Source organism: Hyperolius riggenbachi, chromosome 10 (genome assembly GCF_040937935.1).
Source record: "Hyperolius riggenbachi isolate aHypRig1 chromosome 10, aHypRig1.pri, whole genome shotgun sequence".
Taxonomy (NCBI): Eukaryota; Metazoa; Chordata; class Amphibia; order Anura; family Hyperoliidae; genus Hyperolius; species Hyperolius riggenbachi.
The window spans coordinates 108,727,245-108,799,333 of NC_090655.1; positions in this window are offsets into that span (position 1 = coordinate 108,727,245).

Here is a 72,089-nt window from a genome sequence, read left to right on the forward strand (position 1 = left end):
CAAGGAGGTTAAGGGAAAATATTGAAAAAATGCAAACACACAACCCCCCCACCACCACCACAAATCTGCACTGTGACTGCAATATCTGTATTGCTGGCAGATTATTGTGTTCAATTCACCCCCTCCCCCAACGCAAATGCGGGTCCTGCAGCATCTCTGCTGATTTTTGAGGTGATTCAGCCTCAGTGTTAAGTATAGGAAAGTGGAAAATCGCTCTGAAAAGCATTAGATCAGAGCGTTTTTCCAAGCATTTGTGACAAAACCAGTACACTAGCAGCTGTACTGTACATTAAAAAAATGCTACACAAAAAAATGCTCCAAAAAACACTAGACAAATAGAAAATCGCTAGGCACATGCCTAGAATCACCTTTAAAAATCACTTCAAAAAGTGCTGAGCGTTTGCAATTACGCTGGTGCTTTCGTGTGCACTGGCCCTCTATGGCTATCAGTCATAAAAGGGTGTTCGGTAAAAAAAAAAATAGAAATCCGGGCGGGAAAATACCGCATTTGGTATTTTAGACTTCTGTGTGCTAATTCATAAAAATGTTTACAGTTGCGGTAGAAGTTCAGTGATTTTCCGAACTACGCTGGCGGTAACACGAGAAGCTGCCTGAGTTGATACATTTTCTCCTGCAGAGACGTTACAATAAGAGGCATCCCCAGCTTCCCTTTATATTTGCATTTTTTTTTTAAATTGCCTCTGTTTGCCCTGAATCTGCCTATTAGTTTTTCTAAACAATTTATTGAATTGCCATGGCTAAGGCCCGGTTCACATTAGCGGTTGTTTGCCAAACGGACCGGATGACCTGACCGGATCCGGACCGGATCCGGATCGGAACCGTACGGTTCTGATCCGGATCCGATCCGGATCCGGTCAGGTTGCATCAGGTGGTAATCAGGATGCGATCCGGATCCGTTTGGCAAAGTTAACGTAAAAAAAAAAAAAATGTTGGGGTCTGGGAGGTCAGCAGAAGGGGGACCTGTGGAATCAGGCCCTCTGCTGTTTAGCACTCACCTCCACCTCCGACATGCTGCCAACATCCTGCCAACACCTCCAGCTCGTGCTGCTCCACTCCAAAATGCTTGCCCATGTGTCCCCAGCCAATATCGCCGCAAAAATCCGCATAGGAAGTGGGGTAGAACATCCGGATTTCTCAGCCAGTGTGTTGTGCGGCCTCCGGTTCCCATTTGTTTGTATTGGCCGGATGGTGCAGTCCGGCTCCGCCCCGGATACGGCTGCCGGAGGGGCCGGATGAAAAAATAGCGCATGTTGGAACGGAGGCCGGAGTCTGGATCCGGCCCGGATCCGGTCCGGCTCCGGTTCTGCAGAACGGACCCATGTGAACGGACGCATAGGCTTTAATTGCTATGCCGTGCGTCCGTTCCGTCCGTTCTGCAGGCGGTGCGGCTCCGGCACGGCGATTCCGGAGGGCCACCGCAAGTGTGAACCGGGCCTTAGGCCCCGTTCACACTTGCGGTTTTGTAAAAACCGCACCGGATGTCCGGACCGGACCTGATCCGTACGGTTCCGGTCCGGATCCGGTCCGGATCCGGTCCGTTTGCATCCGTTTTCCGTGCGGTGTGAACACGGTTGCGGTCCGGATCCGGTTTCTTAAAGAGATAACAACCTGTATAAATACCTGGGGTTCTGGGAGGTCAGCAGAAGCTCTGTGGTCATTGTTGGAGACAGGTGGACATGTGGAGACCATCCTTGGATACACAGACTGCAGTTGGGACCATGGATCCAGTCATTTTTTACTCTTATTACCTGGGAATTCTCTCCTTCCTGTTGTTCACCTACTACTATGTGGAGAGAAGGCGTGCTCCTCGCAGGAGATGGTGGGTGCACCCTCTACTAGCCAGGAGGCAGAGGAAGGGAGAGTTCCAGGCCCTCTACCGTGACCTCAGACGACACCCACAGAAGTTCTACAGCTACACTCGGATGTCTATTCCCCTGTAAGTATTTAGGCCTAAATACACCAACCCCCACCATCCCTAAAACACGCCACCCTCACCCCCACAGCACCTCATCCCTGTATACCTAGCTAAACACACCACCCTGACCCCCACACCCCTGTATACCTAGCTATACACTACACCCCCACCCTCCACAACACTCCCAAACCTCTGTAAACACACCTCCCCCATCCTCTACCCAACACCTTGTCCCACAACAGACTTTACAGCTTCTTCCTTTCCATCTCCTGACAGGTTTGATACCCTCTTGGAGATGGTGAAGGATGACCTAAGGAAGAAGGATACCACGTTCAGGAGAGCAGTCACACCACAAGAACAACTACTCATCACACTGAGGTATGTAAAAACATTTTTTTTTTTATTTTAAAAAACAATTATTAACCTTTTCAACATGAAAATATTCTTCCAACATGGAAGACAAAACATTTCTATGGTATAGCCCGGTCAGTGTTGAGGAACACCAACCACCAACTTTGTGTGGAAAGAGTTGCAGGGCATAGCTGCCCAAGTGTCTTTCGGGGACACCAGTCCCTAAAATTAAAGTGCTTTAAAAACCTAACCACCGGCACATGACCCTCGGAGCCATGGATCAAGGACACAGGTCAGTGAAAAGGCTAGGCCTCTCACCGACCAGTCAAGGTGTCCTTCATCCATGGTTCCAAGGGTCTTGTGCAAGTGGTTAGGAACAACAACAAAGTGAGGAGCAAGAGGAACCAAAGGCACAGGTGCAGGACTACAGGTGCAGTGTAACAGGCACAAGGTTGTGACCCAGGTAGTGTCTTTCGGGGACACCAGGCCCTAAATTAGTGCTTCCAAAACCTAACCACCGGCACATGACCCTCTGAGCCATGGATCAAGGACACAGGTCAGTGAAAAGGCTAGGCCTCTCACCGACCAGTCAAGGTGTCCTTCATCCATGGTTCAAAGTGTCTTGTGCAAGTGGTTAGGAACAACAACAAAGTGAGGAGCAAGAGGAACCGACGGCAGAGGTGCAGGACTACAGGTCTAGTGCAACAGGCACAAGGTTGTGACCCAGGTAGTGTCTTTAGGGGACACCGGGCCCTAAATTAGTGCTTCCAAAACCTAACCACCGGCACATGACCCTCTGAGCCATGGATCAAGGACACAGGTCAGTGAAAAGGCTAGGCCTCTCACCGACCAGTCAAGGTGTCCTTCATCCATGGTTCAAAGTGTCTTGTGCAAGTGGTTAGGAACAACAACAAAGTGAGGAGCAAGAGGAACCGACGGCAGAGGTGCAGGACTACAGGTCTAGTGCAACAGGCACAAGGTTGTGACCCAGGTAGTGTCTTTCGGGGACACCAGGCCCTAAATTAGTGCTTCCAAAACCTAACCACCGGCACATGACCCTCTGAGCCATGGATCAAGGACACAGGTCAGTGAAAAGGCTAGGCCTCTCACCGACCAGTCAAGGTGTCCTTCATCCATGGTTCAAAGTGTCTTGTGCAAGTGGTTAGGAACAACAACAAAGTGAGGAGCAAGAGGAACCAAAGGCACAGGTGCAGGACTACAGGTCTAGTGCAACAGGCACAAGGTTGTGACCCAGGTAGTGTCTTTAGGGGACACCAGGCCCTAAATTAGTGCTTCCAAAACCTAACCACCGGCACATGACCCTCTGAGCCATGGATCAAGGACACAGGTCAGTGAAAAGGCTAGGCCTCTCACCGACCAGTCAAGGTGTCCTTCATCCATGGTTCCAAGGGTCTTGTGCAAGTGGTTAGGGACAACAACAAAGTAAGGAGCAAGAGGAACCAAAGGCACAGGTGCAGGACTACAGGTGCAGTGCAACAGGCACAAGGTTGTGACCCAGGTAGTGTCTTTCGGGGACACCAGGCCCTAACGTTCAAGTCCAGCAAAAACAAAAGTACCCTGACATGGTCATCTGAACACCTCTGAACCTTGGTTGAAGGATTTGGGGCAGGGAAAAGGTTGGGCTAAAAAGCCCTGGGATGGTATCCTTCCTCCGAGGTTCGGAGATATTCAGAGGAGCATGTCCAGGAACAATATGACTGTTTTTTTCAAATTGTATCGATACCACTACTAGAGAAGGTGGGAGTTGCTGCCTGGAAATCCGGACTTTCTTGGGGGCTGGTCGTGGATGAGCTGGACCCTGACAGCGGCGGTCCATATTGACTGCCTCTGTAGCCAGTGTACATCTGTGATGAAGATTGCCAGGGGGTCACCACTGTAGGTTGTGGGGGTCTAAAAATTGGTGGTTGGAGCAATGGCGTTTCCATGTGTTGTTTGATCGCCTCCAGCAAAGTGGAATGGCACGCCATCATGTTTTGGGAAGGCACCTTTTCCAAATACGGTAGTAGAGACATCACAGTGTGAAAACACGGGTGTGCCTGCAATTTCAGCAGTTCCTTACTTTGTTGATGCATTTGCTGCATCATGTTCTGCAGCTGGCCCACCGACTGATGATGCTGCGCACGCAGTTGGTCGATTTCTCCTCTGTGCATCTCATGCATCATTTTAAGCTCGTCCCTGTAGTGCCCATGTACAGCTTCGAGCTCACATTGCAGTGAACTGATGTGGGCCTTGTACTGCTCCATGATATGGCCCCTGTCCCCATCTTGCAACTGCCGGGTTATGAGAGTTTGGTGGCTCTACATAATCCCGAGAAGTCCGGAGACAGCTCCGGACATCTCGGACTCTGTCTCCCTTCTTGTTGGGGGGAGGGCACCTCGACGCCTCACTGGTGGGGTGGTAGCATCTTCCCGTCCTCTGGCCTGCGTCGGGGTTGCCCTGCGCGCTGGTTGTGCTGCAGTCTCTCTGTGCTCCTCTCTTTGCTCTTGGTCCTCTGGAGCTTCCATACTGGTCGATTGTGGAGGTGCAGCTTCTGCCACACTCGGTCCTGCAACCTGCAAATCACAGCTCTCTTCGCCCAAGTCATCATCAAAGTCGAGAGCTTCGATAGGGAAGGACTCCCTCCTCCTACTCCTCTCCTCGGGGCAATAAGTCACATCAGCGACCTCATCATCCACCAAGCTCTCCTCACTGCTGAAGCGTGCCTCCTGGGTCGGTTCCTCTTGCTCAAAATTGTCTTCAGTCCTGTAGATAAAAACAATATTTATTGGTTTGCCAAACAGCATGTGGCGTCAATTCACAGAGCTAGCAAACACTAATCAAACACTTTATCAACCGTTTGTACCAAACGTTTGATAAAGCTTTTGAGAAAAGTTTGCTAAAGCCATGGGAATTGAGGGCAGTTTATAGCAATACATGTACGAAGTCATGGTAGTTGTCTGCTACAATGAGTTCTCAGTTCCTGGCCACAGTAGTGGTACTTACAGTCTAGGTTCCAAGCTTGCATTTATGAAAGATAATTGCTTGGCGAATTGGTATTCCTTTAGGCGCTTTCCCCCGCCACTGCCACTTCTTTCGGCAAGTTTTTTCCTGCGTAGAAATTTCACGTAGGCATCATGCATATTGCGCCACCTTGTCTTGAACCTTTCTCCTGTAACGACATGAAAAATTGATTTTGATTATTTCTCTCGTAGGTACATGGCAACTGGACAAACATATACATCGCTACATGTGACATTTCGTATTGGGAAGAGCACGGTGGCAGGCATCGTTGTGAGGACTTCGAGGATCATTTGGACGCGACTGAGGGCCAGATACATGCCAGTGCCAGACACCAAGAAATGGGAGGAGATCGCCCAGGGCTTCTGGACCGAGTGCAAGTTTCCTAATTGTGTTGGCGCACTGGATGGGAAACACATCCGTATTCAGAAACCCGTGGGGAGTGGCAGCCATTATTTCAACTACAAAAAATACTTTAGCATTGTTCTAATGGCAGTGGCAGATGCGGACTACAAGTGTGATGATTTGCTCAGCTGCCTGTGCAGGCAGGCAGCTTTTTGACCATTGTTTTGATTTGCATGCTGCAGGACTCTGGAAAGAAAAGCTTCTGTCAGTTTTGCAGCTTGTGTTGCTGAGGAATTTGCATACATTAGTCATGCAAATCCCTTACCTGCCTTCTTTTGATGACTGGCACTATAAAAGCATTCTGCTCCCAGAATGCTTTGCTGGACATTTCCTTTCCATGGTCTGTTCCTGATGGACACTGCTGGAGTGTCAGCCATTGCTATCTAGTATAGTTAATTCCTGGGGGTTGCTTTAGGCTCCCCTTCTATCCCAGTCAGGTTGTATTATCTGTATTGCCTGTTCTGTCTTGTCTTGCCTGTTGCCATTGTCCTGCCCCTATGGTGGTCGACAGGAAATGGTTCTGATCTCTGTTCTTGGAGTATAGCTGGTGCAGCGGGGATCCTTCTGTTCTGCTACTCTGTACCTGGATCACGCTAGCCACTTTTCGCTAGTGCTGTGGATCCTATCTCTCGTTTGTCCCTGTTTTCGTGTGTCTGTCTTGTCCGCTGCGCTTGCTGCAGGCTCGGTGAGGTAACCGTTAAGCAAGCGCTCGCGTCCTCTGTTTCATGTTTGTCTGTTAATGGTTAGTTAGGCGTGCTTGTCTCTATTGTGCTTATCACGTGGAGATCGCGCATAACCGCGTGCACTGTTGCGAATGAGTGCGGTGTTCGTGGTTAGCTAGCGTTTGTTATTTTCCGTATCTCCTTATTGTATTTGCTGTGCCTTTGCTACCCTCGTATTCTATTCTGATCTGCCTTGTGTCACGTCTGGCGATCGCACCTCTCGCGATCGCGTTCCTATTTCGTATCTGCTGTTGTGTGTGCGCGGTCGCGGGGTGGCGACTGGATTGGCGCACACACATACAACCTATCCCTTTGCTCAATCTCATTCGCAATCGCCTCTCTTGCGATTGCGTTCTGCGCTTCGTACAATTCCTGTCTGGCACTTGTGGAGGTACAGAGGATTGGTTCCTCTGCACTCCCCAGCGCCATCTGCCGACAGGAATTTCCCTCTACAGGTGCGTAGCACCTTTTGCTGGGTTCCTGCAAATTATACGCAAATTATACGCTTGTGGAGGATTTCCGCCGTGTCAGCGCACGCGTTGTGCGCTGATCACGGGGAAAGTTCCACATTCGTTACAACAAGTTTGTGTACGTGGACGTGGGGTCGTACGGTAGTTCCAATGACTCTGGAATTTTCCAGCGTACGACCCTTTGCTGGCTGATGGAGGAAGGCAGACTGCGTCTCCCCTGTGACAGACCCTGGCCTGGGACAAGGGCACCGGCCTACCCCTATGTGTTTATGGGGGACGAGGCCTTCGCCCTGTCCGACCATGTAATGCGTCCGTACCCAAACAGGGGACTTGATGCCAGCCAGCTACACTTCAATGCTCGGTTGAGCCGTGCAAGGAGAATGGTGGAGTGCACATTTGGGATCCTGGTGTCAAAGTGGAGGGTGTTCCACACGCCCATGCTGCTGAAACCGGCCAACGCAGTTGTCGTGGTGAAGGCAGCATGCATCCTCCACAACTTTGTGCGGCAGGAGGAAAGAGAGACTCCGGAACCCCCGAATGTGCTTCCACTAATGCCCCTGAGGAGGTATGCAACCAGGCCAAGAGAAGTGTCACTGCGGAACAGGGACCGACTGAGACTTTATTTTAACACACCACCTGGACGAGGGTGAATGTTTGGTTTTTAATATGTTTTGTTAAAATGTGTATATTTTGTAGTTTCAAGTTTTTAAGTGATTTAAAATGTGTTAATTTTTTAAAATAAATTGTTGTTTAATAATTGGTCATTGTGTATGTTTTATGTGCACAGGTGGGGTACAGCACAGGTGGGTGTGATACATCACAGGTGGGGTACAGGTGGGTGTGATACATCACAGGTGGGTGTGATACATCACAGGTGGGGTACAGGTGGGTGGGATACATCACAGGTGGGGTACAGGTGGGTGGGATACATCACAGGTGTGATACATCACAGGTGGGGTACAGGTGGGTGTGATACATCACAGGTGGGGTACAGGTGGGTGGGATACATCACAGGTGGGGTACAGGTGGGTGGGATACATCACAGGTGGGGTACAGGTGGGTGGGATACATCACAGGTGGGGTACAGGTGGGTGGGATACATCACAGGTGTGATACATCCCAGGTGGGGTACAGGTGGGTGGGATACATCACAGGTGGGGTACAGGTGGGTGGGATACATCACAGGTGTGATACATCACAGGTGGGGTACAGGTGGGTGGGATACATTACAGGTGGGGTACAGGTGGGTGGGATACATCACAGGTGGGATACAGGTGGGTGGGATACATCACAGGTGGGGTACAGGTGGGTGGGATACATCACAGGTGGGATACATCACAGGTGGGGTACAGGTGGGTGGGATACATTACAGGTGGGGTACAGGTGGGTGGGATACATCACAGGTGGGATACATCACAGGTGGGGTATAGGTGGGTGGGATACATCACAGGTGGGGTACATCACAGGTGGGTTGGATACATCACAGGTGGGGTACAGGTGGGTGGGATACATCACAGGTGGGGTACATCACAGGTGGGTTGGATACATCACAGGTGGGGTACAGGTGGGTGGGGAACAGGTGGGTGGGCCACAGGTGGATGAGCAACACGTCGGTGACACAAATCAATAGCAAAAGTTGAATACATCACAAGCAAACAAAACCACAAGCCCCCCCAAACACTTCTAGTCAACATACCCTCTGTGCCTTGCTGTCTCTTGCTCAAGTTATCAAAGCCCTCCACATACAGCTTGGCAATTTTTTTCCACAGGCCTCTGCATTTCTTGACGTTGCTGTGGTCCGCATCCCCCTTGTCCCACAGGGCTGGTATCTGCTGCACCTGTAGGATGAGGTCTTCTGCTGTGTAGGGCCTCATCCCCTCATTATCAGACAGATCGTCGTACATGTTGCTGCCAAACAGCTCCAGCATAAAATCACTGCTGCTCCACTCTGTGAACGCTGGGCCCATGTGGTCCCCATCCAAAATGGCCACTATACCATAGAAAAAGCATAGGAAGTGGGGTAGAACGTCCGGTTTTTATAGCCAGTGTGTTGTGCGCTCTCCGGTTCTCATTGGTTTGTATTGGCCGGATGCAACAGTCCGGCTCCGCTCCGGATACGGCTGCCGGAGGAGCCGGACCAAAAAATAGCGCATGTTGGGTCTTACGCCGGAGTCCGGATCCGGTCCGGATCCGGTCCGGACGAAACGGACGAATGTGAACGGATGCATAGACTTTCATTGCTATGCCGTGCGTCCGTTCCGTCCGTTCTACATGCGGTCCGGCTCCGGCACGGCGATTCCGGATGGAAACCGCTAATGTGAACCGGGCCTTAGAAGCACTTCAAGAAATGTTACACATGCAGGCTTTCTCATGCAAAGCGACTTTGTGAGCGTTTTTCCTATTCCTTCCATTATAGCAAAAATGCCCCACAAATGCTACAGGCGCTGCTTTGCGGACCGCAAAGCGGGCTCAATGCGCTGATATGAACCTTCGGTGCTATTCCGTTAGCCGGGCGCAACCACCAGGTGGCGTTAATTACTATTCCCCCTCCAGGTCGCCATGGATAGTAGGGAAAAATGCAACTCTGGTGGAGTTTTATCCCCACCTGGTGGATGCGCCCGGCTTACGGAAAAGAACTGAACCTTCTCATAGAGATTCATTGCACAAGCATTTTATGGGCGATTTTGAAAATCTCCTGCGCTTGAAAAAGGGCAAAAACGCCCTTAGTGTGAACAAGCACTAAGCAAAATCAGCCTGAATTAACGCAAGACTGAACTTGAAATTCTCGTCCACTCATCCCTTCCTAAAACTTGCTTTTATCTGCATTGCGATTAGATTCATCCTTTGTCATTACTTCTTTTCTGAAAACATTCATTTCATTTAAGTGTTGACTTTGCAAGTACTCCAAGGGCCATATGCAATTCACTTTTTCTCTTGAGTTTTCTCCTAGGAGATAATTTTTCATGTTCGATTTAAAATAACTAAAAAGTTATTTTAAATCGAACATGAAAAATTATCTCCTAGGAGAAAACTCAAGAGAAAAAGTGAATTGCATATGGCCCTTGGAGTACTTGCAAAGTCAACACTTAAATGAAATGAATGTTTTCAGAAAAGAAGTAATGACAAAGGATGAATCTAATCGCAATGCAGATAAAAGGAAAAAGTACCAAAAAGTAGGTGAAAAAGTACTGTAAAAATTATTTTAAGTATTTGTTTGTTTGCTGGTGGTTTAAAAGGCGTTTTATTTACAAGTTGTTAAAATATTACCTGTGAGAAATCTCAGGTGAAAAAGTGAATTGCATATGGCCCCAAGTCTGTTGCTCACATTTGTTATCAGCAGAGCAGGATCATCCACAAGGCAACCAAGGCAGGTGCCTGGGGCTTAGTGGGTGTCGGGGGCCCAACTGCCAATTTTCTGACCCTTCTCAGATTACCAAGAAGACCATAATGGGAAGCAAAAACTACTGCCTTGCCTAGGGACCATTTTCATCTGAATCCATCTCTGATTATCATAATGGTCAATGACACTCAGATATATTTCGTACTACTGGGATTTCCAGGCAATATCCAGTTCCATGTGGTGCTTTGTTTCTTGATTTTGTGTATGTATTTGGCTTGTATGATGGGAAACCTGGCCATAGTGGCAATGATTGGTAGAGACCGTAGTCACCCTGCACACGCCAATGTATTTTTTCCTGTGCAACCTGTCCATCCTGGATGGTGTGTACCCCTCTGTGACACTGCTGCTCTTCATAAAAATTACTTTGGTCAAACAGGGAAGGATCTCATTCACAGTGTGTCCGATACAAGCAAATTATATGATTACGTTTCAGAGGACTGAAGTCCTGCTGCTGACTGTGATGTCATACGATCGCTATGTGGCCATATGCCTCTCTTTGCATTACCAGCTTGTCATGAATAAAAGGCTTTGTGTGGTGCTGGCTGTTATGTCATGGACGCTCAGTTATGTTATTTCCCTGCCTGTTGTGCTTCTCATTGCCTCTGAGTTTCTGCAGGTCTTGTGAAATTAACCACTTCTTCTGCGACATCATGCCCTTGCTGCAGCTTTCCTGCTCTGATATCTCTAGGGTGCAGGTGGCTATATTTACATCTGCAACATTTCTGGGGTTTCCCTGTTTTCTGCTCACGCTTATCTCCTATATCTATCTGTATTGTGACCGCCATTCTGCGCATCCGTTCTACTACAGGAAGGCAGAAGGCTTTCTCAACTTGTTCTCCGCACCTCACTGTGGTTATACTCTATTTAGTCCTTTTCGGAGTGTATTTGGAAAGCCCCTCCAATGCGTTTTTGACCAGCAATAAAGTCCTGGCGATTCTGAATGTTACTCATTCCTACATGAATACATTTATTTGCAGTTTTAGAAACCGCATAATGACTAGTGCCTTTCTTAAAATGCTTAAGAAACAAAAAATCATGAAAAGCCACCAGACTCTCTAAACCTTTGTGGGCCTATACAGTATTATGGGCACTTCAGAGCCCCTGATGCAATGAATGAGTCAGATTGAATCAAACCACCTCATGTGCATACTTCTTTGCTGTGACCTCTGTGATTATCTGTGTTTTGTTTAGTTTTTTTTGTTTTTTTATCAAAGCAAACCGGTATTTACTGCATGTATTATTTTTGCCCTTCAACTATACTGAACTTACATCTATGGACTTTTTGTCTGAGTAACTTTCAGCAAGCAGCTTGCCATATGGGTGGATTTATGTGTAGTACTAGTTGACATCTGTAATAACTTGATTGCAATTATATATTTGACAGCACGGTGGCGTATTGCTTAGCTCTCTCGCCTTGCAGCACTGTGTCCCTGGTTCAAATCCCAGCCAGGGCACAATCTGTTTGTATGTTCTCCCCATGTCTGGGTGGGTTTCCTCTGGACATTCCAGTTTCCTCCTACATCCCAAAAACAAACAGAAAAGTTAATTCGCTTTCATATTAACTACTTGCCAACCGCATCACTTCGATGGGCGTAGATGTGGCGGCAGCCCCAGGACCTCCTAATGCCGATTTAACGTAAGGTCCTGCGGGCCTGTTTTGCATTAGAATCTCTGCTTGGTAGGCAGAGATCCGCCCCACTTTCAATCTCCCAGTGGCGATCACCGCTAGGAGACTATTAGACGGCGAAACCGCCGTCTTTTCACTCCATACAGCGCTGCGATCTAAGGCAGCGCTGTACTAAGGCAGCGCTGTACAGTGGCTGGATAGTGTAATGGTTAAAGGCTCTGCTTCTGACATGGGAGACCAGGGTTCGAATCTCGGCTCTAGCTGTTTAGTAAGCCAGCACCTATTCAGTAGGAGACCTTGGGCAAGTCTCCCTAACACTGCTACTGTCTATAGAGTGCGTCCTAGTGGCTGCAGCTCTGGCGCTTTGAGTCCCCAGGAAAAAAGCACGATATAAATGTTCTGTGTGTGTTTGTTTGGTTACTGGGGACAGTCGTGTGACACGGCTGTCTCCCTGGTAGTCATATGACAGCCAATCACAGTGATTGACTGGCAGAGGGAGGGCGGGTTTGTAAAATAATATAAACAGAAAGGACATATTTATTTAAAAAAATGATATAAATATTTACAAAATTTTTTTTTTTGGGGGGGGGGGGGGGGGTGGGTATGGGGGGCGATCAGACCCTACCAACAAAAAGCTCTGTTGGTGGGGAGAAAAACGGGGGAAGGGGGAGGAATCACTTATATGCTAACATGAGCAGCCCTGCAGCGAGGCCTTAAAGCTGCAGTGACCTATTTATTGAAAAATGGCCTGGTCTTTAGTGGGGTTTAACTCCGCAGTCCTCAAGTGGTTAATTGGCTGCTACTTACACTACATGATACATACATAGACATATTACTATGATAGGGATTCGATTGTGAGCTCCTCTGAGGGACAGTTAAAGGACAACTGTAATAAGAGGGCTATGGAGGCTGCCATATTTATTCTGTTTAAACAATACCAGTTGCTTGTGGCAGTCCTGCTGATTCTCTGCGCGCACCTTCCGTCTTGTACAGTTTACTGGCATGATACAGCAGACTCCAAACACAAACACATGCTGGATATTTCAGTTAGTGTTCAAAAATACAAAGGAGTAAACCAGACATTCCTTACGTGACCGGATAAAGCTGGGTGGACGGTGCAGTAGGTGGGTGGTGAGTTCAAAGCGGTGCAGCGACGACCGTTTCACATCTAACTGACTCTTGGTACGAATGACCAAGCGTCAGATGCAAAACGGCCGTTGCCTCACCACTTTGAACTCACCACCCACCTCCTGCACTGTGCACCCTGCTTGGTCCGGTCACCAAAGGAATGTCCGGTTTACTCTTTTGTATTTTAGACCACTAGCTGAAATGTCCAGCATGTGTTTGGAGTCTGCTGTATAACGCCAGTAAACTGTAAGGCCCAGTGCACACCAACACCGCTAGCAGATCTGCAAAACGCTAGCGGTTTTGGGAGCAGATTTCAGAGCGATTCTAGGCTTGTTTAGAGCGTATTTCTAAACATGCCTAGCAGTTTTGGCTGCTTTTTTGTGTAGCAGATTACACAAATTGTTACAGTAAATGCTGTACTGAACAGCTTCTGTAACAAAAACGCCTGGCAAACCGCACTAAAGGAGCGTTTTTCAGAGCGGTTTGCATTTTTCCTACCCTTTACATTGAGGCAGAAACGCTTCTGCAAACCGCAAACGTGCATCAGGAGGCACGTTTGCGGTTTGCTACAATCCTCAAACCGCCGGTGTGTACCATCTCATTGAGATACATTAACCGAGCGGTTTGACAGGCGGATGCGGCCAGCGGATCGCATAAAAAACCGCTCGGTGTACACTGGGCCTATAAGACGGAAGGTGCACGCTTATTTTTCTTTTTTCTTGTGACTGAAGCTGTGTATAACATTTCCTCTCCATTTTGAGCGGAGCACACGTCTATACAGAGGCTGCAGTCATTTCACACAAATGCTAGGTGCTGCAGGGCAACGGTCAGTGTTTTGCCAAAGTAGATTTTTGACCCCACCTTTTCTAAATAATATTGGGAGGTGCCACACATCACGTTGCTTTTTTTCTTGATGAGATAAGTGATTCAGACACTACTGTAGCCAAAATGACCAGCAGGGCTGCCAGGCAACTGGTATTGTTTAAAAGGAAATAAATATTACAGCCTCCATATAACTCTCTTGTTACAATTGTCCTTTAACCCCCTTGGCGGTAATCCCGAGCTGAGCTCGGGGTATGCCGCCGGAGGTCGCCGCTCAGGCCCTGCTGGGCCGATTTTGATTCTGTAAAAAGCAGCACACGCAGCCGGCACTTTGCCAGCCGCGTGTGCTGCCCGATCGCCGCCGCTCCGCGGCGATCCGCCGCGTGCAGCGGCGAAAGAGGGTCCCCCCAGCCGCCCGAGCCCAGCGCAGCCGGAACAAACAGTTCCGGCCGGCGCTAGGGGCTGGATCGGGCGGCTCTGACGTCAGGACGTCGACTGACGTCCATGACGTCACTCCGCTCGTCGCCATGGCGACGAGGAAAGCGAAACAAGATAGGCCGCTCATTGCGGCCTATCTTGTTACTTTCGATTGCCGGAGGCGATCGAAAGTACGCTTCCGGAGCGCCCTCTAGTGGGCTTTCATGCAGCCAACTTTCAGTTGGCTGCATGAAATACTTTTTTTTTAATTTAAAAAAAACCCTCCCGCAGCCTCCCTGGCGATTTTAATAGAACGCCAGGGAGGTTAAGTGACAAGGCAATAGACTCTGTACAGCGCTGCAGAAGATGTTGTGCTATATAAACAATTAATAATTATGTCCTCTAAGCTCTATTTAACCTCCTGAGTTTGACGCTGCTCAGGAGGTTTTGTTACTTTTTGCCCGATTAATAAAATTATTGTCCCAAATGACTGTAAACCATTTAGCTAGCACTAGGCTAACTAATAAAGGTATTGGGCACCCCCAGATCCCCGCCACTCCCCCGTTTATACATTACCCAGCCTGGATCCAGCTATCGGCGCAGCCTCCCTTCACTAGTCTTCACTATGGGGAGGATCGCACATGACGTCATGATGTCGCTGACATCATGCGCAAACCCGTTCCTCCCCATAGAGAGACCGGAGCTGTGCAGGGAGGCTGTGCGATCGCTGGATCCAGGGGGGATAATGTATAAATGGGGGGATCGCATGGGAGCAGCGGGTGCCTGACACTTGTACTAGCTATCTTAGTGCTAGCTAAATGGTTTACAGTCATTTGGGACAATAATTTTATTATGGGGGACTCCTGGGGCCACAGAGCGGTATGCCCGAGACAGTACAGTGTCGGGCGGAAACAGTAAATTCGGGCGCCTGAGGCTAGTGGACAAATCGGGCGCCGCCATTCACTTCTATAATAAATATCGTTTAATGGGCGCCCGGTAGGAAAAAAGGGCGCCGGAGAAAACTAACGTTTTAAAAGCGGCGCCCGGAGACTTAATGTTTTATTACTGTTTCTCATGATTACACATTATTTAATGATTTATACATGTTTAAATATTATTTTTAAACGAAAACCAGTACAATATTTTTCCCAAACATTATTTTTAAACGAAAAACATTACTTTTTTTTTTTATTTTTATTTTTTTTACATTATTTTTAAACGAAAACAATTACAGGGGGGTCTTAGGTTTAGGCACCAACAGGGGGGTCTTAGGTTTAGGCACCAACAGGGGGGTCTTAGGTTTAGGCACCAACAGGGGGTCTTAGGTTTAGGCACCAACAGGGGGGTCTTAGGTTTAGGCACTAACAGGGGGGTCTTAGGTTTAGGCACCAACAGGGGGTCTTAGGTTTAGGCACCAACAGGGGGGTCTTAGGTTTAGGCACCAACAGGGGGGTCTTAGGTTTAGGCACTAACAGGGGGGTCTTAGGTTTAGGCACCAACAGGGGGGTCTTAGGTTTAGGCACTAACAGGGGGGTCTAGGGGTTAGGGGTAGGTACAGGGAGGGTTACTTAGGCACCAACAGGGGGGGTCTTAGGTTTAGGCATCAACAGGGGGGTCTAGGGGTTAGGGGTAGGTACAGGGAGGGTTACTTAGTAAAAAAAATTTAAACGTTATTATGCGTTTCATTATTTAAACGAAAGATTAACGTTTTTACAATTGCCAATTTAATGCACATTATTTAATGATTTATAACGTTTAAAAACATTACTTTTAAACGAAATACATTTTTAAACGTAATCCATGTTTACCGTTAAAAACCCGGCGCCCTTTTTTCCCATCGCCCCTTTTTAACGTACGCGTGTCGGGCATACCGCTAAGGATGTTAAATATCAACTGGTCCTATGGGATAGGTGGGCGGGGCACTACCCAATGTGCTGCTATGGAGGCATAAAGAAAATGTATTTCGGTTTATACTTGCTTGCTGTGTGTGTTAAAAAATGTGGGCCAGATTTATCAAAGCATTACAGACAGTTTTTTCTTCTTAAACAGTTTTAACCAGCAGGGGGAACTGTTCTGCATGATAAGATTTTTAAAAGGGTTCTTTGGAGTGTAAAATAAAACAAAAAGTGTCACTTACCTGGAGCTTCTATTGGCCCCCTGCAGCTATTGAGTCCCATGCTGTCAATGAATAGAGATAGCTCGAACCTCCGATTTTCGGTTCACGAACCTCAAACGCAATCCTTCGCCAAAAGTTCGGTTCGCGCAAACTTTCATGAACCGCAATAGACTTCAATGGGGAGGCGAACTTTGAAAACTACAAACATTAATGCTGGCCACAAAAGTGATGGAAAAGATGTTTCAAGGGGTCTAACACCTGGAGGGGGGCGTGACGGAGTGGTATACACGCCAAAAGTCCCAGGGAAAAATCTGGATTTGACGCACAGCAGCATTTTAAGGGCAGAAATCACATTATATGCTAAATTGGAGGCCTAGGCGCTAAAGGGCTTTAAAACATCTTGCATGTGTATACATCAATCAGGTAATGTAATTAGTGTACTGCTTCACACTGACACACCAAACTCGCTGTGTAACGCACCGCAAACAGCTGTTTGTGTAGTGACGGCTGTGCTGGACTGGTGCGCACCATGGCCAGAGTGCAGGCGATATCGGTTTTTAAGCCCATATGGTCGCCGGGCTGAGGTAGCTAGATGACAGAACAGTGACTGTCCAGCTGTTTAACTTTTAACACATCAATTTCACCCCCCAAGCGTTCCAACCTCCTAGTTTTCCTTTTGATCAGCAACTTGACCATACCCACACCACATGTTTCAACATACTCAAACCATTCATTGTTATTATCTACACCCTCCTCCCCATCTGTGGGCATAATGTCCCATCGATATCTCTTAGGTACTAAGCCTTTTTTCTCATATTTATGTAAAGCAGCAAGGTCCCACCAGGTTTGTAATTCTTTCAACATATTGTGCTGTAAAGACTTAAAGTCCTGATCCAAATCTGTTAGGATAGGAAGTTCCTCATTGAAAATTTTATCCAAGTCCACATTCCTGTGTTTCCGAAATTCAAACACCTCCATGTTTGCAGCAATATAAAAGTGAATAGTCTTACCAAATCTTCTTAAGAAAATACTGCGCTCCACTGGATTACCACACTCACAAAGTCAGGGGATCGCAATTACAAAAAGGTTCACTCCACCTCGATCAACAATACTCGGATTATTCACTGCGCATAATTCAATCCCGAAAGAGCGGGATTGAAGTGAATGAGGAGCCTCCTCCTTTTTTTCACAAACCCCGATATCGCCAGGACGAATGGTATCTAGACCCTCACCTCACTCCAAAAAACACCAGGAAAAGAGAGCCAGAAGAGGAATCAGAGGAGGAAGGAGGGTACAAGAAAAGAAGGGAATAAGTAAGGGGGAGGGTATTTTTAATTTAAGTGGGGTACAATTAGAGCAATCTGAAGTTAGACTGCTAGATAAGGGCTTGAAATATGCTCCCAAAAATAACTTAGATAAATTTGAAACATTTATTGATGTCCACAAGTTTGTACGTAGATTGAACCTTAAAAGGTATTTTTTGGCCAAAGAGAATCCAAATAACAAAGTGAATCAAGGTGGGGGGTATGTGCATTCTAATATGCGTAACAACTCTGTGTTTAACCCTGCTAATAATGCTAGCAAGCAAGTGATTGATGTTTTTAAAAATCTGGTGATAGGAGATTTGGAGCGGGTGCAGACTTCTCGGATCAGGACTAACGATCGGGCTGTCTGCAAGCTGCTCAAAGAAAAAGAGTTGATCATCCGACCAGCAGATAAGGGGGGAGGGGTTGTTATTTTAAATCATGATCAGTATTTTAATGAATTAGATAGATTGGTGGGGGATGAATCAGCTTATAGGAAGTTGGATGGTAACCCGGTCTCTGCCTATAAGAAAGAGCTGATTGGTCTTTTGAAAGGGGGGCTGGATGAGGGCCTAATTAATGAGAAAGAATTTGAGCATCTGGTACCGAGAAATCCTAGAACCCCTATTATTTATCAGTTACCTAAAGTACATAAGTCCATGTCCCATCCTCCAGGTCGTCCCATTATAAATCGGATAGACTCAGTAACGTACAGGGTAGGTAGATATTTGGACTTTCTTTTGCAACCCATGGTGGCTAAATTACCACGGGTGCTTAAGGACACACTGCATACCTTGCAGGTTCTGGAGGGGATGGCAGTTAGGGATTCGGCGCTGCTGGTGACAGCGGACGTCGCATCTCTTTATACGAATATAGACCATCAAGGAGGGATAAGTGCAGTTACCAATGCTCTTAAAAGAGAGGGGAATCTCCCGTTGAAGCAAATTGAGTTCCTAATGAAACTTCTTGAATTCGCCCTATCCAGGAATTATTTCTGGCATAGGGGCGAATTTTATGCACAGACAAAAAGCTGTGCAATGGGGGCGCCTTTCGCTCCGGCCCTGGCCAATATATATATGGCGGAGTGGGAGGAAAGGGCCATTCAGATATGCCCCAAGGCGGTGGTCGAATGGCGTCGATTTATCGACGACCTCTTTATTATCTGGGGGGCCTCTGTTCAGGAATGGAGTGAGTTTCTGGAGAAGGCAAATTTACTATGTCCTAATATCAAGTTGGAGGCGGTGATTGATATGACAAGTGTTGATGTTTTGGATCTTACTATATTTAAAGATAGGGGTCAGTTATCCACCCGGTGCTTCTTTAAGAAGACCGACAGGAATGGATTTATCCCGATGGGGAGCTGTCACCACCCCTCTTGGTTGAGGGCAGTTCCCAAGGGCCAACTCCAGAGAATTAGGAGGAACTGTACAAAGAAAACAGATTATGCTACACAAGCGATGGTACTTACACAGAGGTTTGTGGAAAAGGGGTACAGTCCGAGAAAAATTAATCAATTGGAAGAAGAAGTGGCTAATATGGATAGGGACGGGATGATGGGGGGGAGAAAAAATAGGGATCTTAAACCTCTTGAGCTCCCCTTCATCTCCACGTTCAACACCCAGTTCAAACAGGTGGAGAGGATATTTTATAAACATTGGCCGGTACTTAAACAGGATGCTCGACTGAATCTCCTTATTCCTGATAAACCTAAATTTATTTATAAGCGGGCACCGATTCTGAGGGACGTCCTGGTACCAAGTTGTGTTGACCCTCCGGGACGAGTGGTCATCCCATGGCAGAGGCCGGGCTTCCATGTATGTAGGGGGTGCTGTATATGTAGTGATACTAGAAGTGTGAGCACAGAGGTGGTGAGATCTAATGTTTATCAACGTGAATTTGGACTTAGACAATTTATGACCTGTGCCACAACATTTGTAGTATATGTCCTCACTTGTGAATGTGGCTTACATTATGTTGGGAGAACTACCCAGCCACTAAAGAAAATAATTTATCAACATATGTACAATATTAGGAAAGGGTTTAAATGGCATAGTGTGTCGGCCCATTTTTTAGAAGTGCATAATAAGGATCCAGGGGGTCTGAAAGTTGTCGCAGTGGAGCATGTACGGCCGCACTGGCGTGGATCGAACCGGCTGCAGCAGCTTTGCAAAAAGGAGACCGAATGGATCCATAGATTGGGCTCCTTTACCCCGAGGGGTCTGAACATAGAATTAGACATTAATTGTTTTATTGCAAATAATTAAGGTGGATCTATGCAGAGCGGGTATAATATGTAGTTTACACTGTGAAGTTTTGCACGAAATTGAAGTTTTCATGAGGCTTATATAGATGGATCTAGAATCTAGGTGGTTTGGCACATACATGAAGATTTGAAGCACTGTCACTTTAATGTTAATAGACACGGAGGGTGTAGTATAGAGCTCTGTATTAGTTTGGTTGATATTGATGGGGTATGCACCCATAAAGGCATGAATTGTATCACGATAGGAATCAGAATATAGTTAATAGAGAAGTAAGCATGGTTAATTTCAGGTATGTTTAGCCAATTTAATGGGGTACAAGATAGATGTGGGGGGATTATCTTATCCTTTAAGGTATGCACTGTCACTTTGAGGGTAATATCTGGTCACTCTTAAGGGTGGAATACAGTGTATAAGAGTACTTTTGGATATATGGAAGGGGATGTAGAATTAGAAGGTGCACTGTCACTTTCAATCACAGCTCATGAGGGGAGTGTAGATATAAATAGGGAATTATAATATAGGGAGCACTGTCACTTTAAATGGTATACATAATCATAAGACGGAGAGGTTAATTAAACATTGATTATTGTATATGATTATTAGCTATGTATGCATTATGAATTATGTTGCAATATGGAGGTATTGTCACTTTTATTTGAATGCTGAATTATTGATGTTGGTATATGTAATGTGTTAGGGGGGAGTTGAATTGTCCACAATTAGTATATGTGTAACGTATCAAGGTAATCAATATAGGGATTCTATGTATTAATGGGCTGATTATGATGTATTTGCAATTTGAATCATGGGAGTAATGTAAAGCGCTGGGTAACCCTTATTGATAAATAATTGGGTCGAGGCCTTTTTAGATATGTATTACCCTTTATGGGAATATGTCTTATGAACTGTTCATGAATAATGGTCTTATGAAGGTTTTATTGTTTTATTTTGATGTACGCTGCGCAGCGGTGATATAGAGCCAGCACGCTTTGGTGGTAACTTAGCAACAGGAGAGGACATAGTTGCGGGGGGAGCGCTGCGCAGCCATAAGAACTTCACGTCAATGCTGTCCTCCAGCCCCTGAATGAGTCACGGAGTGTGACGAAACGCGTAGGGCGGAGTCGGAGGAGCGCATTGACGTCACCCTGAAGCAGGGCAAGCAGTAGGAGCGAGTGGCTCTGTATCATCCGCGGTGGAGCCCGAACTTGTGTCCATTGAACTGTAAGCCTGCTGGATGCCTGTATTTTAATAAATGGATATGTGTTCATCATCTGCTTCAATCTCCTTGGCTGGCGAGGCAGTATGGTGTGATATGCAATAGAGCAAGACGCTCTTTCGGGATTGAAGTATGCGCAGTGAATAATCCGAAAAAAGTGAGGTACTGAACCCTTTTTTTACTTAGGCGACTTCTCTTCTCAATAACAATGCCTCCGAATGCGTTAAAGGCAGTGATGCTCATCCAGATTCCGGATATCCGAGTAACCCGGATATCCGACCATTTTTTACGCTATCCGGGTCAGAATCCGGATCCCGGATAGCTATAGAAATCCGGATAGCTATCTGCGGATAGTTTGACGCATGACCCAGATATCTGCGGATATCCGGATCCGAAATACTGTAACTAAGGTGATGACGTCCTGGAGCCAATCAGTGGGCTCCCAGCAGAAGCCCTAGCAACCAATCACAGAGGGGAACCCTGGCCAGCCCCACCTGACCTCATTGAGCCAATCAGAGGCCTCCTAGCCTAAGCCCTGGCACCCAATCACAGAAAGGAACACTGGCCAGCCCCCCTTGTATAATGAGGGCTGCCATGATGAGACAGATCGTTCTGGCTTGCTGTATGCTTCCTGAGAGACATGCTGCAGTGCTGGTGGCCTAGCAAGGGCTGCCTGTACACAATTATAAACCTAAAGCTGTTCATTGATTAACCCCTTCACTACTCTATAGTAATCGTTAATTAGCTTGACTGATGTCTCATAGTGTGACAGTTAGAGTGTGTGCTGCACAGCTGCAGTGCTGCTGCTGGGCCAAGGGCTGTACACAGTGATAAGCTCAGTGATTAACCCCTTCACTATCACTCCACTATTGTTAATTCATTAATGTGTTAGTGTGCACTAGTGTCTTCTGCTCTGCTGTCTGTCCCTCTGCACTTGTCACGTAGCACTTGCCAAGTGGCACTTGCCACTTGGCACGTGGCACTTGGCACGTGGCACTTGGCACATGTCACATGGCACTTGGCAAGTGCCACGTAACACGTGCCAAGTGCCACGTGCCAAGTGCCACGTGCCAAGTGCCACGTGACACTTGGCAAGTGCCACGTACCAGGTCCGTCATGCTCCTGGCACACATTACACCTGCTGCTGCTGCATTGCCCTGATCCTGCGGCCTGTGCAGCTCCCACTGCCAGGACAGGGTGCCACAGGCCACTGATACCACCTATATTTAACCCAAAACAAAATTGCAGCATCATTTTTTGGAGGTGTCTTGGCTGAAAACTGCCATGTCCCAGTTGTGCGGTTGGACTTTGGACACAATGTGGGCTGCACGACCGCTGTCTGGAATCTAGGCCTAATGTTAATTGACAGTCATTTTTTTGGGGGGGGGGAGGGGGGATTCTAAATCACCAGATTTTTAGTGTTTCCCTTTGCAAAATAATGATGATACATGCCTCATTTACCCTCAAAACCCCTTTTAAAGCTATTTAAAGGGCACTTCCGGTTTTTCTATCCAGATATCCGAATAGGCCAGATATCCGCGGATAATGCGACCGGATATCCGCGTTCACTTGGATACCTAAAAGGCCGGATTCGGATATCTGAACCGGATCCGGATATCTAGGTATCCGGATTGGGGTCAATTCGGATTTTAAAAAGCACTATCCGAGCAACACTAGCTAAAGGTCCTTTCTGACAGGAAGCTTGAGGCAGGGCAAGACAGAAGTTGTATGGCAAATTGTGACAGCTCTGGCCACAGGGGACGCCTGTGCACCCAGTAGTCCAAGGGTTCATCGCTGCTCACAGTGTCTACATCGACACTTAAGGCCAGGTATTCGGCTACCTGCCGGTCGAGGCGTTGGTGGAAGGTGGATCCGCATGTCCGAAATCACCATGAGATCGCTGGAGCATCCTGTTCTTGCCTGCGTGGACATGGGAGAAGGATTACTGGCAGTGGTACCTTTATTCCGTTGTGCTGTGACATCACCCTTAAACGCACTGTAAAGCATAGTTGCCAGCTTGTTCTGCAAGTGCTTCATCCTTTCTGCCTTCAGGTGAGTTGGAAACATCTCTGCCACTTTGTGTTTATACCGAGGGTCTAGTAGCGTGGCCACCCAGTACAGCTCATTCCCCTTGAGCTTTTTTTATACGGGGGTCCCTCAACAGGCTGGACAGCATGAAAGATGCCATCTGCACAAAGTTGGATGCAGACGTACTATCCATCTCCTCTTGCTCTTCTTCAGTGATGTCAGATAAGTTCTCCTCCTCCCCCCCAGCCACGAACAATACCACGGGAAAGTAAAGCAGCACAAGCCCCCTACGACGCCTGCTGCGGTTGTTCTTCCGCCTGTTCCCCCTCCTCCAAAAAAAAAAAACTTCCTCATCATCTTACTCCTCTTCCCCACACAAATCTGCCTTCTCCTCCCACCCCTATGTGCTGCCGCAGGTGTTGAGGAAACATCTGGTTCTGATGAGAATTGATCCCACAACTCTTCCTCATGTTCCTGTTCACGCTCCTCCACAGCTTAACCCACCAATCTATGCACGGCACGCTCCAGGAAGAAAGCATATGGGATCAAGCCGCTGATGGCGCCTTCACTGCGACTCACCAGGTTTGTCACCTCCTCAAACGGCCACATGAGCCTGAAAGCATTTCGCATGAGTGTTCAGTACTTTGGCGAGAACATCCCCAGCTCCCCAGAGCATGTCCTTTGACTGTAGTTGTAGAGATACTGTTTGACGGCTTTCTCCTGTTGTAGCAGGCGGTTGAACATCAGGAGGGTCGAATTCCTGCGAGTCGGGCTATCGCAAAACAAGCGTCTCACCTGTAAGTTGTTTTTTTTTGTCCGCTAAATATCGGCAAAGCGTGCCATGGCCGTGTAAGACCACCTGAAATGCCCATACACCTTCCTGGACAGCTTCAGGACGTCCTGTAAGCCTGGTTATTTAGACACAAATCTCTGAATTATGAGATTCAGCACATGTGCCATGCAGGGTACATGTGTCAACTTTCCCAAATTCAAAGCCGAAATGAGATTGCTGCCATTGTCACATACCACGTTGCCGATCTCCAGTTGGTGCGGGGTCAGCCACTGATCCACCTGTATGTTAAGAGCAGCCAGGAGAGCTGCTCCAGTGTGATGTCTAAGATGGCGTGACACCGTCATACCTGGCATGCAGCATAGGCCCTGGGGAGCTGGGGCTGTGTAGCTGGAGATGAGATCGCAGCACCAGTAGAGTTGAACTGCCACTCAGCCAAGGAAGAGGATGTAGCGGGAGGAGAGGAGGTGGCAGCAAGCCTGCCTGCAAGCCGTGAAGGTGTCACAACTAGGTCCGCTGCACAGCCACGTACTCCTGCTTGCCAGAGGTCACCAGGTTGACCCAATGGGCTGTGTAAGTAATGTACCTGCCCTGACCATGCTTGGCAGACCAGGCATCTGTGGTCAGATGGACCCTTGACCCAACGGTGTGTACCAGAGATGACACCACTTGCCTTTCAACCTTTTTGGAGAAATAATTTCAGCCTGGTATCTTCCACTGCGGTTTCCCAATGGGCACACATTTTCGGAAGGCCTCAGAGTCCACCAGTTGGTATGGTAACAGCTGACAAGCTAACAGTTCCGCCAAGCCATCTATCAGACCCCGGGCAAGAATGTGACAGGCAGACATTGGCTTCTTCCGCTCAAAGATTGCCCTCATACCTGGCTGCTGCTGTGTGCAGAGAAGCAGGAACTGCTCAAGGTGAGAGGCGGAGTGGAGAAGGGTGGCTGTGATTGTGAAGGTGCAATGGAGAAAGCGGCTGAAGATGATGCACCTGAAGGAGAAAGAGGAGAAGGAGGGTGGCTTGGCTTTTGTGTGCTGCTTTTTCTCTGGTGCTCTTCCCATTGCAGTTTGTGCCTTTTCTCCATGTGCCTTCATAAGGCAGTTGTCCCTACGCAGCTGTTGGCCTTTCCACGGCTCAATTTTTGGCGGCAGAGAGAACAGATGGCATTGCTCTGATTTAAGGCAGACGCACTAAAAAATTTCCAAACCACTGAGCCCCCCTGGGGTGATGGCACTATGGAGGCATCGGCAGATGACGTTGAAGGGCATGTTGGCTGGTTGTCCATAGGTGGCGATACATGGCGCCAGACACTGCCACCAGCTGTTTCTGAAAACGAGCTCCTCCTGCTTCTTTCAACAACTCATCTCCTCCTACTCCTCTCTGACTCCCCCTCTAACTGTCCCCCTGGTCATCTTGTTTCTTAGGATCCCACATGGCATCCGTATCCTAATAATCATCATAATCATCCTCCCCAGCTTCGCTTGCCTCAGACACCTTATAAACTGCACCAACAGCAGGTACTTCATCATCATCCTCCTTCTCCTCACACGTTACGTCCATAGTGTCGCCTAACTCAGACATATGAGGTGGTGTAACTTGCTTAGCGCCTTCATCTGGTTGTAACAATAATGGCTGTGAATCAGTTAATTCCCCACCAATTAACTCCTGCGAAGTGTCAAATGCAGCGGATGTGGTTCTTGTAGTAGCGCTGGTGGCTGCGGAAGATGAGGTGTTGTGTGTTAGTCAACCACGTCCTGACAATCTTGGGCGTTGATGGGACTTGCCTTCTTCTGAGCACTATAATTTGGTCTAGGGCCGCACGAAATCACGTCAGCACGACCTCGAACAGACCTGCTGAGTGGCCTGCCTCTACCTGTTTTGTCCATATTGGGGGAATGAAGTGAAAGGTATGCACTGACTTGACTAATACAATGTGCAGGCACACAGGTGCAGTGAAAGGTATGCAGTGACTGGTATAACAATACAATGTGCAGCTGTCACACAGGTGCAGTTAACAGGTATGCACGGACTGGTATATTACACAGCGTGCGTTCACACATGTACTGTGAACAATTATGTCGAGATGTAAGGTGATGAATGAACTGCAACATAGACAAAAAAAATGCAGTGAATTTCTCACTTGTGTTTTAATGTCCACATACTAATCACAAGTACTATTTGTGTCACCTATAAAGAATGAGCTCAATACTGCGGCAGTGGCCTAGGTGGGTGGGAGACTTTGCGCTGGTTGACTGTGGGCTGGGTGGAGGATTGTTGGGTGGGAGACAGCTGAGTGGGGTTGATACTGTAGGCTGGGTTGAAGACTGCAGACTAGAAGGGTGGCTGTGTGGGAGACTATAAACTGGGTGGGATATGACTGGGTGGGAGACTGCAGGACAGGTGGTTGGAAAACATCAGGCATGAGCTGTATAAACCAACTCGCCTCCTCCTCCTTGTGCTTCTCCTCTCCCGGGACTAGATATAAGCAATGGAGGGCCCCACCACCTTTCCTACCCTTCCACTTTTAAACTCCAAGCCAACTTCATACTTCACCATCCGTATTGGCAGTGGGGTTATGTTTCTGACCAGCTGTGCAGGGATGCTCATCCAGATTCCGGATATCCGGGCAACCCAGATATCCAACCATTTTTACACTATCCGGCCGGATCTGGATTCCAGATACTTGGGCCTAAATCCGGAATTATGGATAGCTATCTGCGGATATTTGGCCGCATAACCCGGATATCCGCGGATATCCGGATCCGAAATACTGTAACTAAGGTGATGACGTCCTGGAGCCAATCAGAGGGCTCCCAGCAGAAGCCCTAGCAACCAATCACAGAGGGGAAACCTGGCCAGCCCCACCTGACCTCATTGAGCCAATCAGAGGCCTCCTAGCCTAAGCCCTGGCACCCAATCACAGAAAGGAACACTGGCCAGCCCCCTTGTATAATAAGGAGGGCTGCCATGATGAGACAGATCGTCCTGGCTTGCTGAATGCTTCCTGAGAGACATGCTCCAGTGCTGGTGGCCTAGCAAGGGCTGCCTGTACACAGTTATAAACCTAAAGCTGTTCATTGATTAACCCCTTCACTACTCAATAGTAATCGTTAATTAGCTTGATTGATGTCTCATAGTGTGACAGTTATGCTGGGTACACACGGGGGACTTTTGTCTCTCTAGAGACGAGACTAGCGTTTGTGTATTGTATTGTGTATGGAGTCCCTGTCGCTAGTCCGCATACACACGGCGGACTAGCGACAGTTGCGTCAAAGTTGCGGCGACAGCTGTTGCCGGCGATTGACCAAGTCAATCGCCCAGCGACAGCTCAGACTAGCAACTGTTCATGGCACATGCAGCATACACACGGGGATCTGTTGCTGCAACATGCGCGTGCCACGCGGTTGCAGCGACAGTTGTAACCCGTGTGTATGTACCATTAGAGTGTGTGCTGCAGTGTTGCTGGGCCAAGGGCTGTACACAGTGATAAGCTCAGTGATTAACCCCTTCACTATCACTACACTATTGTTAAATCATTAATGTGTTAGTGTGCACTAGTGTCTTCTCCTCTGCTGTCTGACTGTCACTCAGCACTTGCCAAGTGGCACGTGGCACTTGGCACTTGGCACGTCCAACATGCTCCTGGCACACGTTACACCTGCTGCATTGCCCTGCTGCCTGTGCCGCCCCCACCGCCAAGCCAGGGTGCCACAGGCCACTGATACCACCTATATTTAACCCTAAACACAATTGCTGCATAATTTTTGGGAGGTGTCTTGGCTGAAAACTGCCATGTCCCAGTTGTGCGGTTGCACTTTGGACACAATGTGGGCTGCACGACCGCTGTCTGGAACCTAGGTCTAATGTTAATGTTAATTGACGGCCATTTTTTTTTGGGGGGGGGGGGGATTTGAAGTCCCCACATCATCAATTTGTGTCCCCCTTTGTAAAATAATGATGATACATGCCTCATTTACCCTAAAAACACATTTTAAAGCTATTTAAAGGGCACTTCCGGTTTTTCTATCCAGATACCCGAATAGGTCGGATATCCACGGATAATGCATCCGGATATCTGCGTTCACGCAGATATCTAAAAGGTCTAATTCGGAAATCCGAACCGGATCCGGATATCTGGGTATCTGGATCCGGATCCGGATATCTGGGTATCTGGATCCGGATCCGGATATCTGGGTATCTGGATCCGGATCAATTTGGATTTTAAAAAGTAATATCCGAGCATCCCTGCAGCTGTGTGGTGGAAGTTGGCTTTCACTGGGCCTTTGGCTTTAAGGAGCCAACATTGGACAACACACACTGCCCTTGTCTAAACCACTTTCCATCTGGCTGGAGATACTTGGATAGATCCCAAAACAGGAATATTTATTTCTGCAGAAGTATCAAAGTACTAGGGCTAGGAATTAAGAGCATGTGCCCCGGACCTTTAACCCTAACAATGCCACTGTTAGTAGCCCAGACAGTCAATTATTCTCTATCTATCACGCTGGTGCGTGATGAGCTAGCGTTAGGTACATGAGGTAGCGTACAGGTAAACAGTGCTGCTCATTAGGATTCAGGATATCCGGGTAACCCGGATAATCTGAACGTTTTCAGCTATCCGACCGAATTCGGATTCCGGATACCTGGGCCCAAATCTGGAATGCAAACCGCAGATAGTTGGTCGCATGGCCGGATATCATGCGGATATCCGGTTCCGGGTACTGTTACCATGCAGATGACGTCCATGACGTCATTCAGCCAATCAGAGGGCTCCCAGACTAAGCCCAAGCAACCATTCACAGAGGGGAACCTTGGCCAGTCCCTCCTGTATATAAGGAGGGGGCCATGATGAGAATCTCGTCCTTGCTTTGTGACTGCCACTGAGAGACAACTCCAGTGTGTTTGGCTGAAGCAAGTGCATCATCTGAGTGATAAACCCAGTGTTTTTACACTTAAACACCTTCTCTACACTATTGTTATACTGTGTTGTAGTTAGCTCATCTGTGTATAGTTTGTTAGTGTCAATCTGTCAGTCAGTCTTTCAGCTGCAGCAGCTGCCTGTGCCTGCTAGTTAGGTCCTGTGTCTTTGTCTGTGTGTGCTGCTGTGTATGCACACAGTCCAGGTAGGTTCCTTGCTGCTGGCTGGCCTGCTATTAGCCTTAGTAGTTAGGTAGGTAGGATTACTGTGTTATATTGTGTAGTTAGTGCAGAGCTATTAGTTGTTAGAGAGTGAGAGTAGTACTGTGTTAGCTGCTACTACAGATTATTGCAGTGCTGCAGCTGCTGTGCTGCTGACTGAGCAGTGTCAGTGTGTCTTGTTGTATTCTGCTGTCGGTCACTCCGTGCTGATTCACAGTCCAAGCCCGCCGCCGCTAATAAAGTACAAGTACCCCACACATCATCTGTGATGTCATCAACAGTCTTGTACTATGTCTGGCACTGGCAGCCAGGGGAGGGGCAGCAAGGTCAAGAGGAGAGGGAGCAACATTGCGGCCTCCGTCAGCAGTTCTGCCGCATCAGTCTCCATTCCGCCGCTACCCACTGGCCGACCAGCTGTTAGGGAGAGTCACGCTGCAGAGACGCAGCAGCGGACATTTTCAAGCAGGGTCAGCGGCGCAAATTGGAGGAGAAAGAGGGCGTGCCTGTGATGCAGTTGATGGTAGATGACGACGAGCACAATAGTGAGGCCACCACTAGCCCTAGAGAAAACATTCTGAGCAAAATTGGCTTTGCCGAAGAGTCTAAGATGCTGACAGTAATTGTTGGGGGGGGAACCCGTCCATGATGTGTCAGCAGAAGAGGAGTTTGAGGCGGGCTCATCATCCCAGCAGTTTGAGGAGGGGGAGTTTGATGTTGATGCTGAGGTGAAGGACCCGGACTACCAGCGACCAGAGGGGGATGTCAGCTCTGACTCTGAGGAGGAGGATTCAGTGGTTCTGGCACACAGGATCAGCATTGCAGGGATTGGCAGTGGCACTACTACCACCAGCCGCACCACTCAACCCCAGGCCCCAACCACCATTGGGAGAAAATCCGCATCAGCATCCCATTCTGAGTGACGTTAGGGCAAACTGCAATCCCCAATATGGCAGTTTTTCATCTGCTCTCACTTGATGGCAAGTTTGTAACTTGCAATGTATGCCATGTGAAGCTGAGCAGAGGGTCTAGCCCCTCCACTTATGGCACCTCCAGCTTCATCAACCATCTGGCCAATTAACACCAAACGGAGCATTTAGAGTTCAAGAGGCTAAAGGAAGCTGGTTCTGGCCCTTGCAGAGGTCAGAGCACCATAACCCCCTTTGCCACTCCTGCTGACACTGAGGCCTGTTCAGGCAGCCAGTCCTCCTCAGTGGTCTCCTCTGCTCCCTTCCTCAGCTTCCCGTGCAAGCCTAAAACCTCCACCAGACCCTGCTGAGTGACTCTTTTGTGGTCAGGGCTCAGCCTCCCAGCAGTCGTCGCATGCGCCAGCTGAACGGCTTGCTTACACGGGCCATGTCCTCCCAGCTCCTCCCGTACTCGTTTGTGCAGGAAGGGAGCCAGATGCGTGCGCTCCTGCAGTGCGTAGTGCCGGATTGGCCAATACCCAGCCGGCACTACTTCGCACGCACGGCCATCCCAGCACTGCAAAGGCCAACGTGGAACGTGGGCTTGACCATGCGGTGGGTGTGCGCGTCCATGTGACAATAGACTCATGGAGCAGCCGGTTCAGGACAGGCCACTATCTGACCTTCACTGCACACTGGGTCAGTTTGCTGGAAGGGGGTGAGGAGGGGACAGTAACATCATCACCCCAGTGGGTGGTGCCACCCCGCAGCAGAGTCAGGGGAAGTGCAGCAGGTTCCAGCTCTGATCCGGTTCCAACCTCTGGCAAACCCGCCACCAAACACCCCCGCCTCAGCAGCAGCGTGAAGGCCCACCACTGCCAAGCGCTGCTGCAGATGGTCACCCTGGGGAAGAACAAGCTTACGGCAGACCATGTCCTGGCCAAGCTCCGAGAGCAGGAGAGGAGTGGGCTGACCCCCAGAGGCCTCAGAGTCGGAATGGTGGTGGCCGACAATGGGGCAAACCTGGTTGCCGCCATCCACCGGGAAAACCTCACCCACATCCTCTGTCTGGCCCACGTCCTGAACCTGGTGGTGCAGAAATTCTTGCGCATCTACCAGGGGATGAACACTCTTTTGGGAGCGGCAAGGAAAATCGTGGGTCATTTTCGCTGATCGGGTGGTGCCACAGCGTCCCTGGAAGCTGTGCAGCTGGAGCTGAACCTTCCATGGCACCGGCTCATCATAGACGTTCCAATACGCTGGAATTCCACCCTGGTAATGTTGGAACGTCTGGTTGAACAGAGGCGGGCTGTCAACCTCTACCTGGCCAAAGCCACCATGCAGGCCAACTTGTCTGGGACCGGCACCACCCACCTCCCGGACATCATCCTCAGTGCTGATTGGAGAAAAATGCAGCTGGTGTGCTTGGTGCTGTCACCCTTCCTGGAGGCCACCTACATGGTCAGCCGGGACCATGCGTCGCTGTGTGAGTGGGTGACCATGGTGTGCATGCTGGAAAAGGCCCTCGATGCTCTGCTGGAAGTGGGAGAGGAAGCCTTGATCCAGCAGGAGCAGCAGCAGGAGCAACAACCTTCGCAGTCCACCTCTGTGCAGCAGGAGGAGAGGTTTGAGGACTTGGAGGAGTTGGCGGTCCCTGACCTTGAAGCGGAGGGGGCACAGCGGAGTGCAGCTGCAATAGTGCGGGAGGGGAGAGAGCAAGATGAGGCTCTCAGAGGAGGAAGACATCACTGTCAGCAGGGCAGAAGTTAATGGGTCAGCAGAGATGGCAGCCCTCTTCCCCATGGCAGCGCACATGCTGCAGTGCCTGCGCACAGACCCAAGGGTGAAGCAGATGCGTGCTCGGGAGGACATCTGGATCACCCTGATGCTGGTGGACCCACGGCTGAAGGGGAAGCTGGCTCAGTTCCTGCCTGTAGGAGGAGACCCTGTGCGCCAAATGAGGGACTTGCAGCGGATTCTGGTTCAGCGCTTGAAGGAAGCCGGCCCCAGACTCCCACCCCCCCTGCTTTCACAGTCCAGCCAGCACAGCAGCAGGTGCCTGCATCCAGCAGCAGCAGGAGCCCAACAAACCTGCTGTCTCTGACAAAGGTGCTCTATGCCACGCCAGTACCGCTGCCTACAGAGGAGGTGCCTGCAGCAGCATCCGGCTCTCAAAGCCAGAACCAGCACCTGACCCAGATGGTAGCCGACTATATGGAGTCCTACAGCGGGCTTGACACCGACACCCATGTGGACCCCTTGGAGTACTGGGTCAAGCACCTGGATATCTGGAGCGAGCTGGCGCAGTACGCCCTGGAAGTGCTGTGTCTTGCCCACCTTTTTTTTTCTATTATTACTTAGTATTTATATAGCGCCAACATATTACGCAGCGCTGTACAGTGTGTATGTGTATGTATACATGTATGTATATATATAATATATATATATATATATATATATATATATATATATATATATAATATTATTGTCTTGTCACTAACTGTCCCTCAAAGGAGCTCACAATCTAATCCCTACCATTGCCATATGTCTATATTATGTAGTGTAAGTACTGTAGTCTAGGGCCAATTTTAGGGGGAGCCAATTAACTTATCCGTATGTTTTTGGAATATGGGAGGAAACCAGGGTGCCCGGGGGAAACCCACGCAGACACGGAGAGAACATACAAACTCTTTCCAGATAGTGCCTTCCAGCGTGATGTCAGAAAGGTGCTTCAGTGCGGCCGGTGGCGTGGTCACTGAGAAGCGTTCTTGTCTGTCCAGCCAGTCTGTGGACAGAATGACTTTTTTAAAAAATTAACCAGGCTTGGGCGGTTGGTGAGTTCCTGGTCCCTGTTGTTGGCAAGAGGGGGAAATGAAGTGGCTGAGTGGGAATCGCTATGCCTGCTTCACCACCCTTTACCACCAAAACCTCCTGACTCCCTCTTGATTAAGCCAGGTTAAAACATTTTTTACAGCCAACACACTAAGTGCCATGGTGAACTATGTAAACACAATAGCTGTGTAATTTTTTTGGAGGTGTCTGTGCTGTCCGAGTTTTGGGGAGGCCCCAACTGCGGCAGTACGACCGCTTCCTGGAACCTCTCCTGTTTTAATATTTTACCTGTGCCGTGGTACCAACACTAGGTGCCATAGCGATTATATGAACACAATAGCTGTGTAATTTTTTGGAGGTGTCTGTGCTGTCCAAGTTGTGGGGAGGCCCCAACTGCGGCAGTACGACCGCCTCCTGGAACCTAGTCCTGATGTTAATTGACAGCCATTTTTTTTGCGGGGGGGGGGGGGGGGGGGATTTTAAGTCCCCACATCATCAATTAGTGTTTCCCTTTGCAAAATAATGATGCTAAATGCCTCATATACCCTAAAAAACATTTTTAAAGCAGTTTAAAGGCCACTTCCGGTTATCCATCCGGATATCCGAATCTGTCGGATACTGGGGTCGGATATCCGACCCGGGTTCGGATTGGAAAATTTTTGATCTAGATATCCAACCCGGATTGGATAGAGGGGTATCTAGATCTGAATTAGTTCCAGATAGTTAAAACCAACCGCCCAAGCCTGGTTCATTTTTAAAAAAGTCAGTCTGTCCACAGGACAGACAAGCGCTTCTCAGTGACCACGCCACCGGCCGAACTGAAGCACCTATCTGACATCATGCTGGAAGGCGGGCAGGACAGCACTTCCAGGGCGTACTGCGCCAGCTCGCTCCAGATATCCAGGTGCTTGACCCAGTACTTTAAGGGGTCCACAGGGGTGTCGGTGTCAAGTCCGCTGTAGGACCCCATATAGTCGGCCACCATCCGGGTCAGGTGCTGGTTCTGGCTTTGAGAGCCGGATGCTGCTGCAGGCACCTCCTCTGTAGGCAGCGCTACTGGCGTGGCGTAGAGCGCCTTTTTCAGAGACAGCAGGTTCTCTCCCTTCTCTAATAACTGCAGCCACACGAGTGAGTGAAATGGCTGACGCTGCCTGCGGTTGATAAGGGGGGGGGGGGAGCTCCAGGAGGTAGTGTAGCCTGACTGGCTACCTATGTGCCTGCTGACTAATGTAGAGGGTCAAAGTTGACCCTAATGATGTAGTATAGGGGGTGGGTCGAACTCGCATAAAGTTCACGTTTGTGAACCAGCGAAGTTCGCGTGTGAACTGTTCGGGCCATCTCTATCACTGAAGTCTCCACCATTTGCCGGCACCGGTGACCAGCTAATTATTAACTAGACAAATAGCTCTGCGGCTGCGCGGCCGTTGCCGCGCACGTCCTCGCTCCCACGCACTTCATCGGCAGCTTACATAAGCTTAAAGAAAAGTTTGTACTGCACAGTAAGCTCCCGATGACTCGCGCGGGCACGCAGCCGCAGAGCTATTCATCTAGTTAGATGAGTGATTAACTTTTCACCGGCGGTAACGAACTGCGGAGGCTTCAGTGACGGCGTGGGACTTAATAGCTGCAGGGGGCCAGTAGAAGCCCCAGGTAAGTGACACTTTTTGTTTTATTTTACACCCCACAGAACCCATTTAAAGCGGAACTGTACAGCTAACTTTAAAAAAAAAAACTATTATGTAACCTTTACTTTCAATTAGTTAGTTTGATTGAGCAGTTCAGCCGCCTGACTTCCAGCCACAAGCGCCATTCAGCTGTGGCAGCATTAGGGCCTGCACACACTACTGCATCTGCGCTGCATTTTAAATCACATGTGTTTTTAGAATCGCAAGGTCTTTTGAAAAAATCATGAAAATCGCGATGAACTGTAAACACTGGTGCAAGATCTTTTTAGAAAAACACAATCACAGTGACTGCTGTGGTTTTTAAACATTGTATTTGAAAAAATGCAAGAAAAACTCAATGCACAGCAACCAATTTATTTGGATGCAACTACATGGTGGGGATTGGGGGACATTTTATCCATTACCTGTGTCGGGCACTAGCAAGTGACTGGCCAGTGGAGGGGAGCAGCTAACAGGCGGTGAATTCCCTGCTTTCAGCTGCTTGTGGAAAATGGCCCTAAACATTACAGCATTCGTAGTTCTTGTTCCAGAGAATTTCCCACCGCTTGCTGCCCACAGAAACATGAAAAAATAAAAGCAACATTTTATTTATTATTGTAGGGAAGGTGTACCATTTCTGGGAGGTTTTCATTGTAATCTGTTGAGAACACTCTCTTCAATCTCTTCCCCACAGGTGTGAAATCTCTGCAACAAAAACAGTTTAAAAACCATGTAGAAGTCTGTATTGCCTTAAGCTTCGCACACACGCCTGACTTAAGTTGGCTGAGGCAGCTTATAACAACTGCCCCAGCCAAAAATCGACGACCACTAATGCCCAACCCATGATGGATCTACTCAACCCCAACGACACCGATTCCCCCTACCGTCCCCCACCCACGCAAATTACTTTGTTTGCGCTAATCCCCTGCCTGCTGCATGATGTGACGCATGCGCTGTCCACCCGCATGGCAACACATCGCATTCACAGCTGCACAGCTGACACGAATCTGTGCAGCCCAACCCAGCAATTTCACCCAAGGGGATCAGGTGCTGATCCATGACGGATGACATGCATTGGAAGTATGTACGAAAAAAAAGAAATCGGACTCATCCATGAAGCGCATAAGCTTTTTCTTTTTATTAGATTTGTCTCCTCTTCCTTATATTTGTTTTGGACTCTGCACTTGGGATAGAGGCTTTGTGTGCTATTTAATTTGCTTTGGGCTTCCACATACACAAAGCTTTATATTTTCACCAAAAAACTGATATTGTTTATCTGAACTCGTACATGTTTCATTGTAATTACAAGCTAAGCAGGAAAAAAATTCACATGGAGCCAAATATATTTTTTTGTATAAATGTATAGGTGAAAATAAGCAAAAAAGGAAAAAAAAGACTTGATATAAATGTTTATTGTATTATTAAAGTAACCTATAAAACCTAATCTCTACATATTACACATCTACGTATCCACCAATGCTGGTGGAGCTATGACTTTTTTCTCTTGTCGTCATTCAACAAAAATAAGATTAGAGATACCAGTTACCAAGAAAATCCATCCTAAATACTAAGTCTGCTTGTAACCTGGTCATGTAACGCCACTTATGCTAATCTGGGAAAACAAATGTTGTCTGTGAAAGCCTCTAACTGCTTGGTGGAGTCCTAAACACATGCAGGAGGATTAAAAAGATTAGGAGCTGTAAATGGTCACGCCTCCTTGACTGAATATCACAAATGCCTATTTTCAGAGCAGGATGAACTACAACATGCCTTCATCTGACTTCCAAGTCCCAACCTCTTCATATTCCATTCAAACATTTCTATTTGAATACATATTTGCTTTCCTTACTGGAGATGGTTAATCAGATTAAAAATTATTTTGAGTTAATAGACTATTAAAAAGGACCGATTAAATCCCACCTTGTCTTTACTCGATTGGGCCAGTTTCAGGCAGTTTACAGCAAAAATAAATAAATAAAAAGCAGAGATACCTAGATTTTTTATTATTTGCCACAGTCAAATAATACATGTTCAATGTTGTGGACTCCGTGGGGGTTCCTTCCTGGTTGTCTGGATCACATCCTTTCTTGGACCATACCTCTCTACAGAGGATGAAGCAGGAGATGGGGCAAGTGGCAAACCAACCATGTATTGTTGAAGGAAGGAATAGTGGAAATCCATGCTATGCTCACCTCACAAACAACAGTGTAGGATAGTGTAATGTGCTTACCTTCCAGCGGCAGGTCCTGCGGCATCTCCGACGTGTTCCGGGCGAGCGGCGGGGCTTCTGCGCTGGAGTCTTCTGGCGGCATCCCTAGCATCCCTCCAGCGGTGTCTTGTAACTCGACCTTTGGGTCGCGCACGAGTTTGAGTGAGCCTTATAGGCTCAGGAGGAGGATCTAGGATGACTGCAGGTGATGTCACTAAGTGACATCACCAAATGGGAGTGAGTACTGGTTGGGTAATTTTTGTATATAAGGCCAGAGCATTCAGTGCTCGCTGACCTTGATACTAATCAGTTCGCTGGTTCTAGGTCTAGCTAGCTACTTTGAGCTACATTGATATATTGTGTAGACGCACAATATATATGTACTCCAGTTAGTAAGGCCCTGTTCACACTGCACGCGTTTCCAGCCGGGTTTTGGAAACGCGTGCAGGTGGCCGACACACACGACATCAGACAGTGCATAGAGTGCACTGTCTGATGTTCACACTGCATGCGGTCCGGGAACGCATGCTGCACGCATTTTTTGGCAAAACGCGTGGCTGTCCCATTCACTTTTCAGTGATGGGATCAGCCACGCAACGCATACAAACGCGGATGGCGTGCGTTCGTACGCGCTGCGTTCCACGTGCGTGCCCGTCCGCGTTTGTAATGTGAACGAGGCCTCAGTCTTTATTATTTTAGTATATATTCTCGTAATATTATTGTAACCTCATATTGTTTATATTCTGTGTACCGACCTCTCGCTTGCCTCCTGACCTCGCTTGTCTAGTCCTTCTGTACCGCTGCTACCTGATATACGTTACCGACTCTGCCTGTCCCTGACTCTGTTACTGCTTAATCCTTGCAATATATGACTGACATCTGACTCACGTGTATAGCCCTGCTCGAATATTTGACTATGATTTAGCTTACTGCCTTGTACCTAGATATCTGTGACCTGAACTTGACCTTAGCCAGATTTGACTTCGCTCTACACTATTGTTGTATTTACCTGTACGCTACCTCACGTACCTAACGCTAGCTCATCACGCACTAGCGTGATAGATAGAGAATAATTCACTATCTGGGCTACTAACAGTGGCATTGTTAGGGTTAAATATCTGGGGCACATGCTCTTAATTCCTAGCCCTAGTACTTTGATACTTCTGCAGAAATAAATAGTCCCGTTTTGGGATCTATCCACGTATCTCCAGCCAGATGGAAAGTGGCTCAGGCAAGGGCAGTGTGGGTTGTCCAATGTTGGCTCCTTAAAGCCAAAGGCCCAGTGAAAGCCAACTTCCACCACACAGCTGGTCAGAACATAACCCCACTGCCAATACGGATGGTGAAGTATGAAGTTGGCTTGGAGTTTAAAAGTTTCAGGGTAGGAAAGGTGGTGGGGCCCTCCCTTGCTTATATCTAGCCCTGGGAGAGGAGAAGCACAAGGAGGAGGAGGCGAGTTGGTTTATACATCTCATGTCCCAGCCTGATGTTTTCCAACCTCCCGTCCTGCAGTCTCCCACCCAGTCATATCCCAGTTTACAGTCTCCCACACAGCAACCCTTCTAGTCTGCAGTCTTTAACCCAGCCTACAGTATCAACACTACTTAGCTGTCTCCCACGGTCCCACCCAACAATCCTCCACCCAGCCCACAGTCAACCAGCACAAAGTCTCCCACCCACCTAGGCCACTGCCGCAGTATTAAGCTCATTCCTTATAGGAGATACAAATAGTACTTGTGTATTCATCTTTAGATTAGTATGTGGACATTAAAACGCATTTGAGAAATACACTTTTTTTTGTCTATGTTGCAGTTCATTCACCACCTTCCATCTTGACATCCTGTAAATGGGCTGATAAATATTTGCGTGCTTAAACATAGAATAATAAAATTTGTTTTCCCTGCTGTTTTGCTTGACGTTCCATGTTTGGATGAAAATATCTATTGCAAGGGAACAAGGGTTTTGCAAGTCAAATTCTGAGCTGTCCTGTAACTCTTACATAGCAGAGACAGAGAGAAACAGGGCTGTTTTACTTTACTGCTTTTATTGGTAAGATTTGTGTTTACTGCGATACCCTGGTGCATATTTGTATCTTTTACACCAATCACAATTCAAATTAGAATTTCAAGGTAAACAACTAAACAGCTGAATATATAGTTGAAGTATAGCATACATTAAAGAAATACTGGGGGGGGGGGGGGTCGGGGGAAAATGAGTTGAACTTACCCAGGGCTTCTAATGGTCCCCCGCAGACATCCTGTGCCCGCGTAGCCACTCACCGATGCTCCGCCTTCGGTTCACTTCTGGAATTTTAGACTTTGAAGTCTGAAAACCACTGCGCCTGCGTTGCCGTGTCCTCGCTGCCGCTGATGTCACCAGGAGTGTACTGCGCAGGCACAGACCATACTGGGCCTGCAAATGACACTCCTGGTGACATCAGCAGGAGCGAGGACATGGCAATGCAGGTGCAGTGGTTTTCCGACTTTAAAGTCGTAAATTCCAGAAGTGAACTGGAGGCAGGTTCGGAGCATCGGTGAGTGGCTGCGCGGGCACAGGGTGTCTGCGGGGGACCATTAGAAGCCCCGGGTAAGTTCAGCTCATTTTCCCCCGACCCCACCTAAAGTATTCCTTTAAATTTATTGCTTGAAAACAAAAAAAATGCGTCATTGGGCCACTGCTCAAATATTAGCCTTAAAATACAATAGAAACCTGATGCAATGATTGACTATACTAGTGATTAGACTGTAAGCTCCTCTGGAATAGTTAGGCTTAGTTAAAACCGCAAAATGCAGTTGCAATTATAGCACATAATGATTATGATTTTCAGAATAATTATTAAATAAATGTGCATTTTTGCACATTCAATTAAACTGAATTGCTCCAAAAATGCTACATGCAGCATGTTTGTGATTTTAACCACATCGCAACGCTACTGTGGTAAAGTCCTTACACTAGCTAAGCCTTTTTTGAAAAGTGAGCGATTTGCGCTCAAGTGCTCTTAATATGAATCAGCCCTCAGAAGCATAACTTTATACCCTAAAACACTATGGAAGATTTTAATGCTGTGCAAATACACAATGATAATAATGCTGACATAAACAGCATTATCTTTTCCTCCTCACTGGTTAGGATGACACCATGGGCAATGTCTCAGGGTGAAAATTGGCAAAGAGATCATCATTGTTCTCCTTCCCTAGCCTTTCCCCCCTCCCCCCGTGGGCAACAAGCCTTAACCCCATGGCCACCTCCCCAAACTTATCCTCCAAGCGAATTTGTGCACCTGCTAAATTGATAATGACCCCAGTGTCTGCTTCTTAGCAGGTGCACGAATTGCTCTATTTTTAGCTGTTCCACTGAAGTCCTATATTACAAAGCATGCTACAGGGAGTAGTCAGGAATTTGGAGCAGGTCTGACACTGAACAAGGAGGCCTCATGCTGCATGCAAAGCTCTGGATGAGATTTTAACCACTTCACTTCTGAGGGGTTTTTCCCCTTCTGTACCAGAGCAATTTTTCTCCTTTCAGCGCTCCTTTCATTCATGACTAAACAATCTATCTTGTTTGTTTTTTTTCACCACCAATTAGGTTTTCTTTGGGTGATGCATTTTGCTAAGAATTATTTTATTCTACATGTATTTTAACTGGAAAAATAAGAAAAAAAAAATGGAAACAAATCATTATTCCTCAGTTTTCGGCCATTATAGTTTTAAAATAATACATACTACTGTAATTAAAACACACACATTTGATTTGCCCAGTTATGCTTATTGCAACATTTAAAATATTTCCCTAGTACAATGTATGGCACCAATATGTTATTTGGAAATAAAGGTGCATTTTTTTCAGTTTTACTGTTTACAAGCCCATATTTTCAAAATTAACAGTAATATACCCTCTTGACAGACTTATTAAAAAAATTAAACTATTTATATATTTTCTTTTTAACCACTTCACCCCAGAGGGGTTTTTACCCTAATGGACAAGTGCGATTTTCACCTTTCAGTGCTCATCCCTTTCATTTGCCAATAGCTTAATCACTACTAATCACAAGGAAATGATCTATATCTTGTTTTTTTTCACCACCAATTGGGCTTTTGGGGTTGATATTCGTTTGAAGTAACTACTTTATTTTCTATGCATTTTAAAGGGGAAAAACAACAACAAAATGAAAAAATACACTATTTCTCCAATTTCATCCCCTATAGTTTTAATATAAACAATGCTACCATACATAAAACCCACACAGTTTATCTGCCTATTTGTCCTGGTTATCACAAGGTTTTAATTATGTCCCTAGTACAAAGTATGTTGACAATATATTATTTGGAAATGAAGGTGTATTTTTTCATGGTGTTTTTTTTTTTTTCACTATTTTCATGTGCACGCGCACACGCACAGCGGCAGCAGCACTGTCTGGCTTATAAAAACTTCCTGGAGCTGTTAAGAGGCTCTAGCAGGACGTTTTTATACATCTTTTATTGCAAAAAAAATATTTGGGTACTATGTGAGAGTGTGGGAGGGAAGGAATTAATTTTTAAATTGAAAGTGTGGGTCTTTTTATTAAAATGTATGTAGGTGTAATTTTATTATTTGGCCACAAGTTGTCATCGCGCATTATTTCCTATTAGCGTACTATAAGTACATGAACAGGAAGTAATGCATGGATGTGTTACTACGTATTACTTCCTTAGTTACAAATGACCGCGTTTCTATTTATTCATCTCCCCTCTAACAGGTGGCGGCAAGAACACGCGCGGGAGCGAGTGGAGGCGGCGGCCTTTGGATTCAATTGACGATTATCTACTTCCCTGCGCAGGAACTGAAGTCCTGCAGGATGTAGATAATCTGACGCAAATCACAGAAAAAGTGATTAAGTAATATGCTAGTTTTGTATATCATCAAAAGTAAGTGCAATATTAGTTTCATTTCTTAAATAAAAGAAGCAGTTTTGCATTATAGGCTTTTACGCTCAGAAGTCAAAAGCAACAAAATGATGAACAAGGTAAACACTTCAAGACAGATGTTAGATGGAAGTGGCTTTAGCAGCTATGACCCTTTGTAATGTGTGAGTCCAGCATTTAAGCAGTTTTGTCATGGGCAGCACCAGGAGCCAATCGTGCAAAATGTCTATACATCAAGATAAATATGTGCAAAATAATACACTTATACTTCAAGGTGCAGGAAATTCAACCACTGATATGGTTTATGGAGGAAAACCTGCCTCCGCTCGGGTCTGTAAAGTTCCATAGAGGTTGCGCTCCTGATAGATTGGGTAATTCCTGAGGTTAAGGGCTAATAAAAACATATAATCCTCTATATAATAAAACCCCTCTGTCCCTGTGTGTGCTGTGTCTGTGTAGCTGTCTGTGCTTTATGCTACTGCGCATGTGATCCAGCCTCGGAGAGACAGGAGGACGGGGCCAGGGAGCCGGGCAGGTGTGCACGGCGATAAACACAGACCTAGATCCCGTTTTTAAATGGGTTTAGGTCTGCTAGTTTCCAAATAAAGGTGTGATTTTATTGAGGTGGTCAAGTTGCCTACTTTTCAGCTAAGAGGCACTTTTTGATTTTTATTAATTTTTTTTACAGTTTAAAAAGGCTATATTTAAACCAAAAGGAAAACAATACAAGCACACAAGTGATCTTCACAGGAATAACATAACAAATCCATAGAATACAAATTACAGGAATACAGAGGTTTCAGATATAAATATCGTCAATACGGCCATATATAATTAACCTAAAAAACTGCACAATCTTAAATCTTCTCGGGGCAAAGTAAAAACTTGAGCCAGAGGCACCAATGCACTAGAACACAGTCGATCACAATATGTTGACCAGGCCTCCCAGATAAAATTAAATTTGTCCAGATTGTCAATAGAAGCATAAAAGAAAATATTAATCGTGTTCATTTGATCTGGGATTCTAGAGATTGACCGATCCACTGACTTCTATTTAGAAGCAATCGCCCATAAAGCAGCCAAAAGTAGGTGTCTATATAGTTTCAGGTAAGCTGAAGGGACTTTGGAGTTGGGGTAAAACAGGGCCTGCTTCTTGATAATGGTAAGGGTAACCGGGAAGATCAAGGAAGCCAAAGTGTTCCAATCTGCCCAGAACCTTTGGGATGCAGGGCAATCCCAACATTTTTCAGAAAGAGTAACCAGGCCCCCACAACCCCAAAAACATAGTGGTGAAACAGTAGGAAACATAAGGTTCAATACGGTGATATATTTGCAGAGGAAATTGAGGCTGCATTACTCCAGATCTTAGACCATAATTTTAAATCAAATTCTTTTTTGAGCTCCTGTTCCCAAGTTTTCATATATAATTATTTGATGTCAGCACCCACATTAACAATCATTTGATAAATAGCAGAGATTGAGCCCATCCCCAGGCCCTCACTATAATACATAGTTTCAGAGGGCAAAAAAAGAGATTGTGGGATGGGATTATACAATGCAGTGGCGTACCTAAGGCATTTGACACCCGCTGCTGGGTATTAAGACACCCCCCTCCCCCCCATGAAAAAAAAAGTGACTGTTTAGGCCAGGTGTAAATCCCCCCCCCCCCCCTCAAAGTTGGCCTCAGTATAGGTAGCTAACAAAAAATGGGTGCGGCTATAACAGGTCGCCAGATTTGACCTGAAAATACATGCAATCATGTAGAAGATTTGACCAGAAAATACATGAAATCATGTGGAAGATTTGACCAGAAAATACTTGCAATCATGTGGCCGACCTGGCCAGAAAACACTTCAATCATGTAGCAGACCTGGCCAGAACAGTCGATACACCTGCTAATATAAATAAAAAAAAACACATTTACTCACCTGAAGCAGCAGCAGCAGACCTCCTGTCCCAGCCTCTGTCCGGGGCGCAGCTCCCACGATCCTCTGCAGCCAGCTAGCAACTGAAACTCCAGCACTGAGAGCAGGGCTATGGGAAAATGGGGCCCGAAGCCCTGCACTGCAGACTCAAAGTCTCCAGAGCAGGGCTTCAGATGCCATTTTACTGTAGAACTGCTCTACCGCTGTCGGACCTGCGGGCTGCTGTTGTCAGTGAACTGACACGGCGTCTATTAGACGCCAAAAGTCAGTTCACGCTGGGGGGGTGCTTTAGGAGTGGTTGGAGAATTTTAGGGGGTGCTTCAGCACCCAAAGCACCCCCCTGGCGCTGCCACTGCCCCAGTATAGCTAGTATAGTTGCCCCCAATATAGCTAGTATAGTTGCCTTCAGTGTAGGTAATATAGTTGCCCCCAGTGCAGCTAGTATAGTGCCACAACCCCCCCCCCTAGTGTAGCTAGTATAGTGGCCCCCAGTGTAGCTAGTATAGTGGCCCCAAGGTAGCTAATAAAGTGGCCCCCAGTGTAGCTAGTATAGTGGCCCACATTGTATCTAGTAATGTGCCCCCCCCCCCAGTGTAGCTGGTATGGTGCCCCTCAGTGTAGCTAGTATAGTGGCCCCCATTGCAGCTAGTATAGTGCCCCCCCCCCAGTGTAGCTAGTATAGTGGCCCCCCCAGTGTAGCTAGTATAGTGCCCCCCCCCCCCAGTATAGCTAGAAGGTGACGGACAGCAACGGGGAGGGGGGACATATCCCCCCTCCTTCACCTGGGTCCCCTCCTTCTGCCTCTCTTCCCCTCCAAAATGTGGGCAGCGGGCACCAAACAGGCAGGGCGGGCAGGCAGAAACTACGCACTACACTTCCGCGTTCCAGCTGCTGGAACGCTGTGTCGCCGTCACGTGCCTCTTCTGCGCCTCCAATGCCGTGACCAGCATTAGGGGTTCAGAAGAGGCACGTGACGGCGATGCGGCGTTTCAGCAGCTGGAACGCGGAAGTGTAGTGAGTATTCTCCGCCTGCTCACCCTGCCTGTTTGGTGCCCGCTGCCCGCATTTTGGAGGAAAGAGAGGCCGAAGAAGGGGACCCAGGTGAGGGAGGGGGGATATGTCCCCCCTCCCCACCGCTGTCCCTGTCACCCCTCCTTCTAGCGCTGCGCTTCCCCTCCTGGCCCCTGCTCTGTAACTGTGGGGGGTCGTGGAGACACCCCCATGGCTGTCAGTGACCCGGGGCGCCACGCCCCCTGCACCCAATGGTAGGAACGCCACTGCCCGGGTGACTGACAGGCACGTGCCTGTTTGGTGCCCGCTGCCCGCATTTTGGAGGGGAAGAGAGGCAGAAGGAGGGGACCCAGGTGAGGGAGGGGGGGATATGTCCCCCCTCCCCGCCGCTGTCCCTGTCACCGCTCCTTCTAGCTATACTGGGGGGGCCACTATACTAGCTACACTGGGGGGGCTACACTGGGGGGGGGGCACTATACTAGCTACACTGAGGGGGCCACTATACTAGCTACGAGGGCCACTATACTAACTACACGGGGGGGGGCACTATACTAGCTACACGGGGGGGGGGGGGCTCTATACTAGCTACAATGGGGGCCACTATACTAGCTACACTAGGGGGGGCACTATACTAGCTACACTTGGGGCCACTATACTAGCTGCACTGGGAGCCACTATGGGGGCCACTATACTACCTACGCTGGGGGCAGCTATACGGGGGGAGGGGGGAAGGGTCACTATATTAGCTACACTGGGGGCCACTATATTAGCTACACTGGGAGCCACTAAGCTAGCTACACTGAGGGGGCACTATACTAAATCTGCCGACATGATTGCATGTATTTTCTGGGCAAATCTGCCGACATGATTGAACATGTTTTCTGGGCAAATCTGCTCACATTATGTGTATTTTCTTGAGAAAACCTGCACAATTATGTGAATTTTCTGGGGAAAGGGTCACCAAAACTTGGGCCCACTGTCTTTGCGTTGCACTTTTAAAGGGAACCCAAGGTGAGAATAATATTGAGGCTGCCATATTTATCTCCTTTTAAGCAATACCAGTTGCCTGGCTGCCATGCTGGTCCTCTGCCTCTAATTCTTTCAACCATAGACTCTGAACAAGCATGCAGCAGGTCAGGGGTTTCTGACAATATTGTCAGAACTGACAAGATTAGCTGCATGCATGTTTCTGGTCTAATTCAGTTCACTACTGCAGCCAAATAGATCAGCAGGGCTGCCTATTGTTTAAAAGGAAATAAATATGGCAGCCTCCATATCACTCTTATCCTGGGTTCACTTTAAATTACAGTTAGCTCCGCCCTCATCTGGTCTTGGTCACGCCCATTTTTTTGCCTGGCCTACACAGTCGCTTTTTTTTTCATTGTGTGTGTGTGTGTGGGGGGGGGGGGCGTTTCTTTTAATACCCAGCACCGAGTGTCAAATGCCCTAGGTATGCCACTGCACCCGGGGCGCCACGCCCTCCTGGGCCCAATGGTAGAAACGCCACTGATACAATCACAAGAAATAGTGCCTAATCTGACAATAGCTATACATTTCTTCAAAAAGAGCAGAGCGTGTAAATCTGTAATAAAAAAAAGGAAGTACATTTATCTGCAATCCAAAACTTATTGGCAGTAATAAGGCCCCAGATCCTTCCACCAGGCAAAAGAGTGGGGTTTGTCAAGTGCAGGGGGGAATCTAAATTTCCCAAGAAGGATGCACGAGTGGAAAGTTCAGGGGCCAGATGATAAGTGGTCTGAACAAGGAACCACAACTTAAAGAGAACCCGAGGTGGCTTCCTAACAATTAAATCCACACACAGAGGCTGGGTCTGCCTATATTTCCCAGCCTCTGCTGCTATCTCAATCCCCCCTAAGTTCCCCCTGCGCTCTGCTATGCCCCATAAATCACAGCCGCACTGTCGATACGCAGTGGGCTGTGTTTACCTATGTAGTGTCACTCTCGCCACTCCCTCCGCCTCCTGCATAGCTCTGGTCCCCACCCGCGTCATTTCCCTCCAATCAGGGGAGGGAAGAGACATGGGCGGGGACCGGAGCTATGTAACAAGCGGGGGGAGCATGCAGAGTGACACTACAGAGGTAAACACAGCCCGCTGCGACATGCTGCTGTGATTTATGGGGCATAGCAAAGCGCAGGGTGAACTTAGGGGGGATTGAGATAGCAACAGAGGCTGGGCAGTATAGGCAGACCCAGCCTCTGTGTGCGGATTTCATTCTTAGGAACCTCCTTGGGTTCTCTTTAAGGGCATGGGCTGCAATCTTATTAAGGGGAAAGAGTTTAGAAACTATCTTGTTGGGCGATTTTTGATGTTCTTTTACTGACCTGATGAAGGGGGAGATACCCGAGAAATGCTTTGTCTGAACCTTTTGTGCAATAAACTCTTGAAAATCTTAACTTTTGATTGCTTCATGTGGTACTTCACCACAGGAGAGGTAAGTTTGCCATACATCTCCTTTTTATTTTGGTTGGTTTTATACTTTTTTGGGCTCCTCCATCATTTTACGTCAATACATTGTGTGGCATTTGTGGTATACAGTGTTATATGCACTCATCGCTAGGCAATGACTGAGCAATGCATTTTGTGTCTTTGAAGGGAGGATGGCACCAGGAATGATCAGAATCAATTTTATTCGCCAAGTACGCCATTTGACTTACTCGGAACTGGTTGTGGTGCACATGACAATGGCAGTACAAGACAGCACATAGGACAGATATGGCATTGACAATATGAAAAATGTCTTTACAGTCATCCATAGCGAATATTCAGAGCAGGGTGTACAAACAAGACTTGGTAGTGGGGCAGAGTTCCGCGCAGGAGTGCTAGCAGTTGGGGGAGTAGATTCCACCTGGGTGGAAAGGAGGGGAGGATTGGACTTGGCTGACGATTCTTGATTGAAGCTCTAACATGTGTACTATGCTTAAAGAGACTCTGTAACAAAATGTTCAGCCTTATTTCTTCTATCCTATAAGTTCCTCTACCTGCTCTAATGTGGTCTGGATTACTGCAGCCTTTTCTAGTTGCACTGTGTGAGAATACGCGGAAAAGCCGCCGCGTGTGCTCAGAACAAGGCGGCTGATTCCACATCCAACGTGGCGGTTTGCACACGTAGGCCTACATCTGCCAGTATGGCTAAACGCGGAGAAACCGCCGCATGCCCTGATAGCGGTGCGGCTGGTTCCGCGTCCAGGGCGGCGGGTGGTACACAACACATGTCTGGTGTGGCTGGGACTGATAGTCCACACAGGTTCAGAAGGACGCGCGCGCTGAGAGGCAGAACTTTTATGACAGCCAGAAGGGAGTCAGCTGACCAAGCCAGTCAGCTGACGATTCAACCAGTTCCCATTGGTCCAGCACTTAGGGGAGGCGCTGGAGAGCGCTGTGCTATATATACCGGGTGCTGGTCATTCACTGGTTGTCTGCCTTTGCTATCACTACATGGAAGCACTCAGACCTTATTGTCAGAATCTGTGTTACCATTCTGTTATACTTCAGACTAGTTCCAGGGTGTTGATGATCACGGACCTCACATCCAAGATTAGGGACTTGTGTTATCATTCTGTTATACTTCAGACTAGTTCCAGGGTGTTGATGACCACGGACCTCACACCCAAGATTAGGGACTTGTGTTATCATTCTGTTATACTTCAGACTAGTTATAGGGTGTTGATGATCACGGACCTCACACCCAAGACTAGGGACTTGTGTTATCATTCTTTTATATGTCAGACTAGTTCCAGGGTGTCGATGATCACGGAGCTCACACCCAAGACTAGGCATTATTTATTATTTGTTATGATTTACTGCTTTCCTGACCACTCTTCTGTTCACTGATTCGGTACTTCGCTATATCTGATACTCTGTTGCCAAACCCTGCGTGCCTTAGGATTACCGAATCAGCCTCCTGTCTTTGTACTAAGTATGTCCGTGTGTTGCCGACCTGGCTTGCCCGACCTTGAGAACTATCTCCCCAGTTAAGAGATAGTTCACAGATCAGTCAGTGACATCCTCCTATTGGTGTCACTCACGCTCTGGTCCTTTCCTCTCCCAGTCTGACTCCTCCCTGCGGGAGATTCTCAGGCTGCTGAAAGGTACTCATTCTCTAGTGCAGTATTCCTTACTACCTTTGTACCTGTCCTCCAGATATTGTTCTCAAAGTGTTACTGTTGCACCAAACACTCATATTACTCAGGTGTCCAGAGGTTAGTAATATATCTGATTATTGGTGATACTGCAGATCATCAATAATCAGGTATATATCTGTATTTTTGGTGATACTGCAGATCACCAATAATCAGACCCTCTCTGTGTTACACCGATCGTTACACACTGTCTCTGTAATATATCTAATCATCTTTACTTTGTCAAGCTTTGTCGACTCAGGGAGAAATGGGCTGCCTATGTTGTAAGGAATACAAGTTATGCATCCCCCTGCAGGCTCTGTGTGCTTTGTTTACTCCTCACAGACAGTGTCTCTGCTCTCAGTCTCAGTGAATATACAGGATCTTCTCAAAAAATTAGCATAATGTGATAAAGTTCATTATTTATGTAATGTACTGATAAACATTAGACTTTCATATATTTTAGATTCAAATACACACAACTGAAGTAGTTCAAGCCTTTTATTGTTTTAATATTGATGATTTTGGCATACAGCTCATGAAAACCCAAATTTCCTATCTCAAAAAATTAGCATATTTCATCCGACCAAAAAAAAAAGTGTTTTTAAAACAAAAAAAAGTCAACCTTCAAATAATTATGTTCAGTTATGCACTCAATACTTGGTCGGGAATCCTTTTGCAGAAATGACTGCTTCAATGCGGTGTGGCATGGAGGCAATCAGCCTGTGGCACTGCTCAGGTGTTATGGAGGCCCAGGATGCTTCGATAGCGGCCTTAAGCTCATCCAGCGTGTTGGGTCTTGTGTCTCTCAATTTTCTCTTCACAATATCCCACAGATTCTCTATGGGGTTCGGATCAGGAGAGTTGGCAGGCCAATTGAGCACAGTAATACCATGGTCAGTAAACCATTTACCAGTGGTTTTGGCACTGTGAGCAGGTGCCAGGTCGTGCTGAAAAATGAAATCTTCATCTCCATAAAGCTTTTCAGCAGATGGAAGCATGAACCCACTTTTGAACCAGAAACAGCGGCAGAAGCGCCTGACCTGGGCTACAGAGAAGCAGCACTGGACTGTTGCTTAGTAGTCCAAAGTACTTTTTTCGGATGAAAGCAACTTTTACATGTCATTCGGAAATCAAGGTGCCAGAGTCTGGAGGAAGACTGGGGAGAGGGAAATGCCAAAATGCCTGAAGTCCAGTGTCAAGTACCCACAGTCAGTGATGGTCTGGGGTGCCATATCAGCTGCTGGTGTTGGTCCACTGTGTTTTATCAAGGGCAGGGTCAATGCAGCTAGCTATCAGGAGATTTTGGAGCACTTCATGCTTTTATCTGCTGAAAAGCTTTATGGAGATGAAGTGTAACGATTGTGGAACTTTCTCCGTGATCAGCGCACAACGCGTGCGCTGACACGGGGGAAATCCTCCACAAGCGTGTAATTGCAGGCAACCAGCAAAAGGTGCTACGCACCTGTAAAGGGAAATTCCTGTTGGCAGATGGCGCTGGGGAGTGCAGAGGAACCAATCCTCTGTACCTCCACAAATGCCAGACAGGAATTGTACGAAGCGCAGAACGCAATCGCAAGAGAGGCGATTGCGAATGAGAACGAGCAAAGGGACAGGTTGTATGTGTGTGCGCCAATCCAGTCGCCACCCCGCGACCGCGCACACACAACAGCAGATATGAAATAGGAACGCGATCGCGAGAGGTGCGATCGCCAGACGTGACACAAGGCAGATCAGAATAGAATACGAGGGTAGCAAAGGCACAGCAAATAATACAATGAGAAGATGCGGAAAATAACAAACGCTAGCTAACCGCGAACACCGCACTCATTCGCAACAGTGCACGCGGTTATGCGTGGTCTCCACGTGATAAGCACAATAGAGACAAGCACGCCTAACTAACCATCGACAGACAAACATGAAACAGAGGACGCGAACGCTTGCTTAACGGTTACCTCACCGAGCCTCCAGCAAGCGGTCGTAGCAGACAAGACAGACACACGAAAACAGGGACAAGCGAGAGATGGGATCCACAGCACTAGCGAAAAGTGGCTAGCGCGATCCAGGTACAGAGTAGCAGAACAGAAGGATCCCCAGCGCTAGCGAAAAGTAGCTAGCGCGATCCCAGGAGACAAAACAGAAGGATCCCCAGCGCTAGCGAAAAGTAGCTAGCGCTATCCCAGGAGACAAAACAGAAGGATCCCCAGCGCTAGCGAAAAGTAGCTAGCGCGATCCCAGGAGACAAAACAGAAGGATCCCCAGCGCTAGCGAACAGTGGCTAGCGCGATCCCAGGAGACAGAACAGAAGAGATAGCTGGTAGCAACCGCTGCACCAGCTATACTCCAAGAACAGAGATCAGAACCATTTCCTGTCGACCACCGTTGGGACAGGACAATGGCAACAGAACAAACAAACAGATAATACAATCCTAACTGCACTAGGGAAAACCTGCCTAGCGCAGATTCAGGAATTACTCTACGCTGAACTTCAAACCAAGAGCATGGCTGACACCCCACCAGGAGTGTTACATAGGACGAAATCCTTATGAACAGCGAAGCATTGTGGGAAAGACATAGTACTTATAGTACACGCCTCCAATGAATGTGGCCAGGCAATTTGCATGACAACGTATGCAAATTCCTCTGCAAGCACAAGCTGCAAAAGTGACAGAAACTTTTCTTTCCAGAGTCCTGCAGCATGCAAACCTACACAATGGTCAAAAGGCTGGCTGCCTGCACAGGCAGCTGAGCAAATCATCACATGAAGATTTCATTTTTCAGCACGACCTGGCACCTGCTCACAGTGCCAAAACCACTGGTAAATGTTTTACTGACCATGGTATTACTGTGCTTAATTGGCCTGCCAACTCTCCTGACCCGAACCCCATAGAGAATCTGTGGGATATTGTGAAGAGAAAGTTGAGAGACGCAAGACCCAACACGCTGGATGAGCTTAAGGCCGCTATCGAAGCATCCTGGGCCTCTCTAACACCTGAGCAGTGCCACAGGCTGATTGCCTCCATGCCACGCCGCATTGAAGCAGTCATTTCTGCAAAAGGATTCCCGACCAAGTATTGAGTGCATAACTGAACATAATTATTTAAAGGTTGACTTTTTTTGTTTTAAAAACACTTTTTTTTAATTGGTCGGATGAAATATGCTAATTTTTTGAGATAGGAAATTTGGGTTTTCATGAGCTGTATGCCAAAATCATCAACATTAAAACAATAAAAGGCTTGAACTACTTCAGTTGTGTGTATTTGAATCTAAAATATACGAAAGTCTAATGATTATCAGTACATTACAGAAAATAATGAACTTTATCACAATATGCTAATTTTTTGAGAAGATCCTGTATGTATATATATATATACTGTGTATGTATATATATATATATATATATATATATATATATATATATATATATATTATACATACATTCATTCATTCATTCATTCATTCATTCATTCATTCATTCATTCATTCATTCATTCATTCATTCATTCATTCATTCATTCATTCATTCATACATACATACATACATACATACATACATACATACATACATACACGAAAGTTTTGGCAACTTTGTTAATTTTCATGGTTTTCCTGTATAAGTCATTTTTTACGATAAAAATGTCAGTTATATATATTATATAGGAGACACACACAGTGATATTTGAGAAGTGAAATGAAGTTTATTGGATTTACAGAAAGTGCACAATAATTGTCTAAAAAAAATTAGGCAGGTGCATAAATTTGGGAACTGTTGTCATTTTATTGATTCCAAAACCTTTAGAACTAATTATTAGAACTCAAATTGGCTTGGCAAGCTCAGTGACCCCTGACCTACATACACAGGTGAATCAAATTATGAGAAGGAGCATTTAAGGGGGTCAATTGCAAGTTTCCCTCCTCTATTAAGTTTCTCTGAAGAGTAGCAACATGGGGGTCTCAAAACAACTCTCAAATGACCGGAAGACAAAGATTGTTCACCATCATGGTTTAGGGGAAGGATACAGAAAGCTGTCTCAGAGATTTCAACTGTCTGTTTCCACAGTTAGGAACATATTGAGGAAATGGAAGATCACAGGCTCAAAGTGGCAGACCAAGAATAATCTCGGATAGACAGAAGTGACGAATGGTGAGAACAGTCAGAGTCAACCCACAGACCAGCACTAGTGTTGGGCGAACACCTGGATGTTCGGGTTCGGGCCGAACAGGCCGAACATGGGCCAGATGTTCGGCATGTTCGGCCCGAACGCCGAACTCAATGGGAGTCAATGGGACCCCCGAACATGCCCATTTTGGGGGCCCTATGGGGTCGCAGGCATAAGGGGGGAGCATGCCCCGGTCGCGGGGGGGGTCGGAAATTCCCCCCACCCCCTCCGCTAGCGCTCCCCCCTCTGCCCGCTTCTCCATACAAAAAGTTTGAAACAAGTTCAATAGTACCTGGGCTGGTGGCACTGGCTGGCAGTGGAGTGAGGAGGAGGAGGAGTCCGAGTAGCAGAGTGACGTTGAGGCCGGGCAGCGGGCGGTTCAGCGCTAGTACCCTTGTGGTACTTCCGCCCTTTCTCTGACCTCACGTCCTCTGCGTGATGACGCATACGAGGGTACGCGTGATGCGTACCCTCGTATGCAGAGGACGTGAGGTCAGAGAAAGGGCGGAAGTACCACAAGGGTACTAGCGCTGAACCGCCCGCTGCCCGGCCTCAACGTCACTCTGCTACTCGGACTCCTCCTCACTCCACTGCCAGCCAGTGCCACCAGCCCAGGTACTATTGAACTTGTTTCAAACTTTTTGTATGGGGAAGCGGGCAGAGGGGGGAGCGCTAGCGGAGGGGGTGGGGGGAATTTCCGACCCCCCCCGCGATCGGGGCATGCTCCCCCCTTATGCCTGCGACCCCATAGGGGGCATAGGGGGGCAGTATTCGGCCGAACAGGGCCCTGTTCGGCCGAACAGGGGCCCTGTTCGGCCCTGTTCGGCCATGCATTCTGCAGTTCGGGCGAACCCCGAACAGTTTGGCCGAACACCACCAGGTGTTCGGCCGAACTCGAACATCACCCGAACAGGGTGATGTTCTGCAGAACCCGAACAGTGGCGAACACTGTTCGCCCAACACTAACCAGCACCAAAGACCTACAACATTATCTTGCTGCAGATGGAATCACTGCATCGTTCAACCATTTAGCGAACTTTACAAAAGGAGATGCTATATGCGAGAGTGATGCAGAGGAAGACTTTTCTCCGCCCACAGCACAAACAGAGCCGCTTGAGGTATGCTAAAGCACATTTGGACATGCCAGCTCCATTTGAGAATAAGGTGCTGAGTTATTTGGGCATAACAAGGAGCATTATGGAGGGAGGAAAATGAACACAGCATTCCAAGAAAAACACCTGCTACCTACAGTAAAATATAGGGATGGTTCCATCATGCTGTGGGGCTGTGTGGCCAGTGCAGGGACTGGGAATCTTGTCAAAGTTGAGGGACGCATGGATTGCACTTAGTATCAGCACATTCTGGAGACCAAGGTCCAGGATTCAGTGACAAAACTGAAGCTGCGCTGGGGCTGGATCTTTCAACAAGACAACGATCCTAAACACTGCCCAAAATCCACTAAGGCATTCATGCAGAGCAGTGGCGGCTCCAGCTTCAGATTTTTGGGGGGGCTCAAAGGGGGCACGAGGGCTGGCAGGCCGGGCTCGGGGGGGAGGGGAATTCGCTTCGCGTGCCGCGGTGAAAAATTGGGCGTGGTCATGATGTCATGTGGGCGGGGCTAACTGTAATGTAGTTGTACCAGCTAACGTAGTTACATTAAAAAAAAAATGAAGTAAACGCACATAATGACAGGTAGCCTTTCACCAGTAAATGCACATAAGAATCAGCTTTTCAGCAGTTAATGCACGTAATGACAGACTGCGTTTCTGCAGTAAATGCACATAAGAGCCTGCTTTTCACCAGTTAATGCACATAATGACAGACTGCGTTTCCGCAGTAAATGCACATAAGGGACAACTTTTCGCCAGTTCATGCACATAATGACAGACAGCCTTTCACCAGTTAATGCCCATAAGAGACAGCTTTTCACCAGTAAATGCACATAAGAGACAGCTTTTCACCAGCTAACGCACGTAATGACAGACAGCCTTTCACCAGTAAATGCACATAAGAGACAGCTTTTCACCAGTAAATGCACGTAATGACAGCTTTTCACCAGTAAATGCATGTAATAACAGACAGCATTTCCCCATTAAATGCACATAAGAGACAGCTTTTCACCAGTAAATGCACGTAATGACAGACAGCGTTTCTGCAGTAAATGCACATAAGAGACAGCTTTTCACCAGTAAATGCACGTGACAGACAGCATTTCCCCAGTAAATGCATGTAATGAGAGACAGCATTTCACCAGTTAATGCACATAATGACAGACAGCCAGTGTCCCCAGGTGTATAGATGTCCCCAGTATATGTAGTCAGGCTAGTGATGGTGGACTGGGGGACCCAGGGCACCTCAGGCCTGGCTAGTGGTGGGCTGGAGGCCTCAGGCCTGGCTGGTGGTGGTGGGCTGGGACCCCCAGGGCAGCTCAGGCCTAGCTGGTGGTGGGCTGAAGGCCTCAGGCCTTGGTGGTGGTGGTAGGTTGGGGGCCCCAGGGCAGCTAAGGCATGGCTGGTGGTGGGCTGGGGGCCGCAGCACAGCTCAGGCCTGGGTGGTGGGTGTTCTGAGGCCCCCCAGGGGGGTGCTCAGAGTCAGGCCTGGTGGTTGGTGGTGGTGCCTGCTGAGCTGCCCTAGGCCTGGGTGGCTGCCTGGTGCACAGTTGCAAAAAAACAATTTAGCAGTTGGCTGGCTGGAGTAAACAGGACAGGACACCCTGACCCACCACACCCACCTTGTCGGAGTTTCGACTCCTGAGTCCTGCTGGCTGTCTAGCTGACTGACTGGCTCGGCTCCAGAGTCCAGCCTTCAGTCCTGTGCGCTGTCCGTGGGTGCCTGGGTCACTCACTGCCACTGGATGTGACTGAGTGTTACTGACTAGAAGTCAGTGACTCTGCACCCAGTAGGTGGTAAGGTGCCCCCCCCCCCCAGTACAGGTAGTAGGGTGTCCCCAGGTGGTGGTTGGGTGGATAGGTAGGTAGCAGTGTGTGGGGTTTAGGTAGGTGTGTAGCAGTGTATTAGGTAGGTAGATAGCACTGTGTGGGTAGGTAGGTAGCAGTTTTTTTTTTTTTAGGTAGGTAGATAGCAATGTGTGGGTTAAAGTAGATAAGTAGGAGCTTGTGGGGTTTTAGGTAGGCAGGTAGGTAAGTGTGCGGATAGGCAGGTAGGTAGCAGTGTTTGGGTGGGTGGTTATTTGGGTAGCTAGGTAAAGTTTAGGTAGCAGTGGGTGGTTAGGTAGGTTGGTAAGGTTCAGGTAGGTAGGTAGGTAGGCAGGCAGCAGTGGGTGGTTTCTGGTAGGTAGAGAGGATAGGTAGGTAGCAGTAAGTGGTTATGTAGGTAGGTAGTGTTTCTCTCCCCCCTCCTCCTCCCATCAGACCTGCAGATCAGCGCGGCGAGCAGGGACAGAGACCTCAGATCAGCGTGGGACCCGGCTGACAGAGCGGCACACAGTGAGCAGCCGCGCGAGTCAGTTCATATGCAGGAGGTGACGAGTGACGTCACTTCCGCATTATGACGTAGTCGGGTCCCACGCTGTCTGTAGTTCTGCTTGTTCCGCTCGCCGCGCTGATCTGCAGGTCTGATGAGAGGGAGGGGAACATGGGGGGCAGGCGGCAGCCGCCCAACCCGAGCACCCTGCAGGGGTTGAGGCCACAGGCGAGCCAAGCAAAGAGGCAGGGGCAGCAGCGACTGGGGGGGCTTTCAAAGGGGCTTACAGTTTGTCAGCTGGGGCTTCAGCCCCGGCAAGCCCCAGTGTAGCGCCGCCACTGATGCAGAGGAACAAGTACAATGTTCCGGAATGGCCATCTCAACCCCCAGTCCTAAATATAATTGAAAATCTGTGGTGTGAGTTAAAAAGAGCTGTCTCGGAAGCCATCAAACCCAGGGCCGGCCCTAGACTTTTTGCCGCCTGAGGCAAATTTAGGAGAGAGCTGCCCCCCCCCCCCCCCCGTCCGTGGGTGCGGGGGGGCCGGCCGCTGAGCCGGAGGGGTAGCAGGCAGGTCGGGGGTATTGGGCCTAGCGGTGGGGAGGGGGGTCGGACCCCCCCCCCCCCCTCCCTTGCCTGGGTCCCCCGATCTGCGCTCCCCTCCAGCCTGTAATTTGGAAGCCGCTGCCAGATCGTAAGAGGCACGGGCGGGGAGGACTCACCTTATCCGCGTTCCATCTTGCGCACCACTGACGTCACTTCCTTCATCGCCGTCCACTTACAATACAGTGGGCGGCGATGCAGGAAGTGACGTCAGTGGAGCGCTCGCTGGAACGCGGAAAAGGTGAGTACTCCCCGCCCGTGCCGCTTACGATCTGCCAGCGGCTTCCTAATTACAGGCTGGAGGGGAGCGCAGATCGGGGGACACTGGCGATTAAAGAGATTCTGTAATTAAAAAAAAGTCCCCTGGGGGTACTTACCTCGGGAGGGGGAAGCCTCTGGGTCCCAATGAGGCTTCCCCCTTCTCTGTAGCTGCAGGCAAGCCAGCCCTGGCTCCCCCGAAGTGTCCCGCAATCCTGGTTTGACAAACCTGACAAGGCTTGATATTTTTACCTTCGCTGGCTCCAGCGGACGAGCTGTTGTTGCTCTCAGCACGGAGATAGGCGGAAATAGGCGATCTCTGCCGGGTCCGCTCTACTACGCTGGCGCAGGAGACTTGAGCCTGCGCAGTAGAGTGGACCGACAGAGATCGACTATTTCCGCCTATCTCCGAGCGGAGAGCCGACGATACTGCGTCTGTGCTGGAGCAGGGAAGGTAAATATTTATATTCCCACTGTTCAGAGGGGCACATCGAGACCGCTGTGGGACACAGGAGGACAGGGGAAGCCTCGATGATAGGATCCGGAGGCTTCTCACACCCGAGGTGAGTACCCCCCAGGGGAACTTTTTTAGTTACAGGTTTTCTTTAAAAGCCAGGATCGCGGTGGAAATGGCAAAGAGGGATTCAGGAGATCACAGTGACTCGATTGGTATGTTTTTTTATTGTATAAATCGGACGGACAGTACAGATTCTCTTTAAGTACTGACAGATGTGAATCTAGAAAAGGAGGCAAGGCAAGTCAATTGTTTTGATATCCCATTTATGTGCTGTTGTCAGTTTAATGCACTCTAGGCCCTTTTTCTTGTTAGAATTCATGGCTGGAGTTAAAGGGGTTACACCTGATCAATTCAAAAAGCTTTTGTGTATAGCTTGGGTTAGTGACCTTATTGAGTCACACTGACAACAGCAAGTGTATTGCTGTGAGCTGAGGCATTAACTTCCCAGGAAAGGTGTCTGGATGCTTTGCATTTATGACAGGTGGAGCTCTAAGAAGAAGTCATAATTAACTCCAGTACTCATATCTAGTGGGGTGGAGGATGTCTTGGGAGGCACTGCAGCTTTAGAATCTATATAATATTTGAGCCTGTCCTTACATTGAAAGGAAACCGCCTCTTGGAGTATCCATCAGGGATGAAATTGCAACTCCAAGTTAAAATGGAGAGATTCACTAACCACCTGTAAAATTTTCCTGCACACGTAAAATTTTATCAGTATTTTAGCAAAGTGTGAAATGGGTGTTGCACAAATAGCGCAACTTGTGTTATGTATGTTGCAACCACTTGTATAATGCATAGTGTGCAAATAGCATACCGCGTGTTATGCAAGCAACGTGCGCATTATGTACAAAAAGCAATAATCTACATGAGTGTCTGCACCTCCCCTGCAACAAGGGTGCTAGCACCGTCCAACTCAATCAAAAGTCTAAAGCATGGCCAGCACACCGGGCAGCAATTCAAGCTGTTTGTCCACTATGGATGATCCAAAAATTGTTTTGGGGTCAATAACTGTACCCCTCTGTCAAGGCATATCACCCAGTGTCCTAATGATTAGGGTACAGGTATTGACTTCAAAACAACTGTGGATTGTGCTTACTATTCTTTGGACTTTTTGCACAATGCTCTGTACATATTTCGCTGGCTGTTAGTGACTCTGCACCAAATAGAGCAAAATGGGGCCTGGACAAAACAATAACATGCCCCCCCCCCCCCCCCTCTCCTGTTACCAATGTAGCAGTATTAGGTGGTCTTTGTTCCCTACCTCCACTAGATAGCAATATTTGATGGCCATTGTGTTCCCCACACATGGTATTAGGTAGAGATGGCCCGAATGGTTCGCCGGCGGACAGTTCCCAGCGAACATCAGCTGTTCGAGTCTGCGGCTGGTAGCGAACAGATAGGGTGGTTTGATCCGACCCCTATACCTCGTCATTGGGATAAACATCACAGTCAGCAGACACATGGCAGCCAATCAGGCTGCACTCACCCACGGACTCCCGCCCTACTAGTAGTAGTACAGTAATCTAATCCCTAATAACCTACAAGCTATACTGTAGCTAAGGCTGGCAGCAGGCCTAGCCTGTGCACACAGAAGGCCCTAACCTAGCTTAGCAGCTGCAGCACTGAGTCTGACTGTCACACTGACTAAGATAAAAATCATGGACGTCATCTTCATGGTTACGCTCTCCAGATCCTGGTACCCGAACTAGCTATCTGGACTGATTTCCAGATACCTAATAGGTATCTGAGTTAGCTCGGATAGTGCATTCCGGATTTATTTAGGTATCTGGAATCCGCATCAGAGTTCGGATACCAGAAAAAAAGTTTGGATATCTGGATATTTCGGGTATCTGGAATCTGGATGAGCATCACTGGTCACACTGCATACAGGCCACAGTCATTGCTAGGCTGTGTAGTTCTACTATACTCTATCTATTGCAAGCACTTTATGCCTCCAATTTAACAATGCAATGTGATTTCTGCCCTTTAGGGATTGTAACCCTACTCTGCGTCAAATACGTAATTTTCTGAGGGACTTTTGGTGTGTATTCCACTCCGCCATGCCCCCCTCCAGGTGTTAGACCCCTTGAAACAACTTTTCCATCACTTTTGTGGCCAGAAATAGTCCCTGTGTGTTTTAAAATTCGCCTGCCCATTGAAGTCTATGACGGTTCGCCTAGATTGCACGAACACAAACTTTTGAGGATGTTCGTAGTTTGCGAACCCAAGATCTGAAGTTCGGCCATCTCTAGTATTAGGTGGCCTTTGTCCCCTGCGCCTATTTACAGACGTGTCCTGTGTTCCAAGAAGAGAAAGATAGCTGCTGGTTCATGTCATCCCCAGAGAATCAATAGAGAGTTAATCCTTATGGTAACGTTTACAAGATGTGTTACTGTGTGTATTATCTTTAAAAAATACACTTTAATAAATGTAAAAACATTCTCCTCTACTAATTCCTGTTCAACCTGAGCTTTTTTCACATAAAAACAAGCTTTTTCTGCACTGATCTAGGAAAACATTAGCTATTGCGTTGTAAGATCTATGAGCGGTTATTCGTCAGCTTCCACCTCATTACTGTCAGTTGTTAGGCAAAGGCATAGACACCACATGCCTCTCACTAACTTTCAAATATCTTAAAAGCACAGCAGGTGCGAAAAATGATTCTGGACTATTTGTCTGAACCAAAAGATTAGCTAATATTCACTCTGACAACTCACCTAGCTTGTCCAATGCTGGGTCAGATCCAGGGATGGTCGTAGTCAGCCAACTTCGCTACGCTGGAACTACGCATATTTATACGCTTCGCAATCTACGGCTATGTAATCAGAAACTTCACTATGTTTGCATTCCGTAGACTACGTGTTAAAATACGCAAGCTTCGCATAGTGCGAAGCGTAGTTGATGCGACCGCTTATGCCCTTATGTGGAAAAATATCCGCAATAATCTTCAACCTATTTGCAAATATAAACGAATATAAGCGTACATTCCACCTTCCAATGCGGAATTGTATGCGTATAAAAGGGCAATAATATTTCTGTGCATGCGCAATGATCCATATAGATGCAGTTACCGCACGCGTAGTTGACTTCGCAATACATACGACAACTACGCGTAGCGGGCGAAGCTTCGCATAGCGGGACTACGACTACGCGGAAATGCGTACATGTAGTTCTTAAACTTCGCCTACGAACTACGATGCGTAGTTGCGTACTACGACGCGTAGATTCACGCTGCCGTAGTTTACGAGCAACCCTGGTCAGATCCATGCTACTCTCTGCACACCACAGCCAGGTGTGCAGCTACATAGCTCCATACAGATCCCATCATGGCTGTTTATGCATTTCATGTTAAAAAATACCCAGGTTCACTGCTACCTTCACTACCTTGCATATTAGGAATGTAGGAATGGGGACAGAGATGCAGAAAATGTGTGTGTGTGTGTGTGTGTGTGGGGGGGGGGGGGTAGATTGGGGATGGTAGATATGAATCTCATCCACTATCCTGAAATTACAAATTATTCCATTGCTCAAGCTAGAGAAGTGATGGAGCAGAATGGTCTGTACACGCACACATGCACCCAGTATAACAAGTTAGAACTCTAGACTGAAGAAAAACATGCAGAGATAAAACATACACCACCATCAGGTAATGCAGATTACTTAGAACAGAGAGAAACACAAAATGAATACAGGACATCATAATACCATAGAGATCATTGCAGCACTTTGCATACACAGTGACATCTTGTGGTTGCTTTACTATACTGCAGTTTATGTAATGTTACTACCAGTAAGAAGGTGATCCATGGTGGTTGAAAAGGGGAATTATGTATCACAAATGTCTAGAAGTGAATTTAGATGGATATGCAATATACGTTCATTAAATAAATGGGGCTTAAACAGTGATCTTTGCATTCTTGGATGACAGATCCCTGTTTTTTGTGTGGACATTTAAATGTAAGTAACCCTTCAATATGAAGTTCTTTTTAATTAGATTGAATGTTCTGTAATAAAGATGAATATATGACTGTTCTAGCGGACTTAAATATTAACATGAATAGAAGTATCTTTCCTTTGAAATGTTGACCTCACTGAGAGGAATATTTGTTTTTTTTTATTTATATTTTTGGTATCTACATAAAATTTAAAAGTGGACGTTTTTTAAATTATGTCATTGTTTGAATGTATATATAGGACAACATGGAACACATAAACAGACACCAGAGGAAGTTAGCTGTAGCTACGGAAACACACAGACATCGTACCTGTTGACGTGGCTGTGATCAGAACTAAGCACACTGGCCCATACGCAAATCATTTTTTCTCCTGAGATTTATCCCTAGGAGATAATTTTTCATCTTTGATTTGAAATAGCTTTTTAGCACTATGCAATGGAAAAAGTACCAACAAGTAGTTGATAAAGTACTGTCAAAATTAAATTATTTTGAGTATTTGTTTGCTTGCTGGTGGAGTCAAAAGCATTTTATTTCCAAGTTGTAGGAGAAAACTCAGTGAAAAAGTGAATTGCATATGGCCCTGTATGTGGGGAGTGATGCAGTGCGCCTGTAGAGCTGCCAACTTTGATCTGCACTGAGGGGATGTTCTGCTGTCTGGCAAGGGAGCCCAGGTGTACCATCTGGTATATCCTGGTCTGCTGATCTATATCCATTCAGGAGAGTGCTGGAACTTGGACCTCTTGCTAATGCCATTATGTGACAAAGGAACTCGCCATCAGAATATGTCATGCTGCCACTTCTTTAAATACTGAACAAGTGAGCCAACCACAGTACTATTTGTGCAAAGGTACTTTCAGAATCTGATTTTATTTCAGCAAGTACAATGGGGGTTGTTCCCAGAATTGATTTTGGCACATACAGGTTTGGTGATGGTACAGTAAGAAAGAGGATGCAGGCCTTCATGCAGCAGAGTGGATCCCAGCTGGAGAACAAATCTGGTGGGTGCTGCTTCTAAATTTTGGCTCTGGCGTGCAGTCAAGTGCAGTGATAAAGCATGCTAAAGCAAGGAGGGACCAGGAAGGCGGTGACAGCTCTAGGCTGCTGGATGGGAAGCTGTGCTTCTGGTCAGCATGGTGGAGCAGAGGCCGTGCAGAGTCAGCATGGTGTATCGGAGGTCATGCCTTGACTGTGGGTAGCCATGCCATGCTGTTGGCCTGCAGCATGCCCAGGTCCATAGGTCCATAGAACCAGGGCAGGTGGATGAGGCCTGTGACTGTGCTGCAAAGTCTGGCAGCGGCTCAGCCTGGAGGAGCCCCAGCCTACGTGTGTGTGTGTGTGTGTGTGTGTGTGTGTGTGTGTGTGTGTGTGTGTGTGTGTGTGTGTGTGTGTGTGTGTGTGTGTGTAGAAGTGGAGGTGGCCCGGTGGTCCTCCAAGGATGGAGGCTGAGCCGCCATGTGCCCTGGGCAGAAGATTTCAGCCAGTTGGCTGCAAGGATGGCATCTCTGCTGGTGCGGTGGGGCAGTGGTCTTAGCTCCTCCTAGCGGCAGCTGGTGGATCCGAAGTGTCCCAGCAGCGGCTCATCAATCGGTGACAGAGAGCAGAGTGGACAGTTCCGGGTGAGATCCAGGACCACATGGGGGTGTCAGAATCTCATATTAATGCAGAGAACTGATCATCCCCCCTTGCCCAAATCGTATACAAATGTTAAATGGTTTGCAGATAAATTGAGTGAATTTCAAGATCCGTGAGTACGGGCAAAATCAAAATTAGATTGTGTACTTTTCAATGTTATTATTGGAAGTGAGCTGTTTATTCCTACAAGGTTAAAAGTGAGATAATAATGAAGAAATGTTCACGTGTTATGCAGAGTATTGTTGTGTTAGTAAGTTTAACCATCTAGGGTCAAGATATATAAGAGATACAAGATATACACTGCTTAAGCTAAGCCTATTTTATACGCAAGATGTTAATCACATAGTGTTCACACATATCTAATAAGCTGATCAATAATATACACTTTATTTCAGATTGTATAAAAACAGTTAGGCCATAAGCCTTGTGTCGGCCATTACCACTTATAACCACAGGGGGAATCTCTCGTGCCTGATACTACCACTTACAACCATAAGGGGCATCTAGATATCCCTATCTAAAAATAAAGAGTGAGGTAATGCTATAAAAAGAACATGACTTCATGTAAAATCCCCTACCCCGACGCCATATTGGAAAAATCACAATAAAAAGGCCTGGCAGGCTAGCACAAAGGAGCATCAAACCTGAAACTCTACTGAGACGATTGAGGCCTAGCAAGAGACTGCCTTCCATTGTGATTCTGAAACCCAAGAGAGGTAATATGCAATTATTCTTGGTGAATTATTTGACAATTAGTCTATGCAAAAGTTAAAGACTTGTCTTTTTAAACTTCAGCAGTTTTTTGAGTTTTAGACAACTTTTTTCTATGCTATAAGTTTTACTATTCAAACGCAATTGCAAGCTTAGAAGCAATTATCAAGCTTTGATGGATTAAGATATATCTACTTTAACTTCTTTATATAAGAATAGAACTTCATAAATCATCTTTTAAGGATAAAGCTATATTGTGTGTAACATACACTGTTCAATCTCGAGACAACAATTATCGATGAAGGATAAAAGCTACAGCAGAATATTTGCTATATTGAAATGGACTCTCTTAACTAAAGGAACTTTGAAAATGTATTTTTGGATGAAAATGTATTTTTTGGAAGAATTGACAACAACTGGAGAGATGTATATTCCTGTATATAAATGCTTTATCTATTTTTCTTAACAAGATAATTTTATAAAATTCAACAGCTGAGTGTTGCGTATTTCTTTCAGAGGTAAAACTGTTAACCTATAAATATTCTGTTTATAGTGAGCACGCACCCACTTCTGTCTAATTTTGGTTATGACGCTTTAAAGGCTGGTCCTTTACTGAGTTGGTAATCATTTTAAGCAGATATCGATCAGATATTTGACAGGTGGCGGTCAGCGAAGAGCTGTAGTCCTTTTCTCCTCCACAGTACCGAAGTCGGTGAACATCGGAGTGGAGGGGGACCAACCAGGGAAGTGAGTAGGTGGGTGAGAGGGAAAGGGGGAGAAGGAGCCAGAGCCCTGTGTGCTGTGGCTACTCTAGATTGTAAGCCTTTGGCAGGACCCTCTCTCCTTGTGCATCATACTTGATTGTGCACCTTACCCACAGAATAATGTGAGCTTTGTATTATTGGGACTACTACTCCAGTGTATGATCTGGCATCGTGCATCTTATTCCTTTATAACCTGCATTGTGTCATCCCTGTTATCACGATCTGTAATCTGATACAGCGCTGCGTAATTTGTTGGCGCTATATAAATCCAATGAATAATAATGATACCTTCACAGGCCATCTGTAATATTATATCTTGAGATTCCCAGCCTTTGGAAATTAGTAAGTATAGGTAGAGTGACCATACGTCCCGCTTTACCTGGGACAGGTCCCGGATTCGGGGTCCCCTGTCCCAGGCTGCATGAGGTCCCGGGAAATGTCCCCCTTTTAGCCGCGGGACGTCCCAGCCTCGGGACTCTGGCCACCGTATCTGCATGAACTGGCTGCAGCGTCTATAGATGCCGTGCCAGTTCATTGCCCGCAGCCCCGCTCCAGCCTGCATACTCTTCCGTTCCGGCAGGCGAGCAGGGCTACGGGAAGATGGCTGCCGAAGCCCTGTACTGGAGACTATTTGTGTCTCCAGTACAGGGCTTCGGGCGCCATCTTTCCGTAGCTCTGCCTGTCAGCGCGGGAGACTGCAGTGCAGGAGCAAGATGGTCCCGGGAGCAGTGCGCCAGAGGCCAGAGACTTCTGTCAGGTGAGTAAATGCTTTTTTTTTCCAGGTGAAATGTTGCGCACATTGTGTTTACTTTGTGCTGACATGTTGCTCACATTGCGTTTATTTTGTGCTGAAATGTTGCTCACATTGCGTTTATTTTGTGCTGGCATGTTGCTCACATTGTGTTTATTTTGTGCTGAAATGTTGCTCACATTGCATTTATTTTGTGCTGACATGTTGCACACATTGGGCTTGATTCACAAAGCGGTGCTAACCTACTTAGCACGTCTAAAGTCTTTAGACGCGCTAACCAGGGTGCTAAGTAGGTTAGCACCGGATTTCTCAATCAGATCGCGCGCTAAGTTTTACGTGCGCAAAGTTTTACGCGCGCTAAGTCCCATAGACTTTAATGGGCACTTCGCGCGGAGCGCCCTGCGCTCTTTGCAGTACGTGCGTAAAGTTTTACGCGCATAAAGTTTTGCGCGCGTAAAGTTTTATGGACGAAAAGCTTGTTTAGACGTGCTAAGGGGGTTTTCACAGGCGTGCTAACAGTTAGCACCGCTTTGTGAATCAAGCCCATTGCGTTTATTTTGCGCTGAAATGTTGCTCACATTGCGTTTGTTTTGTGCTGACATGTTGCCCACATTGTGTTTATTTTGTGCTGACATGTTGCTCACATTGCGTTTATTTTGTGCTGACATGTTGCTCATTGTGTTTATTTTCTGCTGATATGTTGCCCATTGCGTTTATTTTGTGCTGACATGTTGCCCACATTGCGTTTATTTTGCGCTGAAATGTTGCTCACATTGCGTTTGTTTTGTGCTGACATGTTGCCCACATTGTGTTTATTTTGTGCTGACATGTTGCCCACATACCGTTTATTTTCTGGTGCCTGGGGTAACTGTTGCTGCATTTATTATTTAATAGTCATAGTTGGCTATGTTTGCTGCTTTGGGGTTACGGTATACTATTAAATAACATCACCCAGTTTCTGCACACCCATGATGCGAATCCTCGTTTGACCACATCATGGCGTAAACACTGCTTTCTTATGCCTCGCTGTCACATCATTATGCTAGCCCCGCCCATACAATGTCATGGCCACACCCATTTTCAGCGTGGCCGCCTCCACTCCCCCACCCCCGTCCCCCGTCCCAGGTTGAACCGACAAAAATCTGTCACTCCGTATAGGAGCTGCCGGACGGAGCTCCAATCACTTTCTTATTCCCTTTCTCTGCTCATGCCTGAACTTTTCATTTATTTCAGCCTTCTCCAATATCCTTTGGAGGCTGTATGTCACATAAACTGTTGCCTTACAATACAGTGTGTATCAGTACCGATTGAAGAAATTTTTGTAGACAGTCCCTATTCAGTGTGCAGCAGGCACTTGTGTACAGTGCCCAGCCCCCATCATCTCTACTTCTCAGTGATGCTAGAGAAGTCTGCAGAGCCAGTTCTGCTCCATCAGAGATGGACAGAGTGAGTGTAATAAGCTGTCGCTGGGAGCACTTGTCTGTCGGTTTTCTCTATGCATTTTCTGCACACCATGTGTGTCTGTGTGTGAAAACATGCAAGATTTAATATTTTACACATTTTTAAGAATTAAAAAAACTGTCTAAAAAAGGTCATATTCAATATAAAACCTGAAAAAAAGCACTTAATATTCCCATGAATAAAACAAGATATCTAGAAAATGTAGGTTTTGCACTTATTTCAGCCATTTATTTCATTGTAAGACACTGTAAATGAGATGCCAACTTTCTCGTGTTTTTTTTAAATCTGTGAAATTGGCAAAAAAGAATTAAACTGAGCCAATCAAAAATAGCGCTTACCAGTTTTGATTGATTCCATGTCAAGTTGCATGCTATTTACAATATATTTGCGACAAACCCAACTAATTAGCAGCTCACTGATCATGTCTAATCATCATACATATATAACAAAATTCGAGATACGTACCATGCCTCCCAATTTCCTTATATTAAAACCCCTGGCAAATAAAATATGGAACTCTTGTAGGATCTCCAATCTCCAATCAGTAGTTTTATTTGTAGTTAGATAAAATAGTTTTGTGTATTTTTTTTTTACAGCTGGGCATTCTGCAAAACATACCTCAAAAATCTAATTGCAATTAATGGCATAGCTTTTTTTCATATTAAAGGGAATCTGAAGTGAAAATATTCTTAGAATATAATGATTTGTATGTGTAGTACAGCTAAGAAATAGAATGTTAGCAGCACAGATAGGAGTCTCATATTGTTTCCAGTACAGGAAGAGTTAAGAAACTTCAGTTGTTAACTATACAAAAGAGCTTCTCTGAGCTCTCTTACCCAACTTGGGTCGGCTACGGTGCTGTTTTCTGAAGCACTTATCTCAATCTGTCTCTCACTGTTTCTTGTTTCTTTAATGTTTTACTGCCAGTAAGTTCAAAGAGTCATTAGCTCTGCTCTGTTTCATAGTTTGACGTGTAATTTGTAAACTGCAAATATCAGAGAATGATGCAATGTTATAATAAAAAAAGCTATATAACTAAAATTAAGAGACAATTTTCTTTAATACTAATGTTCTATTAATCATCTATACTACACTTACAATTCATTATATCATAAGTTTTTTTCGCGCTTCAGTGTCACTTTTAACAGAGAAGAAAATATGGAATCACTCTATGATGAAAAAGAATATGGATATAGAATTATGGAATCAAATATGGTTCCTCTAACTTTTAGGACAGCTTTCAATTCTTTGAGTCATGGATATCACCAATGAAAAACAATACTCCTCTACAATCAGGTTAATATGTAATTTTTTTGGTTTTGTTTTGTTTTTTTGTTTTAATTAGAAATTGAAACATCAATAGCAATTCCATGTTTTATGCCAAGGGCTGTAGAAAGAATGTTTATTAGTCAATGTATATTTGGGTAGAAGCACATCCTTGCCACACACAAATATAATTCATCTCATCACATTTTTCAGATCGCACAATTCCCTCTTTTAATCACATGTCCTTAATTTTTGTCCAGTATTGCAAAATAAAGCAATGGCTTAAAGCGTTAAAGGCAGAAGTACAGCAGGATAGCCAGGTAACTGGTATTGCTTAAAAGGAAATAAACATGGCAGCCTCCATATCCCTCTCGCTTCAGTTTGCCTTTAAAATGTGGAAATCAAGCCTAATATAGCAGAAACACGTATAGCAAATATATACATGTATATTTACATAGTTCTGTACATCACAACTAAAAGGGGACAATGTAAGAAGAAATAATGAAAAACAGACATGATTTCAAGAGTGGGACAGTTAGGTGCTATGTGCTTATTAAATTATTATATGGGTAAGAGCAATTAAAAAAAGACTTCAAGCAAACTTTTGCTACATCTATAAGTTTATTAGCACTAGACACTGCTTATTGTATGGCTGTGAGTGCTATATTGTGCTTCTGAAAAGTGGAAACATGCCATCACAGCCTCTATCCATCCGTATCTTTCTGCAAAACAAAATTAGAAAAGACAATTAGAAAACAAACTCTTCTAAGGTCCATTTGCGTTGTAGAAGCTCACATATTCTGGGATAAGTTAGTTATTATTAACCTCTTGAGGACTGCAGGGCTAAACCCCCCTAGTGACCAGGCAATTTTTAGTTCAAAAGGCCACTGCAGCTTTAAGGCCAAGCTGCAGGGCCGCACAACACAGCACACGAGTGATTCCCCCCCCCCCTTTTCTCCCCACCAACAGAGCTCTCTGTTGGTGGGGTCTGATCGCTCCCCCCATGTTTTTTTTTTTTTTTTTAATAAATATTTTTGTTTGTGTTTTTTAAAAAAAAACAACTGTTCCTTTAAACCCCTTCCCTCCCTCCCTCGCTTCCTCCCCCCAGCCAGCCAATCATGGCGATCAGCTCTCATAGGCTTTACCCTATGAGAGCCGATCGCTCTCTTGTCCCCCAGGGGGACAGCCGTGTCACACGGCTGTCCCCAGTGCAGCGCTGCTGCTGATCGCAGCGCTGCACAGAGTAAATAGACGGCGATCACGCCGTCTAACAGTCTCCCGAGCGGCAATAGCCGCTCGGAGACTGAAGGCGGGGCGGAGCTCCGCCCCCCAAGCAGGAGATGCGCGCGATCTCCTGCAAAACAGAGCCCCAGGACTTTACGCCAATTGGCGTTAGGCGGTCCTGGGGCTGCCGCCGCGGCCACGCCTACTGGCGTGACGCGGTCGGCAAGAGGATAAAGGACTTACGAGGTGAAAATACACTTCTGAGAAAAACAATTATATCTATCCTACCTCTCTTAAAAATGACTTTTTTAGATATCCCACAGTTTTATTTTATATTTAAATCTAGTTTTTATGTTTTTACTGTTTCATTGTTTCTGCTCCATGACACCTTCATTGAAGTATGCCAGAGCTCAAATCTATGAATTATTGCCCCTTTTTATCTCTTTTCTGCTCTTAAAAGCCATTTACTGACAGACAAATGTTTTATGGCTGTAATTACTTATCAGCAAGGGTTACGCTATAGTCTGACCCAGTCCGACCCAGTCCCGACCCAGACAGAAATTGTCACTTGCATACTTGATGTTTAACTTTTTCAGGCAGAGAAAGAAAAAAAGGAACACAGCATAGTTATTAGTGTGCTAGGCACTGTACATACACATGTCTATCTCATCATGTCACATGTCACCTCGTAAGTCCTTTAAGTGACTACAAAACCTCCAACAGCCAAACAAAGAGTAGAAAAATATAAAACTTTGGATCTATATGAGGTTTCTTCAAAGGATGAGCAGATGAAAGCAACATTTAGTTTCATCTAAAGTGAAACTAAGCATTGGTTAGCCTGGGACGCAGGACAGGGAGTTGACTCACCTTGGTCGCCACCTCAGTTAAAGTGAACCTCCAGACTAAAAATCGACTCAGCAGCACAGCATCAGAACTTTGTTTCTCTTATACAAGCCTCATTTTTAGCTGCACAGAAGAAAACTGCCCGGGCTTTTTCCCCCTGATGCTGTGCGCAAAGCATGATGGGATTTCTGATGTTGTTCTAGTTCTGCTGTTTTGGTGCAATTTATTTTTTTTACATTTTTAATTTGACATTTGAAGCCTAGCGCATGCAGCTGGGAGGGGTTATCAGGACGCAGGACAGTTGTAACTGTGTCTTATGCTCCCTGTCCCCTCCTTTCAACCAAAAAGATGGCTGCCCCATGACAAAGACGGCAGCCCCCATGAATCACAAACATTTGCCTGTTCTTTTAAAACAAGGTGGGTAAAAAATTATATTACCTCTCTATTCTAATTAACATAACTAATGTAACTTAATGACAGTATATTTGTTTAGGCTGAAGTTCCCCTTTAACCATGCCCCTCTACATCCTTCTGATACTTCCTCCTTCCTGCTGTGAAAGAGGAAGTGTTCAGATGATAGAGTGTAGCATGGAGCACTTCGGTCAGAGGTAACTGTTAATGTTAACCCCGCAAAGCTCTTTACTGAATTGGCCTAATATAGTGTTGTTTTATGGCCTGTGGTGTATTGCTTTTGTTATTAATATTATTATTATTATTATTATTATTATTATTATTATTTAAAAAAAAAGTACTCCTATCAGGGCCGGATTTGTACTTTCCAGCGCCCTAGACCAGCTGTCACCAACCGCCCCCCCCCCCCCCCCCCCCATTCTGTCCAACTCTGACTAGTGATCACTGGTTTACATGGGCTCCTGTCTGTTTTGCTGCTTTGCCCCCCCCCCCCCCCCCTTAAAGAAGCAGTGCATGCTCTGTCCACTCCATGTAATTTTGCACTCCAGCCTGGATGCACAGCAGCCGATAGTGTTCTGGGCTTGCATACTTCAGAAATGATGCTCATATATGAGCAGCACTTGTCAAGTACACATACCCATAACACTCCCAGCCTCGGCTGCTGTGCACATCAGTACAGGAGTGCGTAATAACAAGAAGCCCGAGAGGACAGAGCATGCACTGCTTCTTTGTCCTTTGTGCGACTTGCTTCAGTCAGAGTCACAAACAGGTGATGGTGCAGCGCAAAGGAGAGAAACCCATCCAAAGCAGAACAGGTAAGTAGAAGGATCCAACACTACACACGCTGGCATAGATGTTGTGTAATGCTAGGTACACACGATGCAATTCTGAGATTTACTGTCACATCGATTGTTTACAATGTCTGATCTGATTTCCGATCAATTTTTCAATCGATTTTCCGTTCATTTCTATGAAAAAAATCATTCAAAAAATCTATCGGATAGCAGATGGGACATGTTGGAAATAGTCGATCTGACAGTAAATCTGTCAGAAAATTGCATCATGTGTATCTAGCATAAGCTCAGGTGTACTTTACACAGTGACAATTTAGCACTTGGGGCAAGTTAAGACAGATCTTAATCAGTCAGCAGGAAGTTTTTACGTTTTGTAATAGAATGATAATATTTATTGGCTAACCAAAAGAAAATAGTGAGCCTTTGGCTAATGAGTCATCTTCAGACTTTGTTCCTGTATACAAGATGTAAGATGTTGGGGAACCCAGATATATATAAAGTCAGCAGGAGATGCATACATTGTTTTGTAAATATAAATAAATGTAATACAGTTGTCATTCTGTTTCAAAACAT